At 42.0% G+C, this 63117-nt stretch overlaps 2 protein-coding genes across 3 annotated transcripts; one reads left to right on the forward strand and one right to left on the reverse strand.

Moving 5' to 3' along the window:
• Window positions 1–14164: 14164 nt before the first annotated feature.
• LOC136572749 (lecithin retinol acyltransferase-like) lies at window positions 14165–41218 on the forward strand. Of its 2 annotated transcripts, none has more exons than XM_066573609.1 (2): window positions 14165–14743; window positions 38587–41218. In XM_066573609.1, exons 1-2 carry the CDS (start codon window positions 14213–14215, stop codon window positions 38737–38739), a joined length of 684 nt encoding a protein of 227 aa, XP_066429706.1. In that variant the 5' UTR covers window positions 14165–14212; the 3' UTR covers window positions 38740–41218. The 2 variants fall into 2 exon arrangements, with proteins under 2 accessions (XP_066429706.1, XP_066429705.1); XM_066573608.1 differs by lacking the exon at window positions 14165–14743 and adding an exon at window positions 36689–37268.
• Window positions 41219–52854: 11636 nt separating this feature from the next.
• On the reverse strand, window positions 52855–60319 carry LOC136573388 (lecithin retinol acyltransferase-like). Its single transcript, XM_066574682.1, has 2 exons — window positions 59530–60319; window positions 52855–53160 (listed from the first exon to the last, which is right to left on the reverse strand). The coding sequence occupies exons 1-2, from the start codon at window positions 60061–60063 to the stop codon at window positions 53008–53010; spliced, it is 687 nt and encodes a 228-aa protein (XP_066430779.1). The 5' UTR covers window positions 60064–60319; the 3' UTR covers window positions 52855–53007.
• Between the last annotated feature and the right edge of the window lie 2798 nt (window positions 60320–63117).

Genomic DNA, 63117 nt, shown 5'->3' on the forward strand with positions numbered 1-63117 from the left:
AAGCAGAACATCCTGAGGCTGAAAAAAAAAGAAAAAATCCATCAGAGAGATAGCAGACATGCTTGGAGTAGCAAAATCAACAGTCGGGTACATTCTGAGAAAAAAGGAATTCACTGGTGAGCTTGGGAACTCAAAAAGGCCTGGGCGTCCACGGAAGACAACGGTGGTGGATGATTGCCGCATACTTTCTTTGGTGAAGAAGAACCCGTTCACAACATCAACTGAAGTCCAGAACACTCTCAGGGAAGTAGGTGTATCTGTCTCTAAGTCAACAGTAAAGAGAAGACTCCATGAAAGTAAATACAAAGGGTTCACATCTAGATGCAAACCATTCATCAATTCCAAAAATAGACAGGCCAGAGTTAAATTTGCCGAACAACACCTCAAGAAGCCAGCCCAGTTCTGGAAAAGTATTCTATGGACAGATGAGACAAAGATCAACCTGTACCAGAATGATGGGAAGAAAAAAGTTTGGAGAAGAAAGGGAACGGCACATGATCCAAGGCACACCACATCCTCTGTAAAACATGGTGGAGGCAACGTGATGGCATGGGCATGCATGGCTTTCAATGGCACTGGGTCACTTGTGTTTATTGATGACATAACAGCAGACAAGAGTAGCCGGATGAATTCTGAAGTGTACCGGGATATACTTTCAGCCCAGATTCAGCCAAATGCTGCAAAGTTGATCGGACGGCGCTTCACAGTACAGATGGACAATGTCCCCAAGCATACAGCCAAAGCTACCCAGGAGTTCGTGAGTGCAAAAAAGTGGAACATTCTGCAATGGCCAAGTCAATCACCAGATCTTAACCCAATTGAGCATGCATTTCACTTGCTCAAATCCAGACTTCAGACGGAAAGACCCACAAACAAGCAAGACCTAAAGGCCTGGCAAAGCATTAAGAAGGAGGAAACCCAGCGTTTGGTGATTTCCATGGGTTCCAGACTTAAGGCAGTGATTGCCTCCAAAGGATTCGCAACAAAATATTGAAAAAAAAATATTTTGTTTGGGTTATGTTTATTTGTCCAATTACTTTTGAGCTCCTTAAATGTGGAGTGTTTGTAAAGAAATGTGTACAATTCCTACATTTTCTATCAAATATTTTTGCTCAACCCTTTAAATTAAACGTTACAATCTGCACTTGAATTCTGTTGTAGAGGTTTCATTTCAAATCCAATGCGGTGGCATGCAGAGCCCAACTCGCGAAAATTGTGTTACTGTCCAAATATTTCTGGCCCTAACTGTACTTCCTCCTGTGCTGTTGCACGGGAGCGAGTATCGCTGGCTCACTCACAGAGTGGCTAGCAGGACGGCCTGGGCGGCTGGGGGAGATTACACATCTCACTTTCCCCCACCTCTCTCCATTGACTTAACACAGCGGCCGTTCAGTTTTAAACGGCTGCTGTTTACACTGAACGATCATCGTTAAGGATTTTAAGCTGCATAAAATACTGAATGATGATTGTTCAGTGTAAGCAGTAGCCGTTCAGTACTGAACAGCCGCTGTGTTAAGTGAATAGAGAGGGGCAGGGGAGAGAGAGGAGAAGAAATCTCCAGCCGCCCAGGTTCCCTGCTGAGCGATCCAGCGATACTCGCTCCTGGGCAGCAGCATGGGAGTGAGTATGTGCGGGGACGAGTGTCAGGCATCGCTTGCCCAACATTCGTCCTGTGTAAATGGGCCTTTAAGATGATCATAGTCAGATAAACCCACCAACTATTTTATGTGTATAGGGGTGTGACAGCGCCCCGCCCCCACACCTGATGGCAGATGTCAAGGGGAGACGAATTGGGCACATTGGATTTCAACATGTTAGATCTTTTGTTCTCACAGGAGATAAGCTGCCACCATGGTGTTTGGCAGCAGCTTATTCCCTCCACCCCATTGAGAACATCCGTATGCTTGGCTGAACTACACATACATTTATATTATAGAATCAGGGAAAAATAACTGTTGGCCAACCCCTGAAAAATGTCTCTCTTTTGGAAACATAAACCCCTTAGCTCTTATCTCATAGATGGGAGGGAAACACATTGAAAAACCAGAGACAGAATTTTAGTTGTACCTAATCTTTTTTTCTCGTACCTAATGTATGTATATACTATATCTTTAAACCATTCTGATAGCAATATAATGAAGTTTATGCCTTCGGTGTAATTCCATATAGTTTAGCCTGGTCAGGGTGTATGTTTCAGGTTGTGTGATAAAACCGCCAAATTAATTAAGAACCCCAGGTCTTACCTTTCCTTTAATGGAGCCATGCCCACACTGCAAGATATGTTGTTTTTTTCTGTTTTACATCGAAGTAGTTAGTTCTTTTGCCTTCACTGATGTGACAATTGAATTTTACCTATCACTTATAAAGCAAAATTTAAAACAAACGCCTGGATGAACCACACAGACAATCTTCCCATAGTCCCTCCTAGATTACTATTTACAATTTGTCAGTTGTTAGAATTGACTTGGAACAACAGAGTTCACAGAAAGGTGTTCATGATTAACACTTAGCTGCAAGAAGGGTGAGCAGTTCCCTGCTTCCCTCTTGCTTGTCAGGGTCTGAACTGCTCCATCGGATCCTGGCCATGCTAAATCTTCCCTTTTAACCACTCCTGTGTTCGAGCCAATTCTGTCAGGGCTCAAACCCAGGGAGCTTCTGTGTTACAGGCAGCTCTACCTGTTGAGCTATCCAGCCTGTTGGACATCTCCCCTGCTGAATTGTGTCCCAATTCCTTATTCCTGCAACACAGTTCCTAATTAGCTCCACCCTGTTCCTAATTGGATTTCCTATTTAAGCCTGGCCCTGTACTTACCTCTCTTGCGTGATTATTGTGCTCCCAGCCAGTAGTCAAGCTTTATGTCAGGGTTCAAACCTCGGAACTCCCATGCACCAGACGGTGTCTTTCCCTAGTGATCTGTTCAGCCTGCTGGATAGCTCCCCTGCTTAACATTGCCCAGTTCATTGCTTCTGCAACCCAGCTCCTGATTAGCTCCACCCTGCACCGATTGCATACCCCATATAAACCTGGTTCTGTCCCTTCCTTCTTGTGTGTTTATTGAGCCCCCAGCCTTTAAACCAGCTCTTCCATATACCTGCTCCCTCTAAAGAAGATTTCCCTCTCCGTGTACCGACCGCTGGCTTCCCTGACCATGCTACCAATCAGCATCAGTTGCGACAGAGGGACCCTGATCCAGATAACTACATCTAGATTTAAGTTACAGACTGCACTATTAAAGTTGGCCAGAAGGACATAGCAAAGAGAGGAATTCAGTTATAGTGGCGGAGAGCATGCCTAGGGGACAGTGCAGAAGACAGTTTTCCCATGCTGGAGTACTGCTAGGAGTGAGACTGCCAGAGACTGAAAGGGCCCTGAAGACCCGGGGGCTGAAGAGACAGCTGAATGGAAGACTGGTCAGATAACTGGTGAGAAGGACCCCACAGCACATGGGAGCAGAGGGAGGCTTCCTCCCAGCTATTGCCGAACACCAAGGCATCTGGTTCAAAGACTAACCAGACAAGCAGAGGCCGATACTCGTCGAAGCAGATACAGGAAATGTGATAATTTCCCCAGAACTTTATTGTGTAAATCCGTGGCCAGTGTTGGGGACATGGACCTTTGTGGGACTATCGGAAGGACTTGACACTAGTTAGTGGAGTTGAGTTATGGTGCCATAGTTTAATGCAAGGACTTGCGCAGTTAAATGATAGGATGATATAATGTTAAACGTCTATAATGCAATGTTAAATATGTAAGATGTTATATCATATGTTATGTTTAATATCGTTGTAATGGTGCAGCAAGGAACATGATGTAGATAGCAGCAGTGCATATCAAGAGTCATATGTGACACAGTGAGGAAGCACTGGCAGCCATGTAGTATATGTGTTCCAAAGGAAGGGGAGACCATGGTAAAAATGACGTGAAAAGGGTCAAACGTTACGAAGTGTGGCTTTGTGTAACATATTGTGCTGCATTCGTGTGAGGCTGATAACAGGTGTAATGAAGAGAGGCCCATATCATCATGTGCCTTGCTGCTGCCAAGGAAGGGAGTTTTAGAAGCGATATATATGCAATTGCCTATTATGCCAGAATATGTGAGCATTTATGGACTGTTGCTAGCTATAAGAAGACAAAACAGTATGTTATTATGTAACATTTAATTACAAGTGCCCTCCTATGGAGCAAAATAATATGACTGATGTTCTGGTTAATTAAAGTTTATTTTTTATTAAATTGTCTCCGCTTCTGTCTGTCACCGCAGCACCACAATACCATCCACCTGCTTCATAGCCACATTTTCAGGGGACTTTTCAGAATAAGCTACCTTGGGTGTGTACATGAGGAATAATATTATTTCTGACTATCTTATGGTTTATATCCTGCATTTTTCACTAGTTTTCCCCCTTTATAAGCTGTATCTGTAGCTCTCAGTCTTTCCTGAGCTAGTGAGCAGAGACTAGTTGCTCTAATATCTGCCATATTTTGTACACATAGGAGAACTGAATCTTTTCAACTCTATCCATCTGTAGCACACCCTCAAAAGTAATAGCAGCATAGAGGACATTATACAGCACTACTCAGCAGTTTAGATTTAGATTTTAGTGTCGTTGAGAGAGTAAATCATGTACTAGAAGCTTCAACAGCATGTTTTTGTGAGCCTACCTACTTATGTTTCCCACCAGCAGCTCCCTCCTCCTCCTCTCCACCCCATAGACTTCTATGGGTAGCAGGAAGCAAAGGTCACCCCCACTTCCTGAAATACATCTTGATGTCTCTGTTACTAGACATGGACACAACATGCAGACGGCAATAATTTAGAAGGGAGTGAGACTCCTGGTGGCCTGCACATTAGAGTGATATCTTTTTCAGCATAAAAATAGGTTTAAGGGCGCCTACCCACTGGCGTTGCCGATTTTCGTGCGTGAAAAACACAGCATTTTTCGCGCGTTTTCCGCACGTTTTTCGCGCCTTTTTTGTTAATTTCCATTGACAATCATGGGTGCATTAAGAGAAAAATAAGGAGACATATGCAACTGACAGTTCCTATGTGAAAAATTGCAACGAAACAAAAAAAAAAAACCAAATGGACAAGAACACATTCTATACTAATTGCTCTTCAGAAAAAACGCAAAACGCAATTTAGCATCGCAGGAAAAAAAATCGCCAGTGGGTAGGCACCCTTAGGTAAGTAAACTGATTTGTATTTTTGCTAGTTATCACATTGGCTATCACATAAGCACAATTTTTTCAAAGTGTAGTGCCCATTGAAATAGTATTTCTTACACAACAGTTTATTCTGAAAACTCACTTAAAAGTGTGGGTACTCTTTAACGTTTACTAGATATATTTTTAAATGACCGTAAATCTATACAGATATAGGGATATATACTCTCAACACTATTCACTGAGGCAGAGAGTGTCTATATAACCAAAATCTACAGCCCTTCGTAGTAATAGACAATACTACAATTTGTGGCTTCTGTCACTATGTAAGGGGTAAACACTGTCCCACACTCTCCCTTCCAGCTTCCAGCAGCAAAAGCAGAGCATGCTGCGATTTTTTTTCCCTCCGCTCGCGGAAATCGCAATTTGTTTCCGAGAGTGTGGAGGAAGAGTTGATTTTTCCATGGATGGAATTTGCTGCGGAACCGCGGTGCAGACGCCAACTGTGGATTCTGCAATGCAAATCCGCTCGTGTGCAGGAGCCCTAACTGTGAGTTCATACAAATTCTACCATGTCATAGCATCTCATATGTTGTAATTTGTGGGGGCCTGAGTATTGAGACAATCACTGATCACTACGGACGTGTCTATCTTTATGAAGCCGAGAAAAGCTAATGGAAGCCAGAATGGCATAATACTTAGTATATGGCTATATGTGAGGGTGGGTTCACACTTGCGTTATGACTTTCAGTCTGTTCTGTTTTTGAAGCAGAGAAAACGGAAATAAGGGTGGCTTCACACCTGCATCTTGGGTTTTGAGTTCTTGCTCTTTTTGGGAGCAGGAAAGTGGAATCCACGTGGCAGAACGGCTCTGTCACAGGACGGAGCGAACAGCGCCAAACAGACCCCATTGACTATAATGTGATCCATTCATTTTCCGCTCAGGTGCCTGACTTTTGGATAGAAGAAAAATACAGAATTATGACTGTGAGTTGTAACGCAGGTGTGAACCTCCCCCCTTCCCTCTCGATTTAATCTGCACCTTCCTGAAAGAAGTGAATACGTACAAAGGAGGCCAAATAAAAGCTTATATTATATTTAAAAACAATCTAAGCAGAATTGTAAAAAGAAAAAGGGAGGAAAAATCATAGTAGTTTCAAATAAAAAATATGCCAAGTTATGCATTAAAGAATACTAGCTGATATATCCGGCTTCGCCTGAGTTAATTTGGTACAAGTGTTTAACTGTTCACATGGAAAATTTTCATGAAGTCATGGTTACTTCAAAGGAACCTAGGAATAAAATGTGTATACACATAGAGGAGCGTTAGATTCTCCTCAGACTGCATGTACCATTGTCCCTCTGCAGAATGTACCACCCTGCTCCCACTCTCCTCACTTTTTACCCTTAAAGGGAACACTCCTTTTATTCGAATTTAACCCCAGACTAGAGGTTGCAGCCCTTTCTTAACCTTAAAGGCATGCTCCATCGCTTCCTTATGTACTTTACAGCCTTCAGTATATGCACATAGAGGTCAGTTAAATTCTCCTCAGTATATAAACATAGAGGTGAGGTAGATTCTCCTCAGTATATACACATAGAGGTGAGGTAGAGTCTCCTCAGTATATACACATAGAGGTCGGTTAGATTGTTGTGCCAAATTTCACGCTTGTACAACACCGGGAAGTTACATTACATAGGGGTGCACTTACTTTTGCGCATAGCATTGAATAATCAAATAGCGACCCTTTTACTTTTCCTATTTAGAACCTAAAGAATGGTCGTGCCAAATTCCATGTTTGTATGACACCAAGAAGTTAGAGAATTAGATTAGGTGCATTACACAGGGGCGCCAATACTTTTGCATTTACCATTGAGTAATCAAGTTGTGACCCCTTTACATTTCCTATTTAGGACCTAACCAATGTTCGTGCCAAATTTCATGTTTGTACGACATCGGGAAGTTAAAGAATTAGTGGCGAGTCAGTTAGTGAGTCAGCTGATGAGGGCTTTCGCCATATAATATATATATGAACCAATAAAGAAAATGGGGAAAATGTACCATTCATACTATTAAGGGTGCATTCACATTGATGAGTACAATAGTATACTCTTAAACTTGTGATTCTGGATGCAGGTATGATGCTTTTCTGCTTAAAAAATGCATTGCATCTGTGTACTTGTGTTTTTCACATGTTAAAAAAAGTGGAAGTGCTTACAATAGCATTGTCCATGTTACAATCAGACGGAACTCGCACGAGAAACTCACGCATGTGAATGCACCTTAACAGAAAGATACTTTGCTAGTAACACATGCATTTTCCATTAAGTGCGCCTCCATATTATATATACTGCGTGTGTGTAAATACATGGGTAGTACTGTACATGTACACACCATGAGCAGGCATAACACTGAAACCACTGACCGGTGCTGAATAACATTGATTTTCTAATTACAATAGCGCCTGTCTAAGGGTGGGATATTAGGCAGCAAGTGAACAGTCAGTTCTTGGCCTTCATGTATTGGAGATAGGAAAAAATGAGCAATTCTAAGGGTATTAGACACTTGGAGAGGGGCCCCAGAAAAAGTTGCATTAGCAGTTGAACCAGAGAAAAGGGATATCACCAAGTATAAGAATTTTTCCCTCTGCTCCCTGGGTAAATTTTGACCTGAGACATGATGGTCACTTTCAATCACAGAAAATGGCCGTTACTTACTGAGTGAGGAGTGCATATAGATGCATTCTCCTCTCACCATGCAGGTAGCTGACTACCAAATGGAGGAGCCAATAACACCTGTGAGGGCACCGATGAAACACCCACTCACACTGCCTCTTGATAATGAGGGGGGTGGATGCTTGGTGTATACTCCCACACATAGTGGATACAGGGTGCCAGACCATTCTGATATATGTAGTTCACCATGCAGACCAGCAACCTATTAATGACGCCATGATAATTCGGCGGGTTGCCCTGCATTTCCTTCAGTCAACCACATTGGTACTGCCACCCTGGGCTCCCCCTGCAGTCTTAAATACTTACTGACTGAGGAGTGCAGGTAGTTGACTACCAAATGGAGGAGCCAATAACACCTGTGCAGGACACCGATATAACAACCACTCACACTGCCTCTTGATAATGAGGAGGGGTGGATGCTCGGTGTAAACTCCCACACATAGTGGATACAGGGTGCCAGACCATTCTGATATAAATAAGACTGCAGGGGGAGCCCAGGGTGGCAGTACCAATGTGGTTCACTGAAGGAAATGCAGGGCAACCCGCCGAATTATCATGGCGTCATTAATAGGTTGCTGGTCTGCATGGTGAACTACATATATCAGAATGGTCTGGCACCCTGTATCCACTATGTGTGGGAGTGTACACCAAGCATCCACCCCCCCTCATTATCAAGAGGCAGTGTAAGTGGCTGTCTTATTGGTGTCCTGCACAGGTGTTATTGGCTCCTCCATTTGGTAGTCAGCTACCTGCATGGTGAGAGGATGCATCTATATGCACTCCTCAGTCAGTAAGTAACGGCCATTTTCTGTGATTGTTTTTAATTTTTTATTTCCCCTTCTGTGATGCATGATGGTCACTTTTATGTTAAAAAGCTTCATGTGGAGTCCATAACTTGATGAATCTGAGCTGTATTGGCCAGAAAAATAATTATCCAAATGGCAAAACTAACCCATTGGTTGTCTACCGTTAAAATATAATGCTTAAGACGCAGACCCACTATGAGTGAGCCCTTAGATGTATGGGCACCTATAGCTGTTCCTCGGATCAAGTCATGAGGATACTGAAGAAGTATTGGCCTACACTTCTGATGGATACTGACCTGGAGTAGGTAGTCACTGAGTACTCCCTATAGAAGGGGTCAAAATCTCAGAGATCTGCTAGTTCACAAATATTTTAAGACCTTCCAGGACAAAATTGGCTGTAAGCCCTTCATAAAGGCTGTTATCTGTGTGGTAGCTGCTCATTCTGCCCCTTTCATTATGAAGTCACCCATATTTACAAATCCCTTTGACAATAAAACATCATCAGACAGTTTATCAACTCTCATAGTAGAGGTATTGTATATGTTACTAAATGCATATGTCCTAAGATTTATGTGGGAAAGACCATTCGGGAGAACTCAGGGGCGTAGCTAGAGGGCGCTGACAGGGCACATGGTCTGGGTACCGGGAGCATGCCAACAAGCTAGGGTACAACTCACAACATCAATGTGAAGACCTGCAACAATAAAACTCAGAACAATCAGCATATACTATAGGTATACTTGTATAGGTTGTTCCTTCAGGGTGCATTCACACAGGCAACAGCGAGTCGCGTCCAATATTCTCGGTGCAACTCACATCATACAACACTCGGACACTCTGTGCGTTGTGCCGGACACCACATATCTGCATGTTCTATTCATATCCATGAAAATAGAACATGGTGCGATGTTTCCAGCTCACAGCATTGCTGCAAGGGGAACATTGCTCATGTATATAGACCAGTATCAAATAATGGGTTGTATTTGCATCTTGCAACGCACAAAACTCGCACGAATTTCTTGCCCGTGTGAATGCACCATTACTGTTAGAATGGGACACTCGTCATTTTCATTTAGCTTATTAGAATATAAAAGTAAATAATTATATATGAATAAATCATTCTTCACCTCTCCCATCAAATACCTCCTCAACAAAAAGGCACTGGTGACTAATAGGTTAGACATGTTATTCCTGTTTTACAGCGTGGACTAACAGGAACCTATACCTTGTTCCCTTGTAGGCTACTATGTTCTGTGAGCCGATGACACGTATTTAATGGGAAGTTCTGAGTCACAGCACATATATAGAATATTTCAGTATATACATGCAAATTACTACAGTGGTAGCGATTATGACCAGGAGACTCAGTGGTGAAACTTTTAAGGAGTTTATGGTGTTACTGGATTTGTTGTAGTCAGGCGGGTTATTAAAGAGGATTGCAGTTCCTTTCTAGTTAGAGGTTGTTTATAGAGGGGAGAATAAAGTTTGCAAATGTTTCTGGATCACCAGGTGATTGGGAATGTAGGAGACCGGTTCATGAAAAGACCGATAGAGGAGTACAAGGTTTTCTGAGGGTTAAAGTATAACTAAACTTTTAAAAAACTTTTGACATGTAACACATCAGAAGTTTTGATCAGCAGGGGTCTGGGTGCTGAGGCCCGTGCTCGTCGCTAAAACGAACAAACTGGGAACTGATTTACCAGTCATTGTGTTAAGGCTTGTATAAAAATTCTAACATTGACTTGCAGGAATGCTGCATTCCAATAGGTGACGCTGCAGAGGTGTTGTTCCATCTCTCTTATTTGCATATTTCTCCCAGAGGAGCATGCATGGCCTTATAAGTCTCCTAACTCATCTTCTAGGTGCATTCCTTAAGGAGAAATGATACCCTTCCTTTACAGTTTAGGCCTCATGCCTACGGCCATGTTGGAGTCCGCCAGCGGAATATCGCAGCGGAGTGCGACACAGCGCCCTCCAAAGACCCCATACTCACTTCTCCGGATCCGCCGCACGAGTCCCGTCTGGCAAGCTGGCACTTGCGCAGTACAGCACATGACACGCTGGCAGTGGGCGATGATGCAGTGGGTGGTGACGCGTAATCACGCAATACTTCCACTGTGCTCACAGCTGAAGTATCATTTGACAGATGGCTTCCATTAACTACAATGGAAGCCGGCCACACGTTTTCCCGTGGCAATTAGAGCATGCCGCGCTTTCTTTCACACTGTGGAATTCTGCAGCATGAACATTGAGCTATTAAGTACATTAGAACCTAATAGCTGCAGGATAACGCCACGGATTTTCGCCGTGTGAAACGCGGCAGAAATCCGTCTGTGAGCATTAACCCTTACAGACTCGTCCAAGCAAGCTTGGTGATACCGGAGAAGGAATATGTGCTGAAAATCAGTTTTGAATTACAGATGTAAAAGATGAATTTATACATTTATTCACTTCAATGATGCTGAGTTTATGGCCAGACATATGCCGTACTAAAAAATGACACATTTTACAGCTCTGTCTCCGTCTTTCTATTTCTAGGTCGTATTAGAATTATCTAACTAGTTTATTAGAATTATTTGACTTATCTTACTCTACTGAACGATAAAAGATAACTTTTATTATATCTCTTTAACTAAAAAGCAAAGTCCACAAACATGACATAATAGCAGGAACTTGCGCTAGGTCTTACTTTCGGTTGGCAGTCATACAGTGCGTATTTCCATGCAGTTATGTGTCCTTTCCAGTATGTGGTATTTTAAAAGTATATTGGATTGAACTTCACTTAACTTTACCTTCATTTTTCTGAAACCTTGCAGTAATATTCAGCTAAATCCATGGTTAAAGTGTGTGGTTTCCAGTGAATGGTGATACTACAGTATCTTACAATCTGCATGCTGATAGTCCTAACACAGTATGATGGTATCTGATAGGCTTTATCGCATGAAGCAAAGTACAAGTATTACACTGCAGAATATTTTTATATAAGAAGCTGCTTACACTCAAACACAGAAAGAAGAGCTATGCGGTCAGGAGCAAAGGCAGCGCGGTGGTAATATAATGGCTTTTAGTTTACAATAAAGTGAAGCTACGACATTGAACCACTTTAAAGCCTCATGTCCACGGGGAAAATCAGGCCCGCTACGGATTCTCCATGGAGAATCCGTAGCGGGTCCCTCCTGCCCCGCGAACATGAGGCTAAAAAATAAGAATAAACTTACCCGCAGCGGACCGTGCAGGTCTTCTCTTCTTTGCGGCCGGATCTTTTTTCTTCGGCCGGCAGATGTGCTAGGCACGCTGGTAGTGTGCCGCACGCATGCGCCGGGCGCATCCGCTGGGCCGAAGAAAGAAGATCCGGCCGCGAAGAAGAGAAGACCTGCACGGTCCGCTGCGGGTAAGTTTATTCTGATTTTAGGTCTCCCGCGGATCCGGACAGCCTCCATAGACTTCAATAGAAGCCTGCGGGAGCCGTCCGCACAGGAGACCCGCACGAAAATGGAGCATGTCCATTTTTTTCATGCTCCAGGATTTTTTGAATTCACTTTTATTGACCATCCGCGGGTATTTATCTACCCGCGGGTGGTCAATGCATCCCTACGGGGTGCGGATCCGTGTGCGGGTGATCCGCTGCGGTTTTTAATTCTTCTTTTGCCAGTTGACATGAGGCCTAAGGCCTGCTGCTCATGGCTATATTACAGCTCGGTATAACCTTAGAGTTGTATGGAGGTGTAATACAGCATGCATAGACTACTGTATCTCCATATACTTATGTCATTGGTGGCCTGCAGGGCTTTTTTTTTTTCAATGGAGCATACCATGATTTTTTTTTCTCCATTTTTAGTCCATTGAGCTGCATATTATGGAGCTATTCTCCGTCCAGCTGAAAATGACCCTACGATACAGTGCGTTGTCTCTACAGCCTCCAACCACTTGGTTCTACTGTGAGCATGAGGCGTATTGTCATAAATTATTACCTGCCTTCCCACAGGCACCGGCTGCAGAACGCCATTTTATATTTCTGTGTTTAGTACTTTTGCTGATAGACATTTCCTTGCAAATTCTACTTTGAGAAGAGTCTATTCCAATACTATATATAATAGGGAACTGCTAATAATGCATTTTGGCTGTGTAATACACCTAGTGTACTATACCTTCAGTTTTTTATCCTTGGACATAGATTAGAAGATGGCATTGGTAAGATGGTTACCAGAATGAAGGGACTCTTGGGCTCACAGTTTTTAACTCCAAGACATCCAGCCTTCCAGGCCGGTTACAGCAATCCCCTAGGAATGTAAAGTGTAGCATCACTTTAAAGCACTTATTTGTTTTTACATTTGGTTGTGTTTTCTGTAACTTTATATGCAAAGGTGTTAAACTTGATGTGTTTATGTTCTTAGCCTAAAGGGCCATTTACACGTAACGATTGTTGCTCAAAATAAAAAGGCGCAATAATCATTACATCTAAATGCAAATCTATAGTGCACCATTCGTTTACTTTTCGCTTGACACTTAGTTGCAACCGGCATGAAAATTATCGCTGGTTTGCTCACTTCTCGCTGCGTGTAAACGCTCCTCGCTCAGCGTTTCACATGTGAAGTGTTGAGCGAGAAATCAACAAGACGTGAGCAATTCTCAGCGATCTGCCTGTCTAAACATTCTGAACGTGAAATAGTGGTGACTCCAACCCGTGTAAATGTACCATAACCATGACAGATAATGGCTTTACGGGTAAAGGAAATCGCAACAGTCTCCCTTATCAAGCACTGTACGCCCCGCTAACAGCAAACCTCAACTTCGCTACACTATTGCAGCAATTAAGACCAAAGCATCTGACCTAGAATATGGCGTTGATAAGAGTGTTGCACACTCAATTGCTGTTCCAAAAACATGTCTGTTAGTAAATAGCTTTACATCAAGCAACAGATATGGGATTTTCGTTACCAATTAATAACGGGACTGACTTCCCTTCACCTTTGTACAGCTCATGTATACCTATCAAATAATGATGGTGCGCACAGACTTGCTACTATTAGATAATATGCTTAACAGTACAAGGTAAGTTATTTTTAGAGTCGTTGTATGAAAGAACTCGTTTAACTTGTTACATGTTTTATGACACTGAATGGCCCATATATGAGCAGGAAATGATATTCAGCCTTTATTTCTTATTGGGTTTTATTCCGCAGGGATGAAGAATTCTGTTTGTCTACACATTTTCTCTAGAGATAGTGGACAGAAACAGACTATATAAAACCTGACCACTACTGTTTTCCTTCCATGGCTTTTCAAGTGTTAATACTAGTCATGTTTCCATAGGTGTATATTTATTCCTAATTAAATAGGCAGCACTTAGAGAATGTCAGACTTGTAATAGTTACCTATTATGTAACCATTCCTACTAAGCTGTATAAAGCACAGGTCCCAACCCACATGCCATGATAAAATACAGGATTTGCTAAGAATGTGAATTCATTAAGGCTACTGGTAAACCAGCAAGCAACTCCAGAAGATGAAAAATCCAGTCTTGGGTGTACTGTCATTTCTTCTGGACAAGATCTTATTCTTCGTCAAACCAAAACCAAAGCGCACTTCAGTAACTGATGAAAATGGGAAGCTCTATGAGACATCGCTCTTTAAAAGAGGTGACCTTCTGGAAGTTCCAAGAACTCTCTTCGTCCATTTTGGCATCTACCTTGGAAACAATCGAGTTGCACACTTGATTCCAGACATTCTTCCAGCTTTAACCTGTAAGAAGGCTCGGGTTGAGAACGTTGTGACTAACAAGAGATTGATAGCTGGAGTGCTGGCTAAAATGGCAAGTGTGAGAGTGGACAATGTGCAAGACTTCGCTTATGGTGCAATTATATTAGTAAACAGCATGGACCGACATGTCAAAAATAATCCACTTTCCAATGAAGAAGTGGCTCGGAGGGCTGAGAAACTTGTGGGAACCACGTCTTATAGCTTGCTGTGGGACAACTGTGAGCATTTTGTGACTGACTGCAGATATGGTACCCCTGTGAGCTTACAGACTGATAAGGTAAATAGCCAATAGCGATGTAGATCACTTCTAATATATATATATATATATATATATATATATATAGATATATGTTGGTTGTGTAAGGATGCCACTGAACGCCTCTAAAGCCATTGTTGAAAATATCGGAGCAACATAAACTACTTGTTTGCATGCAGTACCACGTTTCCAACCACTGACAAAGTGTATATAGTCACACTGATGACACGTCGTCTGACTTATTTATATTGAAGCAACTATCTGGTTTCTAGTAAAGTAGTCTGTGGATTGGTCAGATGTGCCTATTTAGCCTGTTAGCGAGAGAGATGCTTAGTTTTATACATGAATGCTCGATAGAAGAGTGGGTGTTATTACACTTACTAGATTAGCACATTCGGGGTAAAGTCGCACAGGATGTCATTGACGTGGCTAAAAACCGTGGTCATATGGCGCTATTGCAATTTTAAATTGATTGTTAAAAGATCAGACAATTTTACACAGCAATTTCATCCCCATAACAGTATGGCCTTTAATAGTGATTGTTAAAGGGGTTGTAAACCAGTGACAGCCCATACTCAGGATAGGTCATCAATAATTGATTGGCGTGGGGCCATCACTATGGACTGCGCACTGATCAGCTGTTCTCTGGGCGAGTGGGCTTGTGCACAGAGCTGATTGCTGACAGAGCTGGTATTGCAGACAAAGTTCCCATTGGAGTGAATGAGTACTTGGCCTGCAATACCAAGTTTGGCCACTACAGTGAGAACGGAGCTGTCTGCTTCCTGTAGAAATCAGCTCAGTGCGTGATAGCACTGACACAGCTATTCGATGTAGTCCCAGGTGTTGGCCCCTTGCTAATGTACTATTGATGACCTATCCTGAGGATAGACTATCACTAGTTTACAATCGGACAACCCCTTCAATTGCCTGCAATTTTTCTGGTAAAAGTAATGTTTATCTGTAAAATATTGCTACCATTTAAGAATCACCGTTAAAGCACCTTCATACACAACATCTGAGCTGCGTAGTTTCTGTTGCCTTTCTGCAGATGGCCAGAGTTAGGGAGCTTTGTGAAATTTGATGCAGAATTTGTATAAATGTACTTGCATTTTACGTGTGGATTTTCAGCTGTGGAATAAGTGGCATTTTTGTGATATGGTGATGGTTGTTCGGCCTGGCAATTATCTGCAAAACGCAAGTGCTAGTGGTGGCCACTAATGCTTGTGTAGTAGTGTCCTTAGGCTGCATTCACACATTGCACGTTTGGTGCATTTTTGAAGTGTTTCTGAGGAGATTTTTTAAAAATCACATACACGGTCATGTGTGGTCTGACTTTTTTTTTCTCTAAATTTCCCACTCTGTCGCTTAGCGATGTTGCGTATAAATGCATAAGTGTAATTGCGTATGTACAGCGTTTATTACGTGACTATAGAGAACAATAGACAAACACAGGTGTTAACCCTTTGCAATCCAATTTTGGATTCAGGGTTTCCTAGGGGGCTTTCTCTTTCTGCCATTATACAATGGCGCCATCTGCTGGCTAGAGCCAGCTCTGCGGTATGGGACATGCTGGAGAGGCCCCCGACAACAGAGCGGACAGTAATCTACAGTAAGAATACCCTGTCGGACATCTTCCAACATCGGAGCTGTACAGCCTTCAATCAGAATGTCTTCAGACGTCAGACAGTGGATTGGAAAGCGTTAAAGCAGCTCCAGAAAATGTCAGCAGCGGAAACGCTTTAAAATCTCTAACAAAACTCTATATGTGGATTTTGGTGCAGATTTTATGTTTTCCTTTGATCTCCATGAAGAAAAGATATGTGCAGCTTCCACAATGTAAATGTGCTGCAGATATCAAAACTGCAACATTTTTCAGTGCTCTTCCGCAGCAGGTCTGGGATGTGTGAAAGAGGTTTGCCAAATCTCATTCACTTGTGTTGTACTGTTAATACTGCAGAATGTCTGCAGTGAACCTGTCACCTGACTTAAGCGTCATAAACTAACTTATTGTGCTGCGAAGCAACAGGGAATCGGTGCTGTATTATTGATACTTACCTGCTTCCTGACTCTTTTCAGATTTCCGTACGCGTGCTTTGCCATAGACGTTTATAAGAGAGTGCACTCTTGGGACTCTGAAAAGAACTAGATTTTAATCCAGTGCATAGACTTCAGCGGTGGGTACTGCAAAAACCAGGAATCGGACACCTTGCCTAACAGCACTATGAAATAGTTTTTGGTGCTTTACACTACTGGTCAAAAGTTTTAGAACACCTCAATCCTTCCAGTTATTTTTTATATTAACAGAGTTCGAGTCCAGCAAATAACCTGAAATGGTTCAAGGGTTTAAAAGTAAGTTAAAAACATAAAAAATATGATATTTTAAGATGAAATGCAACAATAGTGTGAATTTATGATTTTAATCAAAGGGCTTTTTTTCAGGGAGCACATCAAGGACAGTTCTGCTCTGCAGCACAGACAGCAATTTATAGTGTGAAATTGGATGCAGGCTATTCTTACAGGTCTCTCAACTTTTGTAGATTACTTTTAAACCCTCTGATTCTATATGACTAGTGTTGGAACAGACTAGGGCAGTTTTACTTATTTAAAACAGAGCACATAGCTATCATAATAGCAAGAAAAAGCTAGTTAACCAAAAAAGACAGGCAGACAATTATAATCCTTAGGGCTTATTTAAACGACCGTATATTGGCTCGGATTTCACACCGAGCCGATATACGGTGTCCTTGTCTGCAGGGGGGGCAGGAGGATGGAAGAGTCAGGAGCAGGAACTGAGCTCCCGCCCCTTCCCCGCCCCTCGCCACTATTTGCAATGGGAGGGCCAGGATGGGGGCGGAGCTAAGTACCGGCGCTTAGCTCTGCCCCGTCCCGCACCTCCCATTGCAGATAGTGGCAAGGGGCGGGAGCTCAGTTTCTGCTCCTGGCTCTTCCATCCCCCCCTGCAGACAAGGACACCGTATATCGGCTCAGCGTGAAAACTGAGCCGATATACGGTCGTCTAAATAAGCCCTCAGGCCGGTTTCACATAGAGTTGTGCATTGCGAGACGCACAAATGTCGCACGAATGTGAACCCCATTCTTTTGAATGAAGCCATATACATATACGTCTTTTCGTGTATGTGGAACGCATCGCCCATTGTTTTCAATGGGGCAGAAAAACACATCGATGTGCACATGAGTGTGATGCAAGGTTTTCAATTTAAAACAATGGGAAACACTTACCGGCCCTCTGACGTAGCTCAAAGCTGCGCCAGAGGATTGCTACTTTACTGAAGTGATTGGAGGTGTTTTGGACAGAAAAACGCATCACATTGCTGTGAAAACGTGCGTTGACGAGTGCCCGATATTGCGTGCACTTGTGCGCAGGTAGCCTTAGAAGTGTAGGTTTGTCAACAGAGAAATTTCTAAAAAAGCAAAGGTGGCAGTCAGTACAGTTTTCCATACCATCGAAAGGCACTTGGAAACTGGTGGAAACTCTGATAGGAAGAGGTCTAGCAAACCACAGGCCACTGCAAAATTACATGAGACGTTTTTGAGATCAGAAGCGGTGTTGTGTCTCCTTAAGGAGAGTACTCAAAAAGTGTGTGAGGACACTTAGGGGGTGAGTGAGTCAGGGGATGGCACAGTCTCTCCCCAAGGAAAGCACCCAAAAAAGGGTGTGGGGCCATTAAAAGGTTAAGTAAGGAGACTTATAAGGCAATGCTCCTCTGGGAAATGTATGCAAATTGGAAAGATGGAAAAATATCTCTACAGCACCATCTATTGAATGTCAGCATTCCTTCAATTCAAAATGACCTTTTAACAAGTCCTCAATGATTGGGAATATCAAACCAAGCCATGCACAGACTGTTTCGGGTGCTTGCCCCTCATCAGTATGTAGTAGGTCTCTGGCTTAGTCTGTGAGGCGCCTATGACATGGGTCAAAAGCAGTGTCCTGTCTCCCTGCTTTAGAAGATTCCCTACTTACCTTTAGGTGTCCCCATACCCCTTCTGTGTGCTCTCCTTGGGAAGAGACTGTACCATCTCCTGATCCACTGACTCCAAGTGTCCACACACACTTTTTGGGTGCTCTCCTTAAGGAAACACGACACTGCTTCTGATCCACATCATAAGCCTTTCACAGACTAAGCCAGAGACCTACCGCATACTGGTGAGGGGCAAGCAATGTTTGTTTTTAATTTTCCCCTTCTGTGATACATTTATATTTAGTGTAGGGACTCACAAAACGCGAGGAGCCTTGACGATTGGCTTGTGAGGTCAGGTTTTTGGCAAAAATCCAACTAATGCCTCGCATTTATTATGTATTATTCGCATGCAGTGCGGCTTTTAAACGCCGGGGGAGCCCAGGGTGGCAGTACCAATGTGGATCACTTTTTAAGGTGCAGGGCAGCCCGCCGAACTATTATAGCGTCATTAATAGGTTGCTTGTTTGCATGGTGCACTACATGTATCAGAAGGTCTGGCACTTTGTATCTACTCTGTGTGGGAGTATACACCAAGCAGATCCCCCCCTCTATATAGGAGGTAGTGCGAGTGGCTGTCTCTTCGGTGTCCTCCACAGGTGTAATTGGCTCCCTCATTTGGCAGTATGGCTGCCTGCATGTTGAGGTGGTGGACATGTTTGCCCTCTGTGTCATAAAGTATATGGTCGTTTTCAGTGAATGTTTGAACAGATGGGTAAAAACAAAGTAACCTACAAGGGCAGCACATTTGTGGGAACTTCTGCAACAAATTTAGGAGGAAACTTCTGAACAATATCTGAATGTAATTGTAAATAGAATGCCTGGATGGTGTGAAGCTGTTATATCTGCTAGAGGTGGCGACTTTGAAGAATCTAGATTTAATTTGGCGAAACAAAGTTAGTTTATCATTTTTATTCATCTTAACTTGATTAGTGTCTCGAATGAAAGTATAGAATAAATAAACTGTAAATATCAATAAAAACTAGAAAAATTGAGGTATTTTAAAACATTTGACCAATAGTGTAGGCAGGTAACAGGTTCCCTTTTAAACCTTAGCAGTTGTGTGCAGCCACAGTTTTGGACGTTTAGGGGACTTGAACCTGTGATGCTATGATAACACTGATAATAAATTGTAGTTCTTCTATACTGCGTTACTACTTTTACATGTTCTTTTTTTTAATTTTTTTTGCTTTTTTTAAATCTCCCTGTAGGGGACTTGAACCTGCAATGCTATGAGTGCACTGATAATATATTGTATTACTTCTGGGTGTTGTGGAGCCACAAAGGGTGTAATATTTATATAGTAAGAAGCTTTCTTATTATTTACCGCAATTCCCAATAAAGTTAAAGAAAAATGGGCAAAAGATTTAGGACATATTAGTGATGATAAATGGGCTGTAGTGTTCCGTAAGATTCCAATGATCTCCCTATCAGAAAGTCAGCAAGTATCGCAACTGTATTCAGTGCATAGAGTTTATCGTACTGCATTAAAGTTGTTTAACTTGGCTGTTGGATTAAACTCAGACTGTCCGAAGTGTTACATGGATGGTGCAGCTTTTATGCATACGGTCTGGGATTGTGTAAAATTGTGTGAATTTTGGAATGGGGTACTAGAAATAATGAAAAAAATATATCTTGTCGATATTGGCCGCAATCCCAGAACTTGTGTGCTGGTATTGTTGATGGGCATACTCTTTTGGGAATTCGGAGAGCATTGTATCAGGCGTGGAAGCTGGTTACTGCCCGTTGGATGCAGCCTGCCCCCCTGATAGTAGGGGATTTACGTGTAAAAATTCGATATCCTTGCAAAGTGGAATATTTAAGACCTACCCCACACAGGTGTTTGTAGAAACGCAGCGTTTTTCAACGCTGCGTTTACTGCTGTTTCAGCCCGATTTCAGCAGCGCTGGCATGTAAAAACAAAATGTATGATTTTTGTTTTAGAATTAAGATTATGTTATTATAAATATGGCAAAAGAATGCAGCATGTTCTATTTTACCACATATTATGCGCGATAGAGCCCTATTGTTCTCTATTGGGGCGTAATAAATGCTGTACATACGCAATTACACTGCATATGTGCGGTGATTATATGCAATGATGCTAAGCGAAAGAGCAGGAAATTAAAAAAAAGAAACGCGTCTGACTTTGCATGACAGCGTGCGTGAGATACGCTGCCATACACAGTGATACGTCGGCTCACACAGCAGTAAAATGCTGCATTAGACATGCAGTATTTTACACATACGCTCGTGTGATCCAACCCTAAGGGCTTATTTACACATCCATATGCAAGATGTGCCCTAGATTCTCGGGTGCAACTCACATCGGACAGCATACGGACACGCATCAGTGTGCTGTCCAGGCCCTGTGGGCAGTGGCCATTGCAGGACTTACTCTTATCCGTGATACAGACAAGAATAGGATATGCTGTGATTTTTTACACAGATTGCGGCCTCGTCCAAAAAAATTGCTTGTGTGAAAAAGCTCATTGAACTGAATGGATCCGTTTACTGTCCATGTACAGCCGACTGCAAACGCAGACAACAAAAACCGGATGTGTGAATAAGTACTAAGGTTGTGTTCACACTTGGTGTTTTTGATGCATTTTTAAAGCATTTCTGAATCGCAGCAAAAAATGCATTAAATGCATGCACTTTTTAGAAACTGCGCGCCTTTTTTTGACAGATCATATAGTTCTGAAAACTGCATACTTTATTATGTTTTTTGCGCACACAAGCATTAGCGGCCATCACTAGCACTTGCGGTTTCCAGATAATTGCCAGGCTGAACTTACAAGCGCAGATGCAGCTTGACAATTAGTGCTAAATTGCATGTACTGGTGCCAGCCACTAGGGCAGGTGTAATAGCAGCCTAAACATTACTAAGGGTCATGTAGCTAGAGGAAAACCTCAGGTTTAATTAGATACAGATGTTTCTCATTGGCATGCATCATACAAGCATTTCTCTGTTTTATCACAAACTGTACAAACCAGAAAAATTGCAAGGGTTGGCTTAATGACTCACCATTGGTCAGATTTGCACTCCACATTACTAGTAAAGAAGCATTAGTCGCCACCGCTAACACTCACGATTTATTGTTTATTGCGGCGCTGCACCTAGACTTGAAACTTCAGTCCAGCAATTGGCGTAAATCATGAGTGTTAGCTGCGGCTGCTAATACTCGTGTAACAGCAGTCGGTCAGACAAGCATGTATTTTAACACATCCATGCAGAGCAAAAAAATGCGCTGCACTGATGTGCAAAATACGTGTGACCGAAGCTTTGTGCCCATTGATTTCAATGGGGTCGGCTGCAGGCATCCCCCATAGTGATTTTCGGGGAAGGGCTTGAAATATAAGCCCTTCCCTGAAAATCCTCCCTAACTTGTGTAAAAAATAAAAAATATATATACTCACCTGTCGGGGCTCGGCATATCTAGCCACTTGGCTCGCCGGCGCTGTACTGAAGCTCTTTCTGCAGGTGGAAATTTAAAATAACCACCTCCTGAAATGGCTGCATCTGATTGCCTGAGTGCTCAGCCAATCACAGGCAGCACTCGCCATTCATCGAATTCAATGAATGGATGAGCGCTACCTGTGATTGGCTGAGCGCTGTAACCAATTGCAGGCAGCACTCAGCTGTCATTCAATGACAGCTGCCCTCTCATTGACATTGGCATTTAAAGGGTTAACAGCTGGCGGACATGGTGTATGATGGAAGATCGCCGCGTATAACAAACTGGAAGCATAATTCTCTCTCTCCCTTAGGGCGATACTACTCTACACTTGAAAGGAGGCACTAGTACAAAGTTGTGCCACCTCTAGCTTGGATGTAAGATGTGATACAGGAGGACATGGAGGTATACAGCTTCCGTATGTTATCCTGCAGCATATTGGTCAACGTTTGTTGTAACTGAGTCTCTATATTGTGTAAACTCGTAGGCTGTCAAAATTTGCTTCCCATATGGTCCCATACATTTCTATTGGTGATAAATCTGGCGATCGGGCATCCATGGAAGTGTGACAATGTTGTAGAGACATTCCTGTGACCCCTTTGTGTGTGCGGCCGAGCATTATCCTGCTGGAAGATACCTCTAGGAATCCACCATGAGAGAAACACTTGTGGCTGCAGGATGTCCTGAACATATCGCTGAGCTATCATTGTCCCTCATATCACTACTAGGGGTGACCAACTGTCATATGCGACAGCCCCCCAGACCATCACACCAGCAGGGGGCAGTGTGCCACTCCATAGCAAAGGCAGGATTGAGACGCTCACCCCGAGGTCTCCAGACACAGACATGGTCATCATCAGGGCCCAAACTAAACCAGGATTCATCACTGAAGACAACCCGGTTCCATTCCACAGCAGTCCAGTTCCATGGTTCATGAAACCACTGCAAACGGTCCCAACACCTCATAATAGTCTGGTCAGAACGGCCCAGATGACGGGCAATTCGTGGATACGAACATCTAGCTTCTCGTATTCTAATAATGTGCCCCTCTCAAACTCTATTAACTGGGTAATATCTTTTCGGTTACATCATAGAGGCGTCTAGTGGTCAACAAGCTCTACACACAAGGAACCTCTGAGAGCCTTTTTATAGGGCAAGGAACCACTTTTAGGGCCTCAGGTGGCAATACCGTTCATCTAATTATGCCACAACTGTAAGCATTTGCATATCTGCCTGAGATGTAACTGCATGCCAAGTTTTGCAGTAAAATGACACCTTTTTCTAAGTGCTTGATTTTTTTGGTCAAAGACTGTACATCTCGTTCTGTTCCTCTTTAGTTACCCCTGGCAGCAGTAAGGCACATGGCATCCGGCGGCCCTTTTTAAACACAGCTGGAAAAGATAAGTCTTGCCCTATCTTTTGGCCGCGATCAGCCGGCAGCTCCCATAGAAGCCTATGGCAGCTGCCGGCAAAGAAAGGGGGAGGGATTTTAACAGTGCTAGCGCTGCTAAGCTATGTCAGCTGGCTATACTGAGCCATTTGAAGGATTTCTCCCCAGGCAACGGAATTCTGGGCTGCACCGTACATACATCGGGGTATGTGAATGGGCGAGAAAACGTGATTTAGTCATGGCTTTCTCTCATTCATGCGATTTTCGTATATGTTGGCCACCGAAAAGTGCAACGCTCGTGTGAATGAGCTCTAAGCATGTGCCTTGCTGCACCCTTACACTTACAGCTTCACAGACATATCATCATACACTTAACCATTATATGTGATACACAACTACATTAACACTTTGCATTACACTTATATACCCGCGCCTCTAATACTTCAACCCTTGCAAGGCCTTACCTGACTATAACATAGTAACATAGTATGTGAGGCTAAATGAAGACAGTGTCCATCTAGTTCAGCCTGACACCATATAAGCTATGACACCATTGTTAAACCTCACACACTAAGCACAGGAGTCTTTGGTGCTGTAAGCGCCTGATATATAAGGGCTGGAGCTGCATCACGGCTGCAGTACTTGAGGCAGTCACCGCAGTACAGAGGCAGCAGAGTGGTGTATGTGGCTAGTTTCCCCCATGTTGGGGAGCTGCCCATCAGGAAAGAGAGAGACATCAACCATCAAAGGGCCCGATGTCCCTGGCGGCCACAAGATGGAATTCCGGCTGTATCCCTGCGGTGAAGTGCTCCGCAGCACATCTGGATGGAGCTCCCTCTACTGTTATGCAATAAGGTGAAAACCCGTCTTCATGTCGCTGTATAGCAGTAGAGAGGTTTGGTAAGAAAAATATACAGAATAGGCTGATAAAACCTATTACAAAAATGCTTAGAATCATCTATTCTGTATATTTTTTTTTAGTTTCAATCAGTTTTTATTAAACATTTTCAATTAAGACAAAGTGGTGTTTCACAGCATTGATCCGCCCATATTTTTCGGTCGCAACATAACTATTCTCTACATCACGTCTCTGCGCAATGCTAAACCAACTGTGGCAAAATATGTTAAATTTCCATTACCAATAGAAAGGAAAAACAAACCTATTTGAGGGGGGGGGGCGAGTGTAGGAATGATGGGGGGGAGGGGGAGGGGGGAAGACCTTGCTCTCTCGGCTCTCCATGCTCCTATGAGTCGAGACCGCCCGTGTTTAGCCAGTTCTCGAAGGTGTCTGAAGATCTCATGGCTACCCATGGTCTCCAGAGTTCGTAAGAGTTAGTCCTCTCGCCCTCCTCCCGTTGTCCTTCTCTGTATATTTTTTTTTAAAGTGCAGGCACTCTTTAAAGCAAGGCTGAGATCTGATTGCCACACAATTAGAAAAAGAAAGACCGAGTTACCTGTGGCTGAGCTGCCAGACACCACATATGAGGGTTATTATAGTAAATGGCACCTTAAAAGTCCTAAAACACACAAGGATCTGAGAATACAACTTTATGACCAGCTTTATATAATCTGAACACAGGTCTGAATAGCTGTCAGGTTTTTACTGCAGGGTCATCTATCTGAGAGATCTGCTGCAGAGATAGAGGGGGACTCTGAACTAACATCAATTTACAGATCATAAAACTCTCACATCCTTATCTGTGGACTAATTAGGGATTTACTTGTAGGCTCATCCACTTCTGGTATCATTTCAAATGTAAATTAATCACACTACGTCTGTGCCTTTTTATGTGCATGAATACAGGTATATATGCTTCTTCAGATTAAAAACCTGATGAAGAGACCAAGGAGCCTCGAAAGCTCGCTATAACATCATGTATTTTTGTTAGCTATTAAAAAGTATCATATCTACAAGATTACATGGTTTCTCTTACTGGGAACAATCATGTTTTGTTCTACTGGCTAACACGGTACCAAACCTTTTCTTTTTAGTATAAAATGAGAAATGAAGCTAAACTACTGCAGTATCTTCCGATGGTAGAAAAGCACAGTACAGTGTGCTGCTCATCTATTATGTTTCTAATGAGCAACTATTTTAACAGATTTTTCTTTTTGCATGGGACAATACAGCCAGGAGTATGCATGGCTCTAATACTCATGGCTGCAAACATGTTATCCTCCTTCTAAGGAATGACAGTGATGTATTAGCATTGGGATTGATACTTTTTTACACTCCATCAATCTCTATTCCAGTTAGAATAGGACAAAGAAAGCCCTGCTTCTCTTCTAAAAGAGTCATACATATAATCCTTGACACCACCCACACTGCAAAAAAGGAAATAAAAGGGTCAAAAGATAAGAAAAATAGTAATTGGTGAAATTCATTGAATCGAAATCTAATAACCCAGATAATGTGATACGTGATGCCAGCAACTGCGATATCACCATATAGAATATTATATGACTCAAAGCAGATGAATGGGAAGAGAAAACGTTAATAGAAACAAAAGTATATTAGCAGATTTTGTATTATCATTTTATTTTAGCCCTTCTTCCTGAACGGTCTTTACGCTTCTAAGGTGAGTTTTAGAACTTTTTTCAAAAGTTCAGAATAAGTAATAATAACACCTCTCAGATCCCAGTGATGCCACAATGCAGGACTTTCACAATTACTAGATTGACCCGATATTTGCTACATGAATAGAGATGAGCGAGCATACTCGTTAAGAACAAATACTCGAGTGAGTATCGGCCTTTTCAAGTATCGGCCTGCTCGTCCGCAAAGATTCGGGTGCCGTGGGGGTGAGCGGTGGGTTGCGGGAGGGAGCGGGGGGGGGGGGGGGGGGAGATCCCCCCCCCCCATTCACCCCCGCTCTCCCCTGCCAGCACCTCGAATATTTGTCCTTAACGAGTATGCTCGCTCATCTCTATACATGAACATAAAATGTTTCAAAAGTGGTGGTTGTGAACTTCTGAATCTGCTTGGTTAAGTGATTGTAAGTCACTTTGTATTTGCAACAGATAACTAATATAAAAAACCCTACAGGTCTCTCTCTGTCTTTCTCTCTGTTTGTCTGTCTTTCTCTATATCTGTCTCTCACTCTGTCTTTTTCACTGTTTGTCTCTCTCATTGACTCTCTGTCTGTTTCTCTCTCTCTCTGTCTCTTTCGTTGTCTGTCTATTTCTGTCTGTCTCTCTCTTTCTCTCTCGGGATCGCTCTGTCTGTCTGTCTCTTTCATTTTCTTTCAGTCTCTGTCTGTCTCTCACTCTATCGCACTCTCTTACTGTCTATTGCTCTCTGTCTCTATCACGTTCTCTGGGTCTTTCTCACTGTCTCTGTTTATTGCTCTCTCTCTGTCTATTGCTCTCTGTCTATCACTGTCTGTCTATCGCTCTCGTTCTGTATGTCTATTGCTCTCTATCACTCTGTCTATCACTCTCTCTGTCTCTCTATTGCTATCTCCCTATTTGTCTCTATCGCTTTGTCTGTCTATTGCTCTCTATCACTCTGTCTATTACTCTCTGTCTCTCTATTGCCATGTCTCTATTTGTCTCTATCGCTCTGTCTGTATCGCTCTCTCTATGTATCTCTGTCTATCAGTCTCTCTTTTTGTCTCTACGCACCGCACGATGTATATTACAAAGTGCATGTATATGGCTATACAGAAGTGTTTAACCTTACTTTATTTTGCGGGACAACCCCTTTAACATTGTAACTTTCCACCCGCCTGACAGGTCCCTGAATGTATTAAACTCACATTTGATGATTTTACGGCAGCGGTGACCATGTGTGTCATCTAATGACACCAACATCATACACCAAAGTTACAGCAAAGGGGTCAAAGTGTGGTGCAAGAAAAAGCATGTAGGCTTATTTATATTAGATTATTTTTCTTTCTTTAATCTGGTTGACATTGGGAAACACAACTTCAAATGTAACTCAACTAACTGCATTTTACTGTGGCTATCAATTTCTATACCCTGTAAATGCACTCTACACATATACATTCTCATATGAATGGTGTATAAGCAGATCTTCACCAAATACTCATGACGGTGTAAGATATATTTGGGAGATGGGATCCTTAAAAATGTGCTTATTACAGCTAAATAAATTATTGCACAGCACACATAACTCAACATTTCAGAATGATCCTAAAGGCCCTTTTAGACACAACAATTTTCGCTCACAAATCGCTCAAAGCCGTCTTTTGAGTGATAATTGTTGTGTCTAAGTGCACTGACTTTTTCGTTAAGCTGTCACTGATCGCTGATCTTTCAGCATGCTGAAAGATCAGCGATCAACTAGCAGGAATTCACAGTGGGATACAGCTGATACTATTGTTTCAGCTGTATCCTGCTTCCTGAAGACAGGCAGGGTATGAAGAACACAGCTGTCCAGCTGTGTTCTTCATCACCGCTCTGAGCGCTCGGCTGTATACCAGCCGGGCACTCCGAGCGGGGAACAGCTGGATGCAGAAGACAAGTGGCCCCGCTTGTCTTCTGCATCCCCCGCTCAGAGCGCAGGGTGATCGCTTAACATTTAAACGATCACTTTGTGTAAAACAGCACACAATCATTATGGCTCAAAAAATCTTTTGAGCCATAATTGTTGTGTCTAAACCAAGCTTAAGGTTTTACTATAATTATGAGAATACAATGGGTCTCCCCTCATCATTTTAAACATTTTGCAGACTGTGTATGGCACTGCGCATGTCTATGAATCACAAGGATTCGGCTAGCCCTACTGTAAGTCCTGGGGGTATCTGACACTGTAGGCACCTGAAAGAGGCAACTGCTATAGGTGAAGTGTAGCTCCGTCCTCTTGTTTCCAGCCAGTATCATTACACTACTAGATAATGATTTTGTGGCTGTGTCCTCTAGAAAATAATAAATGTGTGCATTTTTATTTTGTAGGAGCCCATGGTAATACTGCCTTTTTTCATAACAGTAATACAACCCACTTTGTGCCACCTAATAAAAAACACCCAGTTATGTGCCACTTAAAAGGTTATAGTGTCTCCTGTTTTTTCTCAAAAAATATAACCCTGACACCTTGATGATCGGAGTGACAAAGACCTCCTCAGGCCTGTGAAGTCAAAAGAGGATCACTGCTATAGGTTTCAACTAATCCCCCATCCTGAAGATGTGCATAGAGTTGAAAGTGGTGCTTTCATGGGGCACTGGGCAAAAGTTCTGGTGCCCCAGATTCTGACTTCTCTAAAGAACAGTTGCAGACACAACTGTTCCTATATTGCAGTTTATTAATAAGTGTCTGTATTATATATTTATTGTTAATAGCTCTGTGCTCCACCATCCCCAGTGTTTTACTGCTCTCCACGCTCATATGCTGCAGTTCCTTGGTGGTGCTCTGTGAAGGAGAGAAGCCCTTCTATTCTGCAGACTGCTTCTCTTCTCACAGCACTCACTCTCCACTGGACCCAATACACTGATGGGCTTAGTGCATCGGGTTGGGGCATATAGTACGTACACCCAATGCACTGAGCCCCTGTTAATCTATTGGCTCCAGCAGGGAGCGAGTGCTGTGAGCAGAGAAGCCATCTGCACCCTGCCAGGGAACTGCAGTATATGAGCAGGGATGCCCAAGCTACAGTGGAAAAGTGTGAAATAAAAAAAAAAAAAAGAAAAATACCATGCAAATGACCCCCAGAGATCTTATATAACGTCATGGGGGGCATAAATGGTAAAAAAAAAAATTGTTACAAAATTAAGTGAAAAAAATGACAGAATAAAATAAAAATACATACATAAAAAAATAAAACGACCCACCGCTGACACCAACCTGAACAGTCGCCATTATCCGCCACGTAATCAGGAACTATATAAAATTATATATCAAAATGTCCAAAACAAAATGAGGAACATATTCCTGTACTTTTAATTTAGTGGTGTAAATATACTAATTTTAAAAATAAACAACTATTTAAACATTTTATTTTTTTAGCTTTTTACCACTAATAATACTAAAAGACCGAAAAAAATTTCAGTGCAAAAATATATAAAAATAGCCCTATATGTCACAGAAAAAAAATGCTGCAGAAGATTTTTGGTAGCTGAAGAAAAAAAAGTGGGGCCGTAAAATCACCACATGGGTAAAATCCCTAAAAAGTGTCTGATCCTTAAGGTATAAAGCAGCCTGGTCCTCAAAGGGTTATAGGAACACTAGGGCAGAAGTGATACATAACGAAGACATTCAGAGACTCAAGCACCACCCTCCCAGGCGCTGTACCATGCATAGCACAGTTTATTACTCGAAGTGTGAAATGCTTTGATAATTGATCACAAACATGTGGCTCTACATAATCCTATTACACAACAAGTATACAAAGACCGACCTAGATCTCTTTATAAAGTGTGGACACGCCTGGGCTTTAATCTTTACACTTTGACACAGGAACAGATATAAATGAACTATTGTGTCCATGTCATAGTTCCAGTTAATCTACCGATTGAGGACAACTCGGAACTGGAAAGTCCAGGTCCCACAATTTATAGCTCTTAACAACTTGTATGTAAGGACTGTGATTTTGTTGTCATGTCCTGTAGATACTTGTAATTGAGTATTTTATAGGGAAGCTAATCAGTACTGTAAACAGTAGTCTGTATATATGTATTAGTGGAAATAACACTTCAACTGTGACTAGTAATGCTACAAACATCAATGCTACGGCAATACTCAGTTTAGGAAAGTTTCTATGAAGTAAGACTGTTAAAGGGGTTCTACAACATTTTCATTGTAACTCGATTGCTGAGCCCTGTCATTGCCTGCAGCAGCCTCCTTGATATGGTATGCCACAGTGGAGACACGGAGCTGTCAGTAGGGGGCACACAGGGAGCCGTAAGAGATGAGGATTGGTCGATTTGTTTTTTCTTTTTGCAGCATGAGGAACCTGTTTTTAACAATAAAAATTTATGGCAGACAACCCCTTAACATAAGTAAGGTGGCTACATTTTTCCTCCAAAGATTTACAGATGAGAGAATTGAAGGCACTGGGCTAAATTCGCTATTTCTGTAAATATATTTTCCATTTTGGCAGCATGCAGCAAACTTACAAGGATTATCCAAGAGTTTAAGAAATTAAACTTTCTGCAGGAAATATTAAAAACTTTAAAAAACAACCATTACTGTTGGAGCTTCCACTACTCCCTGCCAGTCTTTATTTTTTCTGCAGCTGTGTTGTGCTATATATCCATATAACTACAGGCAATCCCTGACCTCAGCTGTGATACTAGCTTACATGGCATGGTAATGTGGATGCAGCAGTTTCAGATCTCAGGATAGGTGATGCAATTTGCCATTCACTGTAGGCCCTGCTTATGACTATAGTCATTACCTTATATTATACTAGCTTGTTACCCGCGACTTCGTCCGTGTGGAATTTTTTTTTTTTTCATCTAATCTGTGTTTTGCTGTATAGTAATATTCGTAGCTTGAGCTCTGCTAGAGCTATGCGCTAGATCTGACCTGCGCTTGCGCGACATATTAGAAGAGGACCAAAAAATGGATAGCAAATACAATTATCAAAAGGAAAACATTTTTTCATAGCTGAGGTAAAATTAGAGCTGCGCTGTGATTGGTTGCTATGGTCATTACAGATTTTCTTTAAAATCTGAATCCACGTTAATGTATCTTCGGTTCAAGTTTTAATCCCAGGAAACGCGGGGTATCCCTGCTAGCTTAATAATCGCATACGTGCAGCAATGACGTCTGCCCTCATGTGTCTGCCCGTTTGGGGAGTCCTAGCTTATGATGTGCACCCCCTTCCCCTCCGCACTTAATAATTGCATACGTGCGGCAACGATGTCTGCCCTCACATGGCTGACCATTTGTGTAGGCATAGCTTATGATTTGCACCCTTCCCCTCTGCCTTGCTGCACGGTGTTGGAGCAGAGGTGCGCCTGCACATCACCAAATAAATCTGTCTTGTTGCGCTTCCGTGAGAACTCTATACAATTTCGGGATAAAACATAGCTTGCATCTTGAAGATGGATATAGGCAATAGCAGCTGCGTTCTGGCTCCGCCCCTTCTACGTGTCATTGCGTAGCTCCGCCCCCGTCACATGTGCCGATTCCAGCCTCCTGATTGGCTGGAATCGGCACACGTAACGGGGCGGAGCTACGCGATGACGCGTAGAAGGGGGCGGAGCCAGAACGCCGCTCGTGCCAGACCGAGCCGAAGGCAGAAGACCCTTCTGCGCAAGCGCGTCTAATCAGGCGATTAGACGCTGAAGTTAGACGGAGCCATGGAGACGGGGACGCCAGCGCAGGGAAGGTAAGTGAATAACTTCTGTATGGCTCATATTTAATGCACGATGTACATTACAAAGTGCATTAATATGGCCATACAGAAGTGTATAACCCTACTTGCTTTCGCGAGACAACCCCTTTAATTTTTCCAGAGAAGTTTGAGAAATTAAGGCCAAGATTTTTTTTTTATTGCAATATACACCAAGGCCCGTTTTCAGACAGTTCCTATAAGTGCACATTCACATCCTGCAGCTTTGTTGTGGATAAAATTCTGCAACTAAGAATCAGTTTCATATATCGGAATTGGATTGTGAACATTACTTAAGGCGGGATTCACACATGCAGTGTTTGATGCAAGTTGTTTTGCAGTTTTTTATTCAAAACCCAGGAGTGGATCCAAAGAGAAGGAAGCATAAAAGACTAATACAGGGTGAGGCCAAAGTCTGGACACATCCATTTAACTGGTGTAAGAAGGATAAAATTGACTTCCATTGTGTGAAAGTATTAATTGCGAGAGAGGTTGAATTTGAACTCCACCATATTGGATTCAGCTCAGGTTTTACAAATAGGAAGGGGGTCATGTGATATGTTAGTTCTGGATAGAAATTACTCAAAACACTCTGGAAGTGTCAGTTTTGTCCTATCTTTACTTAACTTGGAGTAAAGTAAGGGCAAAGTTTCACAAAGTACTTTACATGACATGTTCAATGTGTTCACCATTCTGCCCAATGCAAATGGTTATACGTTTAATCCAGTCCTTGTGAACACGCTGAAAAATTGCAGGTGATATTTCTTCACAGCACTGTTGGATTCGAAGTTCAAGTGAATCGTATTGCATATATTTTCCGCATACACAAGGAACTTTAAACAGCCCCAGAAATAAAAGTTTAAAGGTGTTGAGCCCAGTAAACCTTGGTAGCCATTCTACTGGACCTTTATGCCCAATCCAGTGTCCAGGGCATTGCACATCCAGCCATCTGCGTACAGTCACATCAAAGTGCGGAGGTGCGCCAACCTATTGAAAGTAATGTGGGAACTCGCTGTCATTGAGCACAGATGGGAATATAAAATCCTGTAACATCTGGAGGCACTTCTCACCATTAAGTGATCCATCAATGAAAAAAGGCCCTGGATGTCAGACACAGTTTACCAACTTTGCCCTTGCTTAACTCCTAAACAAATAAAGATAGGGCAAAACTGACACTTTCAATGTGTTTCTGCATAAATTCTAGCCAAAACTGATATATCACATGTCCCCCTTCCCATTTGAAAAACCTGAGCTAAATTCAATATGGTGGAGTTCATAATGGCTGACAAAAATATCTACACTAAAAAATGCAGCCTCATTCCTAATTAATACTTTCACACATTGGAGGTCAGTTTTCTCATTATTGCACCAGTGTGCCCAGACTTTTGCCTCACCTTGTACTTCTCCTATCTTTTGTATCTATGTTTGGCTAAACAAATTGCATGTATGAATCCAATCTAAACATCCTGCAATCTGTAATAATAACTAATAGTGGCTATATAGGTTTGGGCAAATATTAGTAAGACTGGTGTTGGGTTAGCAGTGTTGGACATGTGCCCCGAAGAAGAAAAAAATGATAGTTAGAGTCGGCTTTTGTATGTAATTGTAATTATAGAGAAGGGTAGAATGTATAAGGGAGTCTGTTACAGTTTTGCCAATGCTAAATTGTTGACAGCATTAGGTTGGGGCAGGGGAGAAGGGATTATATATATATATATACCTTTGGATACTTTAGGAGTCTAGTATCAGCTACCCCAAGAAAACATGTTTTAATCCCCTGTGAGCAGCCACCACAAGTGCTCTGCGGGTGGGCATTCTCTCCGAAGTGGGCTCCTCTTTGTCCATTGAGCTCCTCCACAGTTCCGAATGACAGTTGTGACCAACCACTATAGCTATCAATCCGAGCTGAAGATGTGAAAAGTCTACTAGTAAAATAAGTATATATAGAGATCACTTGGGTCACCAACAATTCCAAAAACTGAAACCCTACTACTAGCTTTTCCTGTCCACTGCATATCTTTCTATGTGAAGTATTGCATGTAAAGTATTGCAGTTTTAAGTATATTATTTTACAACTTCACAATAGGTAAACCTGTTGCTTGTCTTGCTATGCCAGTCAGCCGGGAAGGAAGTATCTAGTTAAACATCTTTTTCTTTGATGAGTAGGAGCAATTACGTATATACTACAGCAAAAAGAAACCTGGAAAGCCAGGAAATTGGGCCATAAACATGTCAATGCACAAAGCACGGAGCAGTGTGAAAGGTGTATGCTCTCGGCCGGATTTTATGCTGGGACGAAGGATAAATTCTTACCAAGTAGGCGTTATAAGGTAATCTTTTGTGATGCCTTGTTAAGATAGCACAAAAAGGCCTGGCTAATGGCTGATGACAGCATGCTGGCAGGCTCTGAGGGAAAAGCTGTCTGTATACAAGTGGATAAAGGATCAAGTTCTCTTTTCTCCGGGCCTCAATGGCTCAGTCATTTTTCAGGTAACATGAATGTGTCTTCCCATCTATCATTACTTGCAGGCTCTCTGGGAAGTTGAAGCCCCGTGGGTTAGTAGTGCATTTACTTGGCTGCTGATGTTATTAGCTACCGAATAAGGAGCTTTGTTGACAAGACAGAGCTGCCCTTTTGTCAGCTTTGTTCCTGGGATTTCTTCATTTACATAATGGATTAGAATGTATTAAAATGCACTAGCCCATTGCTCCATTTTTCCTGGTTTCCTTTTTTGATGCATTTAAGATTGTAGTACAACCATAGTTGCTCAATTTGCAATGTAGTAGTAAAACGTACCTGTTTAGCATTTCCATGATCACATCATTAATAGGAGAATTTAAAAGGCCATTTTTGATAAAGAAACAATAGTATAATAATACTAGAATAATAATATTACTATAATATCCTAAATATATTTTTCCCAATTAATTACTCAAGTCAATGACTGTCAGTTCAGTAGTTCTAAGAATTCCCACGCTTGGCTTCACAGTTTATAATATTTGTAATAAATATGAACACTTTTGTAAACCTGTTCTAGTAACTAAGTTGGCCTGTTTTGTATACTGTGTGAGTGAAGTAGTGCTTACTACTGTATCAGGTTTAAGGCTTGTAAGACCATAAAAGGCCGGTCTCATGCCAACGGATTCTAATCCGGGATCGCAACCCGCGCAGACTTTTTCTGCAAAATGCAGGAATTGAAAGACATGTAGTTTGGGTTTTTCATTCACGTACGCGGACATGAATTATGTATTCTGTGAGCGGAAAAAAAATCCCAGCAGGTTCTATTGTGCTGCTGACTCCGCACGGACAGCCTCCATTGAAGTCAATGGAGGCGTCTGACTCGTGGCCCATATGCAATTAAAATTGCGTATGGACTGTGGCTACCCACATCATCGCTTAGTGACTGCGCGGGAAATACAATCAAGGAAGGAAAAAACAAGTGCACTGCACATGACCACCTGCAAGCCTCTGCGGTCATTCGCAATACAGGCCTCCCGCATACGGAATCCGATCCATTTGTGTGAGCCTAGCTACTGTTAAAGCTTTACTATTTTATGGCCCTTTTACATGGGCCGATAGTCTATCAAACAACTGCAAGAGCGCTGACGTCACTGCTAAGGTCGTCAGCGCTCGTGCAGAGCATTTACACAGAGAGACTTGCCGCTGGATTGCAGGCAGGGGCGTAACTATAGGGGATGCAGGGGATGCGGTTGCACCCAGGCCCAGGAGCCTTATGGGGCCCATAAGTCCTCTCTTCTCCATATACGGAACCCAGTACTATGAGTAAAGCATTATAGTTGGGGGCCCTGTTACAAGTTTTGCATCGGGGCCCGGGAGCTTCAAGTTACGCCTCTGATTGCAGGCTTGTCATCCACTTCATACTCAGCGCTTCACCCCTATGGGAAGTGGGGAGCGTTCACACAGGACGAGAAGCCAGCAAGCCAACGATAAAAGGAAGTTATAAAAATTGACCATAAGGGCTTAGTCACACGGGCGCATCGGCGCCCGTGTTACTGCAGGTAGGAGACGGCCGCACTTCAGGACGGACGACTCCCCGCAGCGCTGAAGAAAGAACACATGACTAGCAATGAAGCCGGTCACATGTTCTTTCTCCCAGCGCTGCAGAGAGACGGCCGCACTTCTCCTACCTGCAGTAACACGGGCGCCGATGCACCCATGTGACTAAGCCCTTATGGTCAATTTCTATAACTTCCTTTTAGACCTTTGAGCATACGTTAAATGAGATAACATCCATAATAAATATTAGTTTGTTTTACTAGTACTGCACTATACTTCTACTACCACAACTACATTTTGAAATATTTATTGACCTCGCTGTTAAAAAAAGTGAACTTTTTTCAGTCTGCTAGAAAAGTTGATTCTCTCTCTAACATTTGTATTCATATGAAAAGCCTGAAGGAAATGCACCGAATGTGCGCAGCTGTGTCACATAATTGTACGGATTTGTATATTGTGCGATTACGACTCTAGGCACTTTTTAGAATCATTAGCATTTACTGCAATAGTTTTTCTACATTAGGTTTAATGTTTTCATTACTATTAATGCTTATCTACATTACACTACTGGATAGGTTGACGGACACTTCGTCATTTTAACTATGTTGTTCTACATTCACAAAAATCGCACGGCTGAAAGTGAAATCATCCCAACACTCAAAGCTCATTTATAGTTTTTTTTTCTTCTATTTAACATTTTTAACAGAATGCCACAAAGGGCAACTCCCATATTACTTTTGACCAATGCTTTCAGACTTTTCTCAGTGATGTCAAGAAATTCTCCCCCATGTGCCTAACAAAAACCACAGATTAGCATGAAAGACAACCCAGCAGTTAATTCATGCCTTGCAGTGCTCAAGGTGAGCATCATGAAATCCCTCCTGGTAGGACTGATGGTCTTCATCTTTGAAAAAATCTTCGTTTTTGCAAACTTAAAGAAGTTTAGCCTGGCAAAGAGGAAAATTGGAGCAAGCTGTATTACTGAGTTCTGCACACTGAAGCGAGGAGACCTATTACAGGTCCCCAGAACTTTGTTTGTTCACTTTGGGATCTACTTGGGAGAGAACAAGGTTGCCCACCTGATGCCTGATATCCTCCCTGCTATTTCGGACGACAAGTATCTGATTGGGAAGGTCGTCACCAACAAAAGGCTGATCCTGGGAGTCCTAGCTAAGGTGGCCAGTATAAGAGTGGACAGTGTGCAGGACTTTGCCTATGGTGGTAATATAATAGTTAATCACATGGACAGAAGTTTCAAGACAAAACCTCTTTCTAATGAAGAAGTAGCTCAGAGGGCTGAGAAGCTGCTGGGGGCCACATCCTACAGCCTGCTGTGGGATAACTGCGAGCACTTTGTCACTTACTGCAGATACGGGTTTCCTGTGAGCTTTCAGACTGATAAGGTAAAGCCAACTTCATAGGATTTGTTCATATAGTCCATAGCATTCTTTGATAAGCTTTACAATTTTGTCTTAGTGAACAGTTACAAATTGTGAATGGAAACTGGATAATTTATTTCATTTGTAAATGCTAAATTGAATTAGGTCAACTCGTATTTACCTCTTTCATTCCTAGAACAAAGCACAGAATAGTAATGTTTTAAGATCTATGCTAAGCAGATAACAGAATTGTATGTCTTACCACATAATCTACTTGAAGGTTGTTGTGATTTCTTCTTTATGAGGTTTTGTCTGTAGTCAGTATAATTAGGCTCTGTAATTACAAGCCCTTCAGTGCCGCAATTTCATTTACACATAAAACGGGTGGAAGTATCAAGTACAAAGTAACTTTTTTCTTTGCCTTTAAAGTTGGAATTTTATTCCCCTTTATTGCTTGGTGACGTATACCTGGTATTGTAGATGGGCCTGGAACTATTCACTTTAATTGTTAATAACCTTTAACCTTTCTAATAGTTAAATAGTTCCTGTAGTAACAGCAGACATAAAACTCTGTCTGGACCTTGTGGTATCTGCTAAGAGTCTGAGAAGGTGTTACTTCCCTATAATTGTCCAATAAAATGATTACTGGGATTTTCTTCCTTGCTTTATTATGTCGAACAAATGCCTGCGTTGTGTGGATCACATGACTGATATAAGAAATAGGTAATACAAGGTATACGCTTGTAGTGGTAGATACTGCATGGAATAGACATCACATCTACATTAATATAGGTTATCTATCTATATCTATATATCTATCTATATCTATATATATCTATCTATGTATATATATATATATATATATATATATATATGTATATATATATATGTGTGTTCTTTTGCATGTTTGTGTATTTATTATCTTTATTGTGACAGATAGTAGTTTATGCTTTTTGTACTGAGTATATTGTGTTTAATTATGGAGATTCCAATAAATAATCTTACAAATAACTAAATCTACCTTATTTTCATTTTGTCTTGCATAGTATACTATATTATTTACATTGTAACTTCTGAAGGAAATTCCACATATTTGTAAAATATTGGTTCTTTGCATTTCATTAAAATTTGCCATTGAGGTGCCTTCAGTGATTATATTTTATTTTGGATAGGTTAAAATGAATAGTAGAAAAATGCTTAATACAAATCCCCTTTGTACACCATGGTACAGTGATAAAATAGTCAGTACTGTAGGCACGTTATAAAGGTCACATATTTAATGCTATTACCTTTACATTTCGAAGCTCGCTATTAATTTCTGTTACTTTTCTTCTTTTTACAGTTTTGTGATATAGTGAAGAAGATCATTCGAGACCAAAGGAGCGTTGTGATTTCTGCGGCTGTAGGAATGGCATTGACGCTTTGTGTGGGAGTAGGCCCATTCACTGCCCTTCCTAGTTTCCTTATTACCTTCACCCTCTGGATGGCTAGCTGAGCTGGCATGTAGGACAAGACAATAAATGACCAAATCTGCTACGTGCCTTTTGAAATGTGCTACATGCACTTCCGCCAACTTTCATAGGAATGGAATGTATCGGCCAAACCTGCAAGTGAGAACACTGGAGATCACTAACTTTTTGGTACTTTAGTATTGTAACATCATTGAGACGACTAAAAAGTTATAATTTGTAACTTTTATAATAATTTTAACATTTATTATAAACAAAAATATAGTAATACAACATGGTCTAAGTAATGCAGATATTACCTGGGTCATATATATATATATATATATATATATATATATATATATATATATATATATATGTACCAAACTTATACACTAGTCTCGTTTGCCTTGCTGGGGATGCATATGCTACTTTTGAAAAACTACTTATGCAGTTAATGAAGCTGGGCTTCCAACCCACGATCCTTGGATTTCCTACCATGGCTAGGTCACGAGACCTTACATGCTTTTTAGGAACTAGTTGTCTGTACCAATTTTCTTCTCACTTGCTAACCTTTGATTCACAGTAAGTTTATCTCATTGTTACTAACTAATAACCACATTGAACTAACTAATAACCACATTGAAGTAACTTTTGTAGGGTTTTGACTATATCCACAACCATGGCACATAGTATCAGTTATATCGTCTGCTCGTCTTCCATTTTTCATGTCAACTAGATTTGTCATAAACTTCCTAGTTCTCCTGCTCCACATTTATTACAACCGAGTTGTAAGCTGTGTTCTATGTCACATCACTAGCACTTTTTAACAATTGCACTGTAGAGAAACTGGACAATTTTAGTGAAAGAATAACGACTAACAACGTTAACAAACGTATATGAACTATATTTATAATGAAATAACATCATACTAGAAGTAGTATACATTGTATATATGTTTTACTAATTATCTTTCAATGTAAACTATAAAAAGTCTAAATGTTTAAAAAAAAAAAACTGTCTGATTTCTCAAAATTTTACCATAAAATTTTAACAAGGGTTACCCAGGACTCCCAGAATAGCTGTGAAGCTGGCCGAATCAGACAAATAATTAACATAGCCATATACTTACACTTTATAAAATGGTCACTTACCCTTAGGTCACTATCCATTTCTGTACTACTCTTCTTTCTCCTGGCAAGGCCATCAGAATAGTTTGGTGGCCAATTAGTTGATAGAGCAGTTACGTAGTACAGATCAGGACTGGGCAGAGGCGGGTTAATGAGGCACCTTTTAAAAGGCAAGTATAGGGCTATGTTTGTTATTTTACTATTCTTGGGTGGTTTCACACTTGACACATTTTGTTCTGTGTTTCTCTTGTGTCCGAAATAGTGGATTTACTGAATTATTGCTTTGCAATTCCTCACAGTTTTCAGAACCGCTGCTAGCTGCCATTGGATTGGGTTATTCTTGTTTATGCGCAGAGACTGAAATCTTGTACAGAACTCATGATTCTTACAACTAGTTTTGAGCAAACCGAAACAGTAGAACCCTGTTTCGTGTCGGATTTGCTTAAAGTTCAGTTTGGCATAAACCCGAACCAAGCTTTTAGCAAAATTCTATGGGAAACTGGGTTCTATTGGTTCAGTTTGTATAACACTAGTCCTGAGCGCTGGTATATAACACTGTCTAAGAGCTGTAAAGGCTCTGTATAACAATGTCAGAGTGTAATACAGGGTGTTTATGGCTATTACACACTGGTTTTGGTGAACTTCAGTTTTGATTTGAACTAATTCAGACCAAACCCAAACTTTTTGCAAAGTTTTGTTCATCATTATTCACAACAGAGAGATTGTTACAATGTATCTAATATAGGTAAAGCTCCTATGATCTAAATACGGTACAGCAGTAGCACAGATCTCCTGTCCTGATGTATTAGTATAGGTAGAATTGAAAACAGACTGTTTATGTCATAAAAGATTCACTAGTCTGGATCCAAGTGAAGCAAATACTGTGAGAAGCATTGTATTGGTCTATAGAGGTTTGCAGCCTCTGGATGCACACTGGAAAGTTCTCATTCGCTGATGGCAAACAGCTCTTAAAACGGTGAGGCATTATAATGCAAAGTATATGAGAAAGATGCAGAACTTTCCACTGTACAGTATTTAAACGTTTGCTTACATCAAAGGGTGGAAAAGCCCTTATTTCTCCCCAAGTGAATATACATCTAACATGTTTGTATCTTTTATAGTTAATATATGTTTTACTTCTGTCACATTATGTTGTATGATATCCCATTTGCTGAAATGTATAATAAAAACACTGACTAACAATGGTAATATCTATGTTGTAATATACGAGTTTTACTACGATAGTAACTTTAGCCAATACTGCTACTAAAAGCAGATGTGAAACTTTCTGTGAAATGAGATGGCAGTTCTACATTTCACTTGCTTTGTTCTGTTTTATGATTACCATCCAACAATACATGTGTTCAGAATTTAGTTATTTATATAAAAAGGCTGCTTACTGAAAATCAAATTGTTTCCTGTTTTTCTGTTATTTGTCATCATTTATGTGATGCCAACAAACACCACAAATTTGCACACTGATTGTAACCTCAGTGATCGTCTCTTGTCCCCAGTGGGGTTTACAATATAATCTCCTCATATGAAACACACTGTGGATAATGAAAGCACATGGAGTATATAAACTCCATTTAGATTTGGTGCTTTATTACACAAGTGCTGCATTTTACAGATAATTACTGGGCTGCACATGCAAGTGCAGCCCAGCAATTAGCTCTATATCATTAGTGTTGGTGGTGCCATGCAATAGTATCCTCAGTCAGATTTGAATCTGGGACCATATAATGCAAGTCAGCAGTGCGGACTGAGTCACCATCAACAATATCTAATCAACACTAAGAATACATACAACACAGTGATTTGTGATCAGTTATACAAGTATGATAAACTTGGCACCAGATCCATAAAATAGCAAAAAGGATTTTTGCATTGTAGGTAAGAGAGAAAAGTCTTTTTTGATGTGCGGGGCATGACCTTTCTTCAGACAGAACAGTAGTGGATAACTGATGGACAGCACAACACTCAGTACAAGAGGGATGACAGTCAGCTACACAGAACATGTACAGAAGAAAAACTTTCAAGTCACTCTCAAAAAGTTGCAATCCTTAATCTGTATTCATTGAGACAAGTATCGAAGTATAGCCAATATCAAGCATAGAACTTGAATATAGCCACTTGGTTAATACAAGACATTTGGATTGACAAACTTTTTTGAGCAGTCAAGCCATAATATAACATATAGAAGTCATAAGTTAGCATTTTTAGTTAGAATACAGATGCAGCATCGCTAATTAAAAACATCAGCCAATCAACAAAAAAGGAACATGCTGACGATTCAATGAGGACTAACAAAAGGTTTAGAATATCACTTGCAGAAACCCACTTAGAACCTAAAAAAGTGGGTTCTAGTAGCAGATGTGCCTATAATATGTGGTATAACAAGTTAGCCTGGTCTCATCGTCTTAATAGAGAGCAGGACAAAATCGAATTAGCACAAAACATGGTAATGCTTAACTTATTAGGTGGTCGCACTTATAACTTGGAATGTTAAACAAAAACATCTGTTTTATATGTCACCTCGTCCGATATATGCACATTGTCCTTACTTCTATGGAACATAGTGTACAGAGACTTTCTAAGCATAAGGTTGGTTAAAGTTTAACCTCGGCCATTTATGTCTATGTACTGCAGAATGATTATGTTTTAATTGAATATGGCGCCTCCTATTTGTCAAAGTCAAATGGCGTCTAGTGGAGAGAGTCTAAAATGCATAGTGTTGCCTTTTCCCTTCCTGGGCTTCACAATGCCCTGGCAGGTGGTTTCAACCGTTGGCATAAAGAAGACATTCCAAAGACATAAGCACATACATTGTTCGGGAGTAGAAGGAACCATGTAGTAGTTTTAATGTTTTTGGAAATATTGTTTTTGGTATATAAAAATACATCTTCTAGTAGGGCATTAAATATGGAGCAGTAGCACAACACATAGTAATATGGAACATTTACTATACATACGTCCTGCTTCTGAGCAAAGTACATTCATTAGGAGTCTCTGACTAGTAGAATCGCTCCTAGTGGAAGCAGAAGTGATATGCAGCTCAAGTGGGGAAGCCAAGAAGAAATTATCTTCATTACATCTTTTACAACTTGCCTACAGCTGTCAACGTGCTACATACAGTTTTACAACAATCCTACCGCTTGTGCTCCCCAGACAAACCGCTGTCAGACTCGCTGTAAATCAAAATAAGTGTAAAGGGTTGTACAAGATTGGCAAAAAGAAGTCTGTTTTTTTTTTCTTCTTAAAAGAACAAAAACAAAACGGTGCCACTGTTTTCATGGGCTATGTCTGGTATTAGAGTTATACCCCCTCACTTAAGAGTGGATGCATGCAATACCATTATAGACCATGCACACTTGTATACCTCTATACTGAAGGCACACCTAAAGGAAGACCTATAGGCTGCTTCACAATTATGTAATAAGCATGTGATCGTTTAGAAGATATAAAGAGCACAATAAAAAATTGTCACTTTTTTTTCATCCTAGTCATGGGCCATGATCGCCCTAAAAACTTACACATCCTATATGTGGAAAAAAAACCTCAGTATGGAGGTAACTGTGTAGTATTCAGAGGTGCTGTGATTTTTATATATCTCTACTTTCAGATCTCTTCACATGGGACAACTATAGGCCCATTTAGACACAACGATTATCCGTTAAAAATTGCTCAAAGCCGTCTTTTGAGTGATAATCATTGTGTGTAACTGCACTGACATTGTGCAGTTTTTGTTAAACCATCGCTCATCGTTGTCTTTCAGCGTACTGAAAGACAATGATGAGTCTTATCAGGGATTCACAGCGGGATACAGCTGATACTATTGTTTCAGCTGTATCCCGCTCACTGATGACAGGCAGGGTATGAAGAACACAGCTGTTCATTTGCGTTCTCCATACCCCGCACAGAGCGCTCGGCTGTATAACAGCCGGGAGCTCCATGCAGAAAACAGCTGGATGTAGAAGACAAGCAGGGCCACCCCGCATATCTTCAGCATCCTCCGCTCAGAGCGCTCGGCTGTATAACAGCTGGGCTCTCTGAGCTGGGAACAGCTGGATGCAGAAGACAAGCGAGGACACCCCGCTTGTCCTCTGCATCCTCCGTTGGGAGTGCTCGGCTGTATGACATCTTCCAGAGCGCAAGGTTCATCTTCCAATGTAAATGACACGATTATGGTTCCATAGTCGCTCAAAAGACATCTTTTGAGCGATAATCGTTGTGTCTAAATGGGCCTATACATGCAACAACTGTCCCACAGACGGCCACCCAACTATTGCTCCTCTGCTCACACAAGAGGATTTAGCTCTGATAAAAACCAAGCGACTCTGACAATTGAGCAATTTCTCGCTCAGTGGCCTGTTGGCAGCCATGTGTCCATGGGATGATTATAATTCCAAAAAGTGCTTTCCAACCAGAATTTGGGCAATAATTGCCCCATGAAAAGTACCCTTAAGGCCTCCAGCACACTAATCATGAATGCGAGCTCCACCCAGGAGGCTTGGGCACAACTCACATCAGACAGTACAAAGACATAAGTACAGACACAGCACAATGACATGCATTGCCAAGTCCTATTTCTTGTCTCTAAAAAACATACAGGAATAGGACACACCATGAGTTTTTTCACATGCTCCATTAGTCTACATGGAAAACATCAATGTGCATACCCTCATAGGCCTATAATGGATTAACATGGACAGCATACCATCGGAAATACAGTAGCGTGCACCTAGCCCAACATTGTTCATTACCGCTCTGTTCAACCCAGCAGATGAGTAAATTGGACAAGAATATACAGGATTTAATTTGGCAGTGACAAGAATTGGACAAATTAGAAAATATATCATCCTAGTGAAAAAGTTCTCAGAGATCACCCACAAACTATTCAACCCCTTAAGAACATCAGTGTCAAATAGGCATTGTGTCATCTGTCAGCATTCGTATTCACTTACAGTCATATACTAGATTTCCAACTCTCTGTCTTGCCCTTATAGAACGTGCTACACATGAGGATTCCTTGTATAGGAGCAGCATGCATGTCATGTTTTGTCTGCCAGCAAGTAAAGAGACAGACTATATTAATTGACAAAGGTGCCAGGTTTCTCATTTTCAAGCCACAATCCTGGTTTCTAAGGCTCAATGTCTGCTGATCACTTTCTCTGTTTGTCTGATTTTATCTTTACTTTGCCTTTCCTATGAGGACTTTTACCACATGCCTTGAAGGCTCTTCACTCATTGAGAGTGGTTAACCCTGGGGTCAGCTGATCCCTGTCTTGTCCTAATCAATGCTGACTTCTAGAATTCGAAGGAAAGCTGTCATCAACAAACGTCTTCTGATCAGTTTCCTAAAGGGCAGCAGGAACTTTGAAATGTATACCGCAGTAGGATGAGCAGGTCTGTCACCATTAAGGATGTCAACACATCTGTTTTGATTCAACTTCAAGTCTCTTATCCATCATTCCTTTAAGTGCAAACCGAGAATAATGTTTTATGGATTGTTTTATCAGACATACGTAAGCACACAATATATAGATATCGTATGATTTATTGGCACTTTCTTCTGGCCTGTAATCATTGTGTACAAAACTAGTGTGAAAATGTGGACTACTAGGGAAACCACATATTTTTTGCTTTAATTCTAGTCTTAAGAAAAAAACAATCTACTGATAAGTGATGTTTTTTCTCTCTAGATAATGCATAGAAAACGAATAATTTAATATAGGATAAATGAAAGCTAAAAGGGTTGTTGTTTAGGACATATGAAACATCACATTACAAATACACAGTAGCTAGTGAAAGTAAATTAGCTGAATAGATCACCGTAAAAAACATCTTGGAGTGAAGGAAAAAAAAAAAGAAGTCTCTCTTCAGTAATCCCACAAAACAAAAGACAAGACACCGGTGTGCCAGTGCCTCTCCTGTCTCCCACAATGTATTTATATACTTCCAGTAAGACCGGGCTCCCACAAACAGGCGGAAAAAAATTGCAGCAGGGTCAATTTTAGCTCGGATTCCACGCGAGCGGTCCCCATTGAAGTCAATGGGTGAGAGAGACAGAGAAAAAAACCTGAATCACTACTTTCTGGTGTAGTTTGCTTGTCTGCGATTAGAGATGAGCGAACGTACTCGGTTCGGGTGTTTCTGCACTCGAGCACCGCTTTTTCCGAGTAACTGACTACTCGGACGAAAAGATTCGGAGGGCGCCGGGGGCGGCCTGGTGAAGCTGGGGGTAGCAGTGGGGAACAGGGGGGAGCTCTCTCTCTCTCCCCCCCCCCCCCCACTTCCCTCTGCAACCCCCCCGCTCACCCTTGGCGCCCCCCCGAATCTTTTCGTCCGAGTAGTCAGTTACTCGGAAAAAGCAGTGCTCGAGTGGAAAAGCACCCGAACCGAGTACGCTCGCTCATCTCTATCTGTGATCTCTTTTTATGCTGTGCATGCGCATACATCTGCCTGGAAAAAAATAATAAAAAATTGCACGCATTCGTGATCTTTCGTGACCTTTTGCAATTATTTTCCGCGGTGGATTGCAGGTCTTCCACTGCAGATATCCACATATGGAATCCAACCCTTTTGTGTGAGCTCGGCCTAAAACTATGTCCAGTCTGCAATACATATTATATTCACAACTATAGATTAGACGTGCATTAGAGTGATGTCAAGTCTGTGGTTAATGAAACTTGCCCCCAGTTTTTGTCAGTCTGTAAGACTGCCTAGAGATGAAATGTCTTGAGATATTCTTCAAAAAACATAGGAGTTCATTTCCAGCTGGTGAAAGGCTGAGGTGGTGCGGCTTTAGCCAAGTGTGTGGCTTATCTTTGTGCCGTACTATAGACAATGGGAGAGGATCCTGCTGCAGTCAGTTGTTTTACAGCCAGATACAGCAGTGCTTTCCAAACTACTGTTTCCCAAAGTCCAGTCCTCAGGTCCTCCCAACAGGTTTTGGTTTGATTATATCACATAGGAGAGGACACCTATGGCAATGTCTGAGACACTAACAATAGCTACATCATATGTGATACAGTCTGAATCCTGAAAACCCAACCTGTTATCGGGTCATGAGGACTGGAGTTTGGGAAACACCTAGATACAGTATAGTGACAATGATTAGGGGTTTGCTGGTCTCCTGGGGTTATGCTGAAGTAATATTGACCCATCCAGTACTCCAGCGTTCCTCCCTGTTTTTTTTTTTTTTAAACGGCCCCGTCCTTAAGTAAAAAATCATATGTTCTGATAAGCCACACCCCTAACCCCTCCCTTGACCACACCCTCTGTCCCGTTTCGGGGCTCCACGAGAAACTTTTGCTTCAAAAACGGCTTCATGGCTGAAAAAGTTTGGGAATCACTGATCTAGAGTCTTCTTATTTGTGAACGAGTTTAAAAGCTGGAGGTGCAGCAATACCTCTAATCAACTTGACTGACTATAGCTTGGCAGAATGTATGAGGTCACATAATATCCAATGAGCCGCGCCACAGCTCTGCAACTATGAGGCAGCTTATTGGACGTTGAGTAGAGCACTTGAGCTAGAGGTCCCACCTCCAAACACTTACTGGAAAATACTCCTGAACATGTTTTGCATGCGCATTTCAGATGCATGGAAAAAAATAGGACCTGCTCTGTTTTTGTGTGCACCAAGGGCTCTATAGAAGTATATGGGAGGTGCTCAAGTATGCACTCAATACCTGCACAATTGCACAATTCCACAGAGAAAACGAATACAGCTGGAACTACTTAGGCTAAATAGTCTTTTAAAGCACAGAGGGGGGAGAAACTCTGCAGTCCTCTGTGATAGCAGCGGCAGGGGATTCCTTCATCCCCGCTGCGTCTGAAGGGATTCCCTGCAGAGATGAAGGAATCCCCTGCCTCTCCAGTCACAGAAGATTGCGGAGTTCTCCCATTGCTTTCAATGGGGCCAGTGCTGCTGTCGCCAATGGGCGATATCACAAGAAGATAGAATATGCTGCGATGTGTTGCTCGCATCGTGGGTGTCATGCGGGAAAACATCGCTCATGTGTATGAACCCATTCAAATAAAAGGGTTCATATTTGTGCATCTCACAACGCACAAATCTCAAGTAGTTTTATCACCCATGTGAAACTGGCCTTAAAGTTGACTTGCACAGTCCTGCTGATGATACAGCCAGTCAAAGATATTAAAGTTTCCTCACACCTAACATAGTGCTATTAGCAATTTTTCCATGCAAAACTGCTGATGGACAGGCATGACAAATATGAGTATATGACCATTAACATCTTTTTATAGAAAGGTACACAGAAGAGGATTCCTATGGAGGACAAACAGCTCATATATAAATTACGAGAGTATTCAATCAGAAAACTACAAGGAATAATACTTAGAAGCTCAATGTTATTCACTATACAGGTGGTCCCCGACTTGCGAACAGGTTCCGTTCCGGGAGCCCGTTCGCAAGTCCGTTTTGTTCGCAAGTCGAACAAATGGTAGTATGGAGCGGGATCGCGGGTGGATCCCGCTCCATACAACGTCGGGTGCAGGCTGTTCTTACAGTGGGCACCCGGCGGCAGCAGTTCCGACGAGCCGCGCCGCTTGTCGGAACTGTTAACACTTTAAATATCGCTCTGACAGCGGTATTTAAAGTGTTAACAGTTCTGACGAGCGGCGCGGCTTGTCGGAACTGCTGCCGCCGGGTGCCCGCTGTAAGAAACAGCCTACACCCGACGTTCAGGGGGCCCGTACAGTGTCCCACGATGAGATCGCGGGACGCTGTGTGGTTGCTAGGCAGCCGGGGACCTCCTGAAAGGCCCCAGGGCTGCCTATGCAGAGTGCCCAGCAAGCGCCTTTCAGAAGGCCCCCGGCTGCCTAGCAACCGCGATCTGACCGGACAGGCTTCTATCAGGCTTGATAGAAGCTTGTCCGGTCCCTGCACAGTATGATGTAATGCCATAGCATGACATCATACTGTGCAGGACAGATAGTTCGTATCTAGCGAAATTCGTAAGTCGAATGTTCGCAAGTCGGGGACTATCTGTATTATGCAGATGAGTGAGCTGAAGGAACATGCCATGTCTTTTCATACAAGAGAGTTTAGTGATGTGCAAGGGCCAAATATAGTATAAAGGCCCATTTAGACACAACAATTATCGCTCAAAATTTACTCAAAAGCCATCTTTTGAGCGATAACTGTTGTGTTTAAACGCGCAGCCATCATGCACTTTTCGTTCATCGCTCACTTCTACTTTTCCAGAAATAAGCAATGACTTATCAGCGGCGCAGGCTGATATCTCAGCTGGCAGCGCTGCTAAGATTCTCTTAGCTGGTATCCTGCTGACAGTTCTCAGCGGTACACCATCTAAAAGTGCGGAGAAGAAGGGAGCTGTATACAGAAGAAAGCGCTCCAGCTGTCTTCTGCATACCCCACTTGGTGTGCTCAGCTGTATATCAGCTGAGCATTCTGAGAACACAGCAGCTGTATACAGAAGACAGCGCTCCCAGTGTCTTCTGTATACAGTGCTCCAGCTGTCTGCTGTATACCCCGCTCGGAGCTCTCTACTGGTACCAGCTGAAAGCTCTGAGAAGAAAGGATCTGTATACAGAAGACAGCACTTCGGCTGTCTTCTGCATACTCTGCACGGAGCGCTCAGCTGTATACCAGCTGAGCGCTCCAAGAATACAGCAGCTTTATACAGAAGACAGAGCTCCCAGTGTCTTCTGTATACAGTGGGAGCCTTCATTTACACACTAATAAGCTCTTAAGTAGCTAACTAGCTATGCAAAAGTAAACACTCAAAACTGTCACCTAAACTGCAGTTTGAGCGAATTTTGAGCGATCATCTTGTCGTCTAAATGCACACAATGATTATTGCTTAAAAAAAGATTGCTTTTGAGCAAATTTTGAATGATAACACTGCTCATCAGCAATTTTGCAACTGGTGTGCAATACATCAATTCGTATGGATTTTTGGTGTAGAATCCGAATTTTCCTTTAGAAATGATGTATCACGTAAGGTTTTTATGTAATTTAGATTTTTTCAATTTTTTTAAAGGTTTTTGTGTTTGTGCTCATTTTCTGGTGAATTATTTATATAAAATTAAATCAGTGACTTAGTTAAACTCTTTATTTGAATGTAAGACAATGGATGAAGTTCTAAAAATGGTCACTAGATGGCAGAACAATGTAGTTGAGCTGGAAGGTTACCGACATGAGCCTATCTGTACTGCTGTTTAGTGTTTGTTGTAATCTGCATGAAGCACTTCTCTTCATTCTTACCTCAGCATATCGGTATTTTTTGAGTCTCATTCACAAATACATTACCAGAAAAACACTGAGTTGAGTGTTATTTTTTTTGTATTTAAAACCAGACAGTATTTGGCAGTACCGTATTATTGTCTATGTAATAGTGCTATGTATCTCAGAAATGTCACTTGATAGATAGAATCTGATTCTTCCACTGAATTCGGTACCACAAAATAGTAAAATTAACCTGTTTCCAAGCCAGATACAGAATTTTTTTTTGATTTGTTGACCAATGTAATTGTTGCGTCTAAATTGTCCTTAAGAAACAGGGCAAATTTTGGATCTGGGTTCTCCCAGAGTTTTCCCCAAAAGAAGTAATGTATATAGTCTGCAAACCATAAAAGTGATTACAGTACAGTCAAATTCAGTGAATCACAAGTGATGTCATCTCTGATTGAAGTCAGTCGCTTTCACTTTTCATCTCCATCTGGCCCAGACAGCCACAATGATCTTTTTTCAGCCAAAACTCATCTCTATAGAATTTAAAACAGAAGTTTTTGGCTCCTTAGTCTTCAACCTCTTTCCCCATTTCTACACAAAGACTCCATCCATAGTGCCGCAGATGGTAATAATGTCTCCCACTTTAAGCCCCACATACTAATAGTGCCCCCTTTCTGTCCCAATACAGAAAGGGGGCACTATAGTGACCATATTGTTCCCCCTGTTCTGAGTGCACGGATCCAGTTGAAATAAGTGCTTACCCATGAATCTGGGTGGGCCCCCTTCCCCTCCATGCTTGTCTACAGTCCCACCCTCTCCAACAGTGTTACGCCCCTGATGGTTCGGAGATGGAAAAATGGACGCTCCCAATATAGGAAGAAGTTGTAAAAGAAAAATAGGCGGTCACTGTGAAAGAGTTCACAGGATATGTGGATGGACTCATAGAATGAAAATGGATGCAGATTACCAGTAAGCATGATGCTTGTTAATCAAAAGTTAGGTGAGAAAGCAAATTAGAGTGTTCACAGGTTGAGGAGTAGCCAAAAATGGGGAAATGAGAGGAAAAGTTACTAGTAGTAGTAAAGCTAGTGAGGCTAGAAATACATCTTATAATCACATGTATAACCAGTTTTAGCTTCCGATATCTATGTAGAGTTTTCCAATATTTTATTATACTCTCACTTGCCTCCTCAGCATGGTTTGGGTACCTGTTTTACCTTTTTTTAAGGCCCATTTACACAGAAGGATGATTGCTCAAACTTAGCTCAAACGACAGTTTGAGTGACAGTTTTGAGCGATCATCTTTGCATGCAGGCAGAGCGGGATAGCTCTGAGAACAATGCAGCTGTTTTGTATATGCAAACAGCTGCATTGTTCTCGGAGCTTTCAGCTGGTGTACTGCTGAGAACTGCCAGCAGGATACCAGCTGAAAGTATGCCATCAGCACTGCCCACTGAAATATCAGTGTGCGACGCTGATAAGGCTTATCGCTCATTTCGAGCTTGCTAGAAATAAGCAATAAATGAACAGTGCACGAAAAGTGCATGATGGCTGCGTGTTTAGATGCAACGGTTATCACTCAAAAATGACTTTTGAGTGAATTTTGACCGATAATCGTTGTGTTTAAATGGGCCCTTTAGGCAGCAGTCTCATTCTCCATAATAACAACTGTGATTTCTGACCTTGATTCTAGAAACCTTGTCGAGACACATCTTGCTGGCAGGGAAGAAACGGCACAAATTAAAGTGCTTATTCCATGAGAAGTAGATCTTAAGGTATATCTACTTTTTCTGGATAGGTGCATTTAGACTGAAAGATGATCGCTCAAATGACAGTTTTGAGTGATCATCTTTGCATAACTCTTAAGTAGCTAATTAACTACTTAAAGAATTAAATGCAGGTGGAGTGGGACACCGCTGTTAATGCCGAGAACAGCAGCTGTTAAACAGCTGCTTTGTTCCCCCAGTTAACAGCGGTGTCCCGCTGAGCTGATCACTCTGAGAAACACCAGGAACGCTGACAGCACCTTTGTTTTCAGAGTTTTCAGCTGTTATCCCGCTGGGAAGTCCTAGCGGTATACCAGCTGAAAGAATGCTATCAGCGCTGCCCGCTGAGAAAATCAGCGTGTGGCGCTGATAAGAGTCATCGGTGATTTGTAGCTAGCTAGAAATCACCAATGAACGAATAGTGCATGATGGCAGTGCGTTTAGACACAACAATTATCGCTCAAAAGATGGCTTTTGAGCAAATTTTGAGCGATAATCGTGTCTAAATGGGCCTTAAGAGTTACCTTCTAATAATCCCATAAAAGTAACTGTATAAAGTGTCCTGAAAAGAGCAAACTGGAGTCTACAACCCTGCTTGTGTTTTGCATCATTATTGTTTCATACTAATGTAATCATCCAACATCCTTGCAATAGACCTGAGTCACATCCTCTTCATTTATTCTGCAAGGCGATTTGCTGGAAATCATTTCAATACAATAAACAAATATATGTATATATAGCCGGTGGAAAGTTTAATGCTAATTAAAGAGCATAGAAGTTTATTTTTTAAATGTTTTAACACAAATATTTTCAGTATTTTGGTGCAGTTGCTCATATACTATTTTTGCCTGCACAGTGGTGGTGCAGGGAAGTGCAGCACAGCTCTGTTCACTTGTATGGATCTGCCTAGGGATCCCAGAGGTCAGATCACACCTCACCAATCTAAGGTTATGGCATATCCTATCAATCACATTATATGACAAGAATACGTAACAGCAGTCCAAGGATGTATTTACTATGTAAAACAAGATCAACAAACAAACTCAATTTTGCAAGAATTTATTGTGCAATATCCTCTTTGTGCAAACATGAAAGTAAAATATCACATGGCCTTCATACATATCACCTTAACATATACATTATAAATACAGTATTTTACATGACGGACTATTTACAGTTTGTGGGCGATGCCGCTTCTAGCTTGCCATCCACAGTGTGAAAGTGATAATGAAACAAGGCAGGGTTGTGGAAGGATCCAGTCCTAGACATAGTGTCAACACAAGTCCTGAAGCTGCAGAAACTAACACGCTCCTCTGATCTCGGATTATCCTCTTCACGATCTCACAAAACTAGGAAACAAAAGCAAATTCCCGTTATGGTGTAATATAGTAATCCAGAAGTAATTTTTCCCCGATCACACTCAATTACCAGAACATATGACACAAGCAGAAGTCATATTTTCAACTGAAAAATACTTTTTTCCAATTAAATTAAGACCTGAATATATTTGTTGCCAGTTCCCCCTTGAATAGCCGTCATACTACATTATCTGATTACTGATAATAAACAAGACATGTCAACATCTAGTCAAGTCATCATAGTTTACTGGACATTGTGGCTAAGTTTGACAAATTTCCTAGCAGTTACCCCCAGTTATTTAGCTTAGACAAAATGAGGTATAAGGTAATGAATGTCATCATGGAAACCACATGGGGAAGTTCTCAGAACAAAAATAAACAAAAACCCACAGCTCTATAAATGATTATACCGTACATGAGACATACAGCCCCTGAGGTCAGGCTCACTTACGAAATCCACTATGATCAAGTCAGTAAATCCAGTTTGTCCATGGATTTTACCCTCTAAATGTCAAGGGTGAAATCCAACAAAGAGATCTGTAATAAATCTATTGGTATACTGTAGATTGCAAGTTTTCCTACAGCTTATAAATAGGGTTTTCTAAAAAAAAAAAAAATTGGCGCAGGATCGGCACCAAATGAACTATGGAAAATCAACCACATTCTGTACCAGAATTACCTTTTATCATCTAGTCATAGGATAGGCAATAAAAGTCTGATCAGTGGGGGTCTCACCGTTGATGCCCCTAGCGATCCTTAGAATGCGGTCCTGTTTAACCCTCTTCTCCTCACTGCAGTCTTACTGCACCCCCCACAATAAGGAGGTGATTGAATGGAGCTATGGTCATGCATGCGCAGTGCCGCTCCATTCATTTTCAACAGGACTGCCGGAGACAGCTGAGTGCTTGTATTCGACTACAGTATTTCTGTCTGTCCACTGAAATGAATGCAGCAGTAGTTATATATCCTTGGCAATCCCTTTATACAATTTAATGTCACTGTGAGCGGGAGAAGCATCCCCATAGGGAGGAGAAGAGAGGGACACGGGTCCTCCGTACTCAGGATTGGTGGAGGTCTTAGCTTAACTAAAAGTCTAATTGGTTGAGGTCTCACTGCTATCCAATTTCTTGAAAGGGTTTTCCGGGACTTTAATGTTGATGGCCCATCCCTAGTATAGGCCATTAATATCAGATAGATGGGGGTTCAAGTCCTGGCTCCCTCACTGATCTGCCGATTGTAGGAGACATGGTACTCAAGCTTCATTGTTTACCAGGCACAATGCAGTATATTTCATAGTAATTGTGCCTGGTACTTGGCTCGGACCAAACTGCAATACCAGGCACAGCCACTACCAAATATACAGCACTGTGCCTGAGAAACAATGAAGAGGCTGCAGCACTTCCCTTAGTGCCACTGCCCCTTCAATCATCAATATTAAAGTCCTAGAATGCTGTTTTAGCTTTTGCACTTGAAATATATATGCAGAAATATTTTAAAAACAGTTTTGTGTATGCCGTACTTTGCTTTCAATTGTCTTATATTAGCATTAAAATTAAGAAGCCTATACAGGGTAATCTCAGCAGAGATAAGGGCGAGCTCACACGGTTGTATAACTACCGCCTACTACGCAAGCGCTGTACGCCCCTGTAATACATGGTAACTCACAGGCAATTAAGTACATTTCCTTACACAGTTCCAATCACATTAGCGTGGTGGAATTGCGCAATGCACGAGCACAAAAAAGAACGCAGCATGTTCTATTTTGCCACGTATATACGCGAGATAGAGCCCATTGTTTTCCAAGTTATATAGAAATGTAATTTATCTTGACTTGCATGGTGGCCTACCTTGTTATCTTAGCACATCTACGCCATTTGCATAGTCCAGCAATCAATAGACAGTAATGGGTTACACAAATAGTGCAAAATGCCAAATGAATGTTTGACGCACCAAGCAAACCGCAATGGCACGCTGAATGTTTACTTATGAAAGGACACATCTGCAGTGGCCAGAAAAAGTGCCACTTCCCATGTACACACACACACACATATATAACTTTTCAAAGAACTCATGCTTACATGATAGCCAGTGTGACAACCACCAAAAGTGCTATTTACTTTACCTAAAATTATGTTTTTGTGCTTTTAAAAAAGAAAGAAAAATTCTAAAGTGCTGGCAACTAACTAGGGGTCTTCTTTTGTCCTAACTTGCTGTCCACTGCCTGATGTCAAGCATGTGACTAGATACTAGCCTATAACAGAACAGGTGATGGAAGATTGGCGAGGAGTCATCTTGCTTATTGAAGTCTCTGATAGCAGAGGAGGAGGAGGGAGAGACACACAGATGTTGTAAAGGCTATTGTGAAGTTGTTTTCTGCTGTTTATTCACATCTCCACTGCTCAGTATTGTTGTACACTGTCCTACATGAGGATGTGTTTTGTGTATGTTACAGACAGAAAGCAAAATTTGCAGTGCTGTGTGCACAGTGTGCAAGAAAAGCTCTACTGGCTAACATGGTACTAAACGTTTTCAGTGTACGAGAGATATAACAGCAGGCAATGCCCACCAATTTTGAGAAATCCGAAAATCGGATAAACAGCCTGCAGAAGGCACAACTGGTGATTAATGCTTATAATTACATCTACATACACCTGGCAGCTTATTCTGAAAAAGTAGCTTACCTATGCCTCAGGTAAAATGTGATTAGCAGTAATCAAAGTTGTACTTGTAGCTTCTATATCCATGTAGCTTCTAGAATAGCTCTGTAATAAAACCTTTGTCTCTAAGGGCTCATGCCCACGGATTTACACCGCGAGAGTACCGCAAATCAAAACAAAAAAGTGCCAGCCAGTGATCGTGTTTTTCCGCGGTTTCTCTTTCTTTGATTAGCTTCAACAGAACCTTGCAAGCGCGGATTTCCGCTGCGGGAAACACGATGCAAATCCGTCCATGGGCATTCACCCTGAAGAGAACCAACATGACAGGGTCTGCTGTGTCCAATGATGAGGAAAAACTCAAATTCAATAAGGCTATGTTCACATGTAGCGGATTTTTCAACGGCATGTGAGCATACCCTAAATGTACATTGTACAGCCTAAGATCATGTTCAGTATTTAGTCCTGTTACATACCATATAGCCTCAGATTCTAGAATTGGCCCAGATCCTGCAATAAAACTACAGGGCCTGGCCAATGTCTATAGCATGCAGGGTTTTACAAGCAACTGATAGTCTACAGCTTGTTGGAACAGTACAAATGTACAGTATAAGCAAAAAACCTTCAAAGTAATATTGGCTAAACTTTAAGAAAACAAGAACTACTGTTCTAGAAGCTGCACCCTATGCCAAACTGCATGCCCTTCAGTATAGCACTTGTTACTGCAACTTTAATTGTACAGAACTAGCACTGCTACCTCGCGTCACCCCTATATCCTTATAGATTGTAATTGTTTATTAGTTTATGCAACGTAGAATATATTGGCGCTATATATAAAGAGGCTTAATAGTGTTAATATGGGAGGGAGGAAATAAGGGGATTGGTTAAGTTCAAAACAGGATCGCTTAGGATATAAGTAAGGCTCCCTTCACATATGTCTGACAATCTGCTTTGGTTTCCCTCTGAGGAGGTAGAAAAACACACGTGATCCCATGCTTTCCTCTGGGAGCTGTCAGTTGTGACACTGGATCCTCCATGTGCCGAGCAGATTAAGGGCTGCTTCACATCAGCATTGGGGATCTGTTTTCCTGCTCTGTTTGGGTAGAAGGACTACAGCGCCCCCTGGCCTAATGGAGTCATTTTAGGATGAAACAAAGAGTGCCAAATGGCCCCCGTTGATGATTTCTGTATGCCGCACTATTTCATCCTGTTTGTAAAACTAATTCAACTAAGGTTGAGCCCAAACTCAGTCTATGGGAATCGGAAGGGTGCAAATGGACACAACTGATTACCTTTTTTTACATACTAAGGCATAAAGAAACCTAAGCTGAGTAGCCATAGAAAGAGCGATTTGTTACCAAGTTGCCACTTTACAGTCTTCCCTACTGCGCAAAGAAATAGTTGGTGGGATGCACATTGCCCAATGACCTACAGTTTCTGGGCTCCGTCACACGATAGTGTTTGCACACACAAAATCTGCATGCACTGAGAACAGAGAATATATCCAATTGATTTCAATGGGTTCATTCTCAGAAGCGCGTTTTGTGTGTTTTGCTCAATTTTCCTGCTTCTTAAACGAAAGTGCCATAGAAGTCTATGGGAGGTGTGAAAATACGCAAGGAAGAGGATTATACCACGGAATTCACCCCCTCATTTGAAGAGGTGTAACCTGCTCCACAGATCCCATGCTATAATTCACATGATGCGGATTTAAATTCCGCACCGAATGCCAATTTCCGCACTGATTTAGGCCTAATGTCCACTTGCGGCTTTGACTTGCGGATCACCTGCAATTCAAAGCCATCCATAGGGATGCATTGGCATTCGCAAACTATTTAAAAGCATGCGGATGCCATTTTCTCCTAGCGTGCGGATCTCAACTGTGTGTGTAGTAATGCAAACAGTAGCAAACCATTGGAGAATGGCCAGTAATGTTACACAAATCTTCTGCACTGAGAGCCCACATAAGGCTCCTTCCTCACCAGTCTTTTCATTTGCATAGTTTAACTCCGAGTTGAACACCAAGCATAGCAGAAATGATGGTTCGGGCACATGTCAGACCCGGACAATGCCCTATGGACCCCAATAAATATAATGGGGTTCATTGGGTTTCCAACATGCTGGCTGGCATGCTTCCATATGAAACGGCACACAACGCTCCACCATTTCATTCTGGATTCTGTGCCAGACGCATGATACGGAGCCTCCAAACACATCTGAACGTGGCTTTTAACTGCTACAACTTATTGTTCCCCAAACCACCCTTGTGGGCCCACTCAGCCCAATATCGGCTGTTACAGCTCTAGTTACACCCATGAAAATACTGATCCCACCACCAGTGACACCAAGAATTGTAGCTTTCATCTGAGTCCGTTCTACGGTTGCATCCAGTGTATCCTGTTCATACAGCGCAGCCTGCAGGTAAACGACCATTTGCCTGTAGAAGTATTATTTATACCTACACCCAAAGCCCCCCATGCAGTAATTCTACCTGAAGTAGAGCATTTTAATTTGAAACTATAGGATTTGCAAGCAGTGACGGCCTTAGGCACATAATCTATTGTTGCTGACAGATAACCTGGTATCCCGACTCACCTAGAACTTTAGTCTATATTGCACAACAATGTTGGGTACAATAGGCCACTGCATACTAAAATTATTTCGGCAGTGTATTGCTTCATTTAGACATAGCTATTATTTGAGCACTATATGGTTGTAGTTATATAGGCATTGTGTGGCACTGCTACTTACGGTTGGCACTGCTACACATTATATTGATTTTCCATTGTGTGCTGCTAAAGTGCCACTTTGGCTGGGCTCGCACAACCGTGTGCACTGGACATGCATACTTGCTGAGTGCTGTCAATTTCCATGCACTATCTTGGCATGTGTGCGCGTAACATGAGCCAAGATAGAGCATGCTACCATTTTTGCTTGCATAATCGGCACGCAAAAAAGAAAAATGCCGGTGTGAGTGGCCCAATGCAAATCAATGGGCTAGAGACAATACGCCCTTTTGAGAGCGGCCTTACTGTGCAATATATGACAATGTTTAGGAACTGTTGACAACAGAATGTTCTGTACAGGACTTCAGGCAACCTAAGACCGGTCCGGTTTGTAAGGAACTGTGTGATCATGTGGTCACTAGGAGATGCTGCGTTAACCTGTAGTAATTAATTTAAGTGAAGCTGGGCACACAATAGCCACTTACCTTCGGCACTACCTTCGCCCAGCAAGGTCTAATTGAATTCTCGCAGTGAAGAAGCTGGCCCTTTGCAAGCACATTTGAAAACCACTTCTCACTAGTGACCATCATCACATTCTGCCCGCTGCAAACACTTCTCAGAAAACTCCCAGATTGCAGAGTTCAATGTCTGCATGACTTGTCCATGAATATCCCCCACCAAATGTTTATGTACTGACACTGCACAGACCGCTGTATATATTTTCGCTCTTGCAGCACACTAAATCATTCACACTAATACACATTAAAACTTTTCACACCTTGAGAAGCAAGAACATACTGTGAATATTACTTCAACCCACCAGAAGCAACCATTCATTCCCTCGTCATTGCAGTACGCAGCAGCCCCATTTACCAGCTAGCTGATCATCTATGGCATTTTTCTACTCTTTCTATTCCCCGGCCATCTATTTCCATCCAATACATTGAGATATCACAATATAATATAACATTCTAATTTACCTTATCAGTCTGAAAGCTCACAGGAAACCCGTATCTGCAGTAAGTGACAAAGTGCTCGCAGTTATCCCACAGCAGGCTGTAGGATGTGGCCCCCAGCAGCTTCTCAGCCCTCTGAGCTACTTCTTCATTAGAAAGAGGTTTTGTCTTGAAACTTCTGTCCATGTGATTAACTATTATATTACCACCATAGGCAAAGTCCTGCACACTGTCCACTCTTATACTGGCCACCTTAGCTAGGACTCCCAGGATCAGCCTTTTGTTGGTGACGACCTTCCCAATCAGATACTTGTCGTCCGAAATAGCAGGGAGGATATCAGGCATCAGGTGGGCAACCTTGTTCTCTCCCAAGTAGATCCCAAAGTGAACAAACAAAGTCCTGGGAACCTCTAATAGGTCTCCTCGCTTAAAAAAGGACGTATCCAGGTAATGGGAATCTTCTCGTGCCTGTTCTGTAATGCCAAAGAGTTTAAAGTTGGCGACTAATGAGATTTTCTCAAGAAGAAGAACCAGCAGGTCTAACAGTGAACTTTTCATCTTGCTCCTTTCTTGCTTTCAGCCTGCTGCGGTTATGAGACCTACCCTTGTGCTGAGATGCTTTGGGCTTTTTAATTTGGGGAATATTTATAAGGTTTCTGTGTTTTCAAGTGACATCACAGCACAGTGGCCACGATTGGTTGCAAGAATTTTGGCAGCTGCCTGGGCGGTTTGTTAATGTATCAGTGGAACAAACTCTCTAGACATAAACACTCAGCCGGCAATGGCACTTCTCTCGTAGCCCTCTGACGAGTAAATTCACAGAACAGGCACTCCCTATGCTACACCAGGGATTTTCCACAGTGGAGAACAGGCTGATTCATGAATGAAGCTTCACATCATTTTTTTTTCTAAGCAGACCTGGACGGCTTAAAACTTCTTTCCACTTCCTTTACGTTTTGACTGGCTGTTCCCCATTTTCAGCGCACAAAGCAGACGGGCTGACTTTATTATTATACTTCATTTTTACAGGCAGGAGGGTCACATAGAATTGCCAATAGTTTCTCTGCATGTTAAACAGAAGTAAATCGAATGGATGCAGAATGTTTGTTAGTTTTATGAAGAATAATAAACATTGCTGCAGATTTACTAACAGGCAGCCTATAAATACACCAAATGTATCACAGTGCAGAGAAGTTGGGGATCTTCTGCACATTGATGCGTATAAACCGCACCCTTTCCTTTTATTTTTGTACTTATAGATCATAAATAGGTCTAAATGTTGATGAGACATTTGATGCGGTAAATCTTGCTACAATTTCCGACATGGTCTAGGCATCATCAGATCAGGGCGCATTCATACAGTGCAGTTTGAATGCGTTAAAAACTGCATCAGAAAACCCAGATGCATTTTTACTGCAGTTTTGCTGCATCTGTGGCCAAAAAAGACATAAAACACAGCAAAACCACTTTTTCCAGGGCAGTGTGTGTTGTATCTAAAGCACCCATGTGAAGGCACAAGAGATGAGCAAATGTGCTCGTTTAGGGAAATTACTCGATCGAGCATCGCTTTTTTCGAGTAACTGCCTACTCGGGTGAAAAGATTCGGGAGGCGCCGGGGGGCAGCGGGCGTCGGGGTGGAACGAGGCGTAGCAGTGGGGAACAGGGGGGAGCTCTCTCTCCCCCCCCCCCACTCCCCTCTGCAACCCCCCGCACCGCGCCCCCCAATAGGCAGTTACTCGAAAAAAGCGATGCTCGATTGAGTAATTACCCTAAATGAGCACATTCGCTCATCTCTATGAGGCACCCTTAGTAACTCTGCCCCATTGTACATACACCAATCAAGCAATGCAGAGTGGTTATCACAAAGCTGAGCAATGCTCCCCACATATTTATCTCTGTATTGAATTTGAGCAAGTTAGGGCTCGTTCACATGTGTGTGCGTACAACGCTGCAAGCCTCCTGCACCATTGTAGACATTACAGACCACTTGCTCTGCCGGCAGCTAGACTGCATATGGGCTGCGTATAGTACTGCGCATGCCCGCGAATGACGTGGTCACGGACATGCGCAGTGTGATTTTTATCACATTTTTAAAAAATGCATAAGGAAACAATGCCCATAGGCAATGCATGCATATTTACAGCGTTTCATACGCAGCCCATATGCCGAGAGACAGAGCATGCTGTGACTTATTTCTCCTTCGTATCGATACACAATGCCCACACGCCATTGTGCATGGAAGAGTTAAAGTTGATTGACTTTCACTGCCACCATTCACCACGTGTTAGGCACGGGATATATGCATGTGTAATATGCGATGACAAGACGCCCGTGTGAATGAGCCCTTAGGTTGTGTTCACATCTGCACTGGGACCTCCATTCGGAGCTTCCAATGCAGATCCGGCAAAAAATATCAGAAGAAATAGTGCTGCATGCAGCGTTTTTGCTTCCAGTAAAATGCTGGGCAGCTGAGCAGAAACGGAACTGCCCCCATTATAGTTCATGGGGTCCGTTTGGCGCAGTTTGATTTTGTCATAAGACAGATCCATTCTGCAAGGGTATTCCTCTTTTCTGCTCCCCGAATGAAGCAGGAAAACTGAACCCTTTTCTTTTGTCTCTGTTCTCAGAGCCGAAAAACGAAAATACCAGAACTGCTCCATCTGCCGGAGCCAAATGGGGCTGAATGGACCCCACTGACTATAATGGAGTCTCTCCAGCTTCTGGCACTTTGCAGGACAAAATAGTGCAACATGCTGCGCTATTTTGTCCAGGATTTTCTGCCGAATCTGCGGTGGATGCTGTGAATGGAACCTCTGACACAGATGTGAAAGGACCCTAAGGCCACTCTCGCAGGGCTAAGTTCTGGTACTTAGCTCTGCCCCCTCCTCCCCCCTCCCATTGTAAATAGTGGCAGGGAGCTGGAGAGGGGGTAGGAGCTGAGTGCACTGCTCCTGGTTCTTCCAGCCTCCTCCCCCTGCACAGAGGGACGCCGTATATCGGCCGGGCATGAAAACCCAGCTGATATACAGTTGTCTGAAGCCACCCCTACGCATACAATTGTGTTTTTTCTGCGTTTTTTTTACGCACCCCATTCATTTCAATGGGCAATTAAGTGTGTGAAATACGCACTAAAATGCTGAAAATAGGACATGCTGTGTGCAATTTTGCGCACATATAATACATGACGCGAAAATGCTAAGTGTGAGAGGCCCCATTTAATTAAATGGGAGGTTTAGGGCTGCGTATTTTGTGCACGCGTAAACTGCAGCAAAAACCCACTCATGTGAAAGAAGACTAAGGCTGGGTTCACACAGTGCGTAATTGCCACGGAATATCCATGCGGACTTTCTCCACAGCCATTCCGCCCGCGGCTTTAATCTGGGATTAGCCAGCAAAGTGGACAAGATTTGCAAAAATCTCGTACGCACACCGTGGCCAATGCATTGCAGTCAAGCTGCGCTTTAATTGACATGCCGCGCAGAATTCAAAGACGCGACATGTCAATTGTTTCCCTGTTTTCGTGGCGGCCGCTCTCCTCTCTATGGGGAGAGACAGCCATAGCGGAATGCAGGCGGCGAAGCCGTTTCAAAATCTGCAGCGAAAGGCCGTAGG

This window comes from Eleutherodactylus coqui, chromosome 7 (genome assembly GCF_035609145.1).
Source record: "Eleutherodactylus coqui strain aEleCoq1 chromosome 7, aEleCoq1.hap1, whole genome shotgun sequence".
Lineage (NCBI taxonomy): Eukaryota > Metazoa > Chordata > Amphibia > Anura > Eleutherodactylidae > Eleutherodactylus > Eleutherodactylus coqui.

Bases quoted from the DNA above. Each gene is read 5' to 3' on its own strand.
- LOC136572749 (XM_066573608.1), top strand. From the start codon at position 36,735: ATGAAATCCCTCCTGGTAGGACTGATGGTCTTCATCTTTGAAAAAATC. The intron at 37,269-38,586 runs GTAAAGCCAACT...TTCTTTTTACAG, and splicing joins TGAGCTTTCAGACTGATAAG to TTTTGTGATATAGTGAAGAA.
- LOC136573388 (XM_066574682.1), bottom strand. From the start codon at position 60,063: ATGAAAAGTTCACTGTTAGACCTGCTGGTTCTTCTTCTTGAGAAAATC. The intron at 53,161-59,529 runs GTAAATTAGAAT...TTTGTTTCCTAG, and splicing joins TGAGCTTTCAGACTGATAAG to TTTTGTGAGATCGTGAAGAG.